Here is a 71,305-nt window from a genome sequence, read left to right as displayed (position 1 = left end):
GCCATCCCGACAGTCAGCGTCTACCTGCCATCCCGACAGTCAGCGTCTACCTGCCATCCCGACAGTCAGCGTCTACCTGCCATCCCGACAGTCAGCGTCTACCTGCCATCCCGACAGTCAGCGTCTACCTGCCATCCCGACAGTCAGCGTCTACCTGCCATCCCGACAGTCAGCGTCTATCCTGCCATCCCGACAGTCAGCGTCTACCTGCCATCCCGACAGTCAGCGTCTACCTGCCATCCCGACAGTCAGCGTCTACCTGCCATCCCGACAGTCAGCGTCTACCTGCCATCCCGACAGTCAGCGTCTACCTGCCATCCCGACAGTCAGCGTCTACCTGCCATCCCGACAGTCAGCGTCTACCTGCCATCCCGACAGTCAGCGTACCTGCCATCCCGACAGTCAGCGTCTACCTGCCATCCCGACAGTCAGCGTCTACCTGCCATCCCGACAGTCAGCGTCTACCTGCCATCCCGACAGTCAGCGTCCTGCCATCCCGACCATCCCGCCATCCCGACAGTCAGCGTCTACCTGCCATCCCGACAGTCAGCGTCTACCTGCCATCCCGACAGTCAGCGTCTACCTGCCATCCCGACAGTCAGCGTCTACCTGCCATCCCGACAGTCAGCGTCTACCTGCCATCCCGACAGTCAGCGTCTACCTGCCATCCCGACAGTCAGCGTCTACCTGCCATCCCGACAGTCAGCGTCTACCTGCCATCCCGACAGTCAGCGTCTACCTGCCATCCCGACAGTCAGCGTCTACCTGCCATCCCGACAGTCAGCGTCTACCTGCCATCCCGACAGTCAGCGTCTACCTGCCATCCCGACAGTCAGCGTCTACCTGCCATCCCGACAGTCAGCGTCTACCTGCCATCCCGACAGTCAGCGTCTACCTGCCATCCCGACAGTCAGCGTCTACCTGCCATCCCGACAGTCAGCGACCTGCCATCCCGACAGTCAGCGTCTACCTGCCATCCCGACAGTCAGCGTCTCCTGCCATCCCGACAGTCAGCGTCTACCTGCCATCCCGACAGTCAGCGTCTACCTGCCATCCCGACAGTCAGCGTCTACCTGCCATCCCGACAGTCAGCGTCTACCTGCCATCCCGACAGTCAGCGTCTACCTGCCATCCCGACAGTCAGCGTCACCTGCCATTCCGACAGTCAGCGTCTACCTGCCATTCCGATCAGCGTCTACCTGCCATTCCGACAGTCAGCGTCTACCTGCCATCCCGACAGTCAGCGTCTACCTGCCATCCCGACAGTCAGCGTCTACCTGCCATCCCGACAGTCAGCGTCTACCTGCCATCCCGACAGTCAGCGTCTACCTGCCATCCCGACAGTCAGCGTCTACCTGCCATTCCGACAGTCAGCGTCTACCTGCCATTCCGACAGTCAGCGTCTACCTGCCATTCCGACAGTCAGCGTCTACCTGCCATTCCGACAGTCAGCGCCTGCCATTCCGTCACGTCTACCTGCCATCCCGACAGTCAGCGTCTACCTGCCATCCCGACAGTCAGCGTTCCGACAGTCAGCGTCTACCTGCCATTCCGACAGTCAGCGTCTACCTGCCATTCCGACAGTCAGCGTCTACCTGCCATTCCGACAGTCAGCGTCTACCTGCCATTCCGACAGTCAGCGTCTACCTGCCATCCCGACAGTCAGCGTCTACCTGCCATCCCGACAGTCAGCGTCTACCTGCCATCCCGACAGTCAGCGTCTACCTGCCATCCCGACAGTCAGCGTCTACCTGCCATCCCGACAGTCAGCGTCTACCTCCCGCCATCCCGACATCCCGACAGTCAGCGTCTACCTGCCATCCCGACAGTCAGCGTCTACCTGCCATTCCGACAGTCAGCGTCTACCTGCCATTCCGACAGTCAGCGTCTACCTGCCTGCCATCCCGACAGTCAGCGTCTACCTGCCATCCCGACAGTCAGCGTCTACCTGCCATCCCGACAGTCATACCTGCCATCCCGACAGTCAGCGTCTACCTGCCATCCCGACAGTCAGCGTCTTGCCATTCCGACAGTCAGCGTCTACCTGCCATTCCGACAGTCAGCGTCTACCTGCCATTCCGACAGTCAGCGTCTACCTGCCATCCCGACAGTCAGCGTCTACCTGCCATCCCGACAGTCAGCGTCTACCTGCCATCCCGACAGTCAGCGTCTACCTGCCATCCCGACAGTCAGCGTCTACCTGCCATTCCGACAGTCAGCGTCTACCTGCCATTCCAACCTAAGCTGTTTGTACCAGATGTATTTTTGAATATCTGTTTATTCTTTCTCTCTGTGTGTTCTGTAAATACGTTGTTGCTCATCAGATTTGGTCAATTATATAGTTCTTCTGCCCTCTAGTGGTAAGATGGCAGTAGTGACATTACTGTGCCTTCCAGAGCTCTCACTTCCCAGTTCCAGGTTATATTTATGAAGAACGTTACATCCATCCATTGAGAAGAGCCAAGTCATATTTTGTTAGACGAAATAAGCATTGAGATTTGAACAATTCGGTTTATTTTACTTTTCAATACATTCTTTCCCTATCAAACATGATATTTGGTTTGTTTTCCTCAGCATATGTCGCACCAAACGTGTCACTATATTATTCGGCATGTTTTCCCCAGGTTAAATGTATTCGTTTGATCTCCAAAACATTATGAATAGTTTAAACCGTATCCGTCTGTGTGCACATTAACTCCACAGAACATGCCGTTCATTAGGCTGCCATAACTTTGCTCACACTCTCTCAGAATGGGAACAGAGGTTTACATCCCACTGTCATACAGCACACATTTAAATTGACTAGAACAATGACCACATGGGAAATAGCATTTTATGTTTCGTTACCTGAATACTGAAAGGAATGTTATGAGGCTAGTAAGATATTTTGACATTATGAAGACACAAACAGTTATTTCATTCCACATGCTTTGGTGGTGAATAAATCATTGTATTTCTGACTACTTTGTTGTGTTTATTTTATTACAAAAGACTTTAGGTACACAGTACCTTCATTAACATACACAGTGTAACTTCAAAGAAAGGGCATATTTACCAACTATTATAAGACTGGTAGATCGTGGTATAAAAAAAGACCAAACATCTTAAAGCAGGGTTGTACTCATTAGGTACCAAACAGACTGAAACTTGTCCAACTTGTCTATTGTGTTATTATTGGGCTCCAAAGTGGCGCAGCAGTCTAAGACACTGCATCTCAGTGCCAGAGGAGTCACTACAAACACCCTGATTCAAATCCAGGCTGTATGACAAATGGCCGGGATTGGGAGTCCCATAGGGCAGCGCACAATTGGCTTAGTGTCGTCTGGGTTTGGCCGGTGTAGGCTGTCCTTGTAAATAAGAATTTGTTCTTAACAAACTTGCTTGTTGGTAAAATAAAGCGCTTGTTTCGTATCCCGTTGCCATTGTGTGCCCTAATGAATACGACCCTGAAAGAAGATAAAAGTAGGCCTCAGCTACTCCAGTCCTGGAAGCAGAAACAGTCACTGGCGATCTTCCAGACAGGCTGGTCACTGGTGGGGGAGGCCTGGGCTGTGAGGAGGAAGTTCTGATTGAAGTAACGCTGCTTCTGTCCATCAAACTTCACCTGTCCTGCTTTCACCACCAACAGCATGGTCTGGCCCTGGGTTGCCTGTTCTGTATGGGAACACAAGGAGGGGAAAGTGGTGTTGGCCTCGTTTAACCATCCTGATCATGCAAGATCACATTCTGTTTCTCTATTGTGTGATTATTTATACTTAATATGGGTCTACACATTTCTACCTTAAAACATGTTCATATAACTTCCGGCGCCGACAGAGAAGGCAGCCTCGCTTCCCGTTCCTAGGACACTATGCAGTATTTCGTTTTGTGTCATTTATTACATTGGTACCCCAGGTAATCTTAGGTTTTATTACATAAAGTCGGGAGGAACTACTGGATATTTTTTATTTCACCTTTATTTAACCAGGTAGGCTAGTTGAGAACAAGTTATCATTTGCAACTGCGACCTGGCCAAGATAAAGCATAGCAGTGTGAACAGACAACAACACAGAGTTACACATGGAGTAAACAATAAACAAGTCAACAACATAGTAGAGAGAAAACAAAATCTATATACATTGTGTGCAAAAGGCATGAGGAGGTAGGCAATAAATAGGCCATAGGAGTGAATAATTACAATTTAGCAGATTAACACTGCAGTGATAAATGATCAGATGAACATGTGCAGGTAGAGATACTGGTGTGCAAAAGAGCAGAAAAGTAAATATAAAAAAAATAAAAAAAAAGTAAAAACAGTATGGGGATGAGGTAGGTAAATTGGGTGGGCTATATACCGATGGACTATGTACAGCTGCAGCGATCGGTTAGCTGCTCAGATAGTTGATGTTTAAAGTTGGTGAGGGAGATAAAAAGTCTCCAACATCAGAGATTTTTGCAATTCTTTCCAGTCGCAGGCAGCAGAGAACTGGAAGGAAATTAGGTTTTGGCTTTAGGGATGATCAGTGAGATACACCTGCTGGAGCGCGTGCTACGGGTGGGTGTTGCCATCGTGACCAGTGAACTGAGATAAGGCTGAGCTATACCTAGCATAGACTTGTAGATGACCTGGAGCCAGTGGGTCTGGCGACGAACATGTAGCGAGGGCCAGGGTGTCTGGCGAGGGCCAGCCGACTAGCTCGCAGTGGTGGGTGGTATAAGGTGCTTTAGTAACAAAACGGATGGCACTGTGATAAACTGCATCCAGTTTGCTGAGTAGAGTATTGGAAGCTATTTTGTAGATGACATCGCCAAAGTCGAGGATCGGTAGGATAGTCAGTTTTACTAGGGTAAGTTTGCGGCATGAGTGAAGGAGGCTTTGTTGTGAAATAGAAAGCAGACTCTAGATTTGATTTTGGATTGGAGATGTTTGATATGGAAGGAGAGTTTGCAGTCTAGCCAGACACCTAGGTACTTATAGATGTCCACATATTCTAGGTCGGAACCATCCAGGGTGGTGATGCTAGTCGGGCGTGCGGGTGCAGGCAGCGAATGGTTGAAAAGCATGCATTTGGTTTTACTAGCGTTTAAGAGCAGTTGGAGGCCACGGAAGGAGTGTTGTATGGCATTGAAGCTCGTTTGGAGGTTAGATAGCACAGTGTCCAAGGAAGGGCCAGAAGTATACAGAATGGTGTCGTCTGCGTAGAGGTGGATCAGGGAATCGCCCGCAGCAAGAGCAACATCATTGATATATACAGAGAAAAGAGTCGGCCCGAGAATTGAACCCTGTGGTACCCCCATAGAGACTGTCAGAGGACCGGACAACATGCCCTCCGATTTGACACACTGAACTCTGTCTGCAAAGTAGTTGGTGAACCAGGCAAGGCAGTCATTAGAAGAACCGAGGCTACTGAGTCTGCCGATAAGAATATGGTGATTGACAGAGTCGAAAGCCTTGGCCAGGCCGATGTAGACGGCTGCACAGTACTGTCTTTTATCGATGGCGGTTATGATATCGTTTTTGTACCTTGAGCGTGGCTGAGGTGACCGGCTCGGAAACCGGATTGCACAGCGGAGAAGGTACGGTGGGATTCGAGATGGTCAGTGATCTGTTTGCTGACTTGGCTTTCGAAGACCTTAGATAGGCAGGGCAGGATGGATATAGGTCTGTAACAGTTTGGGTCCAGGGTGTCTCCCCCTTTGAAGAGGGGGATGACCGCGGCAGCTTTCCAATCCTTGGGGATCTCAGATGATACGAAGGAGTGGTTGAACAGGCTGGTAATAGGGGTTGAACAGGCTGGTAATAGGGGTTGAACAGGCTGGTAATAGGGGTTGAACAGGCTGGTAATAGGGGTTGAACAGGCTGGTAATAGGGGTTGTGACAATGGCGGCGGACAGTTTCAGAAATAGAGGGTCCAGATTGTCCAGCCTTTGTGCTGGTCAGGGGCAGTCAGGTCTGGAGTGAACCAAGGGCTATATCTGTTCTTAGTTCTACATTTTTTGAACGGAGCATGCTTGTCTAAGATGGTGAGAAAGTTACTTTTAAAGAATGACCAGGCATCCTCAACTGACGGGATGAGGTCAATATCCTTCCAGGATACCCGGGCCAGGTCGATTAGAAAGGCCTGCTCGCAGAAGTGTTTTAGGGAGCGTAAGGGCAAGTGTTATAGTTGGGTATGGAAATCTCAGAATTTTTGGTGGCCTTCCTAAGCCAGGATTCAGACACGGCAAGGACATCAGGGTTGGCAGAGTGTGCTAAAGCAGTGAGTAAAACAAACTTAGGGAGGAGGCTTCTGAAGTTGACATGCATGAAACCAAGGCTTTTTCGATTACAGAAGTCAACAAATGAGGGTGCCTGGGGACATGCAGGGCCTGGGTTTACCTCCACATCACCCGAGGAACAGAGGAGGAGTAGGATGAGGGTGCAGCTAAAGGCTATCAAAACTGGTTGCCTAGAGCGTTGGGGACAAGGAATAAAAGGAGCAGATTTATGAGCGTGGTAGAATATATTCAGGGCATAATGTGCAGACAGGGGTATGGTGGGGTGCGGGTACAGCGGAGGTAAGCCCAGGCACTGGGTGATGATAAGAGAGGTTGTATCTCTGGACATGCTGGTTATAATGGGTGAGGTCACCGCATGTGTGGGAGGTGGGACAAAGGAGGTATCAGAGGTGTGAGGAGTGGAACTAGGGGCTCCATTGTAAACTAAAACAATGATAACTAACCTGAACAACAGTATACAAGGCATGTTGATATTTGAGAGAGACATACAGCAAGGCATAAAGTAATCGCAGGTCTTGATTGGGAGAGCTTGCTAAAACAACAACAGCTAGTCAGCTAACACAACAACAGCAGGTAAAGTGGCGATAACTAGGCAGAGAGGGTCGGATTAACTACACACAGAGCCTGAGTTTGCGGCGGGGGCCGACAGATAAAACATAAATAAACAGAATGGAGAACCGTGATTAATGGACAGTCCAGCAGGCATCAGCTATGTAGCGAAGTGATCATAGTGTCCAGGAGGCAGCAGTAGATGGAACAGGGAAGCCGCCACTACGCTAGCACGCGGTCGACACAGTGTTTAAAGTTAGTAGCCCGGGGGTGGTAGGGGGGGTCTGCTCAGACGGAGGCCGGTTGAAGGCACAGCGGATGGAGTATTTGTCGGCAGACCAGTCGTGGTGGTGTGGCGGGGGGCCGTGTCGACAGAGAATCCAAGCCAGATGGCGAAAGAGGTATTGTAGAATTTAGTTTGCTAGCTGGTGCTAGCTTCGTGGCAGTGGCGTTAGCCAAGGTCCAGAGTTTACAGCAAGGATCCGGTGGAGTATTGGGCTCTAGCCGTGTATGAGTGGGGTTCGGGTGAACAGCTGAGTAGGCCGGGAGGTGGGCCTCAGGGATAGCTTCGGTACTGGGTGAAAGCTAGCTGTGAAGATCAGAAGTAGTGGTCCAGGGATTACGGCAGGAATCCGGCGTTGTTGAGGAGAGTGTTGCTTGGATATAAGAGCAACGTCAACTCACCATCATTACGACCAGGAATACGACTTTCCCGAAGCGGATCCTGTGTTTTGCCCACCACCCAGGACAGTGGATCGGATCCCAGCTGGCGATCCAATACAATGACGCTGTAAAAGGGGCAGATGAAGCGGTCTTCTGGTCAGGCTCCGGAGACGGGCACATCGCACACTGCTCCCGAGCATACTACTCGCCAATGCCCAGTCTCTTGACAACAAGGTTGATGAAATCCGAGCAAGGGTAGCATTCCAGAGAGACATCAGAGACTAACGTTCTTTGCTTCACGGAAACATGGCTCACTCGAGACACGCTATTGGTGTCGGTAAAGCCAGCTGGTTTCTTCACGCATCGCGCCGACAGAAACAAACATCTTTCTGGGAAGAAGAGGGGCGGCAGGGGGTATGCCTTATGATTAACGAGACGTGGTGTGATCATAACAACATACAGGAACTCAAGTCCTTCTGTTCACCTGACTTAGAATTCCTCACAATCAAATGTCGACAGCATTATCTACCAAGAGGAATTCTCTTCGATTATAATCACAGCCGCACATATTCCCCCCAAGCAGGCACATCGACGGTCCTAAACTAACTTTATTGGACTCTATGTAAACTGGAAACCACATATCCTGAGGCTGCATTCATTGTAGCTGGGGATTTTAAAAAGGCTAATCTGAAAACAAGACTCCCTAAATTCTATCAGCATATCGATTGTGCTACCAGGGCTGGTAAAACTCTGGATCATTGTTATTCTAACTTCCGGACGCATATAAAGCCCTCCCCCGCCCTCCTTTCGGAAAAGCTGACCACGACTCCATTTAGTTGCTTCCAGCCTACAGACAGAAACTAAAACAGGAAGCTCCCGCTCTCAGGTCTGTTCAATGCTGGTCCGACCAATCTGATTCCACGCTTCAAGATTGCTTCAATCACGTGGATTGGGATATGTTCCGCATTGCGTCAAACAACAACATTGACGAATACGCTGATTCGGTGAGCAAGTTCATTAGCAAGTGCATCGGCGATGTCATACCCACAGCAACTATTAAAACATTCCCCAACTAGAAACTGTGGATTGATGGTAGCATTCGCGCGAAACTATCCAACCCCCGATCATAACCAGGTCGCAGTTGTAAATGAGAACTCATTTCTCTAATGATCTAAAAATTTGAGGTTCAACAACTTCCAAAACGTCATTTCAATATGCTCAACATGTCTCCTCCACATAAGCCTCTCATCAAACCACATATTTAAATACTTAAACTACCAACACACCCTACCTACACTACCGGTCAAAAGTTTTAGAACACCTACTCATTCAAGGGTTTTCTTTATTTTTACTAGCTTCTACAATGTAGAATAATGGTGAAGACATCATAATTATGAAATAACACATATGGAATGATGTAGTAAACAAAAAAAGTGTCAAACTAATTCAAATATAGTCACCCTTTGCCTTGATGACAGCTTGATGACAGCAATGGGTGGCTATTTGAAGAATCTCAAATATAAAATATATTCTGATTTGTTTAACACTTATTTGGTTACCTCATGATTCCATATGTGTTATTTCATAGTGTTGATGTCTTCACTATTATTCTACAATGTAGAAAATAGTACAAATAAAGAAAAACCCTTGAATGAGTAGGTGTGTCCAAACATTTGACCGGTAGTGCATGTCCTGACCACATGTGTAGCCTAACAGCTTTAACCTTCCTCCTAGAATACACCATAAAGCAGGACTTGGCCACAGACATGCTAAACCCCCATGTTAAAGACCAATCTTCCACAACTCGCACAGCTTCTTGCATCTTCCTCATCACATATTTCAAATTCCCATTTCTCTTGCATTGTATCATCGGCATGCAAGGCCACACCCATTCCCTGTCCCACCTCCTTAAATATGTAATCTATCATCAGGGTGAACAACACCAGACAAACCACACTTCCCTGAAGAGGACCATTGTCCACTTCAAACCTCATTGACAATTCTGAACCCACCCGCATGACTCGATCGAACAGGAAGTCCATGATCCAGTTACACAGACGTCCCCCAAAGCACAATGCACTCAACTTGATCAACAACCCTTCATTCCACATGTCAAAATACACAATAGTCATCCTCTTTTATTGTCAGGCCCTTGGCTATCTCTGCACTAACTGTAACCAGGGAATCCATGGCAGACCACCCTCTCCTGAACCCACTCGGTGCTACACTCATCAAACCCCTGACTTCCAAGAGATACATCATCCCACTCACTATCAAATTTTCCAAATTAACATGTTGGACGTCAGTGCAATAGGCCTTATAACTGACAGCCCCAAGGGTTGGTTTTACAAACGGCAACACCACCGCATGTTTCCACCCAGCAGGTATCAACCCAGTCTTCCACACCCTATTATACAACCCTAATAATGCGTCCAACATACTGTCCATGGCATGCTTAAACATCACATAACACCCTATCTTCTCCAGGAGCAGTCCACCTGCAGCCCTCTAACACCATTGTCATCTCAAACATAGAGAACTTTGCATCCATAGCATCTCCTGACTCCCCCTCTCTCTTTAATACATATCCATGCTCGTTTAACTTCTCCCCACGTCTCCTCTTACTCTCATCACCCAGGTGCTCACATCTATGAACAGCTTCAAACACACCACCTAGGACATTTGCTTTTTCTTTACTTGATACAACTGTGACGTTTCCTTCCACCAACACTGGAATTCCAGTCATTCCCATAATTTTTTAAAACACTTTCCAAAGCGCAGCTTTTCCGGTCCCTCCACCAATCCTGGAGCAAAATTCCCACCATTCTGCTGGGGGCGTTTATTATGAAACCTCCATTTAACCGCACTTAACCCGGAAATAGAACCTAGGTAATTCCCTGAGGCATGTTGCTGTTTATTTCAGTTCAATTTGCCGCATAGTGAGTTGAGCTAGCTATCGTTCGTAATGGAGCAGACTGTTTCAAATGTGGAAGTCTGTAATTTAGCCTTCAGTGGGGAATTTGACAAATTAAAGACATGCATTTTAACGGATAAATCGCTCGCTTGCAAAACGGACCAGGTAAATGATCATCACTTGAAATGAATAACCAGCTAACGTTAGCTGGCTGTTTCAGGCAGCTGTCAGTTAGCTGCTACACTATATATACAAAAGTATGTGGACATGCCTTCAAATGAGTGGATATGGCTATTTAAGCCACACCTGTTGCTGACAGGTGTATAAAATCGAGCACACTGTCATGCGATCTCCATAGACAAAAATTGGAAATATAACGTTAATTGCCTAACTGAAGAGCTCAGTGACTTTCAACGTGACATCTTCATAGGATGCCACCTTTCCAACAAGTTAGTTTATCATATTTCTGACCTGCTAGAGCTGCCCCCGTCAACTGAAAGTGCTGTTATTGTGAAGGGGAAACATAGAGGAGCATTCAATTCATCCCAAAGGTGGGATTTTCCACCATAATTTGCAAAGAAATTCATTAAAAATCCTAAAATGTGATTTTCTGGATTTTTTCCCCCTAATTTTGTCTGTCATAGTTGAAGTGTACCTATGATGAACATTACAGGCCTCTCATCTTTTTAAGTGGGAGAACTTGCACAATTGGTGGCTGACTAAATACTTTTTTGCACCACTGTACATAGAGAACAAGGAGGAGAAGACGCCATTACAGATCTCTAAAGGAGGTCTGGCCACACTGCTGAGGAGGATCGTAGGAGGAAACGTCTGATCCACCTGACCACACACTGAAGCAGTGAAGAGATCCAGTCGACCGTGGTCTAAATGGGCTTCCTCTCATCTCTCCATCCTTTCATCGTCTTTCCATCTGCACTGATTTGAGAAAACAGGATAAACTTTGCCATATTGCTTTGACTAATCCTCTATTCCAGTCTGGGGGGTGTTGATTTTCAACCAGTCCAGTTACAGATCAGTGTAGATGAAGATAGTTTGGATGTGAGGGGATGAGGGTACTGTGGATGTGAGGGGATGAGGGTACTGTGGATGTGAGGGGATGAGGGTACTGTGGATGTGAGGGGATGAGGGTACTGTGGATGTGAGGGGATGAGGGTACTGTGGACGTGAGGGGATGAGGGTACTGTGGACTATTGAGATACACTGTATGGCAGCATTTTTGTTGGAGGAAAGAGCAATTCTGACTGGACTGGAGGTATCTGACTGACCATGATAATGTCCTACAGCTACTTACCAGAGCAACCTATGTTGTATGACATTTGAAACTGTTCTAGAAATGCAGCTTAAACATTTTTTTTTTTTTTTAAAGATGTAATAAGTTGGTGTCTTAAAAAATGGATCACCTCGTCTACATACACTACCGGTCAAAAGTTTTAGAACACTTACTCATTCAAGGGTTTTGATTTATTTTTACTATTTTCTTCATTATAGAATAATAGTGTAGACATCAATGATGAAATAACATATGGACTCATGTAGTAACCAAAAAAGTGTTAAACAAATCAAAATATATTTCAGATTCTTCAAAAAGCCCCCCTTTGCCTTGATGACAGCTTTGCACACTCTAGGGATTCTCTCAACCAGCTTCACCTGGAATGCTTTTCAAACAGTCTTGCAGGAGTTCCCACATATACTGAGCACTTGTTGGCTGATTTTCCTTCACTCTGCGGTCTGACTCATCCCAAACCATCTCAATTTGGTTGAGGTTGGGGGATTGTGGAGGCCAGGTCATCTGATGCAGCACTCCATCTGCAAAATAGCCCTTACCCAGCCTGGAGGTGTGTTGGGTCATTGTCCTGTTGAAAAACAAATGATAGTCCCACTAAGCCAAAACCAGATGGCATGGTGGATCGCTGCAGAATGTTGTGGTAGCCATGCTGGTTAAGTGTGCCTTGAATTCTAAATCTTTGCTTATTTGAGATGTTCTTGCCATTATATGGACTTGGTCTTTTACCAAATGGGGGTATCTACTGTATATACCCCTACGTTGTCACAACACAACTGATTGGCTCAAACGCAATAAGGAAAGAAATTCCACAAATTAACTTTCAGCAAGGTACACCTGTTAATTGAAATGCATTCCAGGTGACTACCTCATGAAGCTGGTTGAGAGAATGCCAAGAGTGTGCAAAGCTGTCATCAAGGTAAAGGGTGATAACATGTGTTATTTCATAGTTTTGATGTCTTCACTATTATTCTACAATGTAGAAAATAGTTTTTTTTTAAAGAAAACCCTTGAATGAGTAGGTGTTCTAAAAATTTAACCGGTAGTGTATGTTAATATCCAGGCCTATTTAAAACATGTTTCACTGTCTGAACATGTGATTTGGTTGTAAATTCATTGCATTCCTTTGATTCTAAATACATTGATAATCTGTAACAAGTTTTATTTAATTCTATTTTGGTTGTGAATCTTAACAGTCATAGCATTTCATAATGTACAGTTGTGATTGAGAAGGAGCAGGAACCTTGCTTGAATCAATAACATTGCATTATGGGGTGAGCACATTATCCTGTGCCATAATGGTTCAGACCTTTTGGCAGAGAACATAGCACTAACCTCACAATACATGGAAACTATACTTTTACCAACAAACAAACAAAAAGTCCCTTAGCGAATGTCATGTGCATCTCTTTTATATAGTCTGAATGAACCCGGTGTCACTGCTTGTCATTTATGTAATGATTCTCATTCTTCCTAACTCGAGACAATGCTTCCTCCCATTTCCTCTTGGTCATCTTCTTCAGAGCTCCCTCCATCAGCTCATTCCAATAGACGTATTTATGTAGAGTGTCACGGTCGTAAATGGCCTCCGAATACTTCCAATGGTCGTTGGTCGCAAACCACTTCACCGTGGACCAAGCGCTGTTCAGAGGGCACAGGTGCGCGCACTGGAACGGGATTTGAATAAGCTCGTGTCCGTACGCGCGCGCCAACGTCGGGCAGCAGCTCATAGGTATGAGATCCACCGGGGCCTCGGGCAGGTGATGAACGTACCCTGCGAAGTTACAATCGTCAACTTTCCTTGGTGACCTCCAGCTATGATTGTTCACTACTATTGCACATTTCCCGTAGTTCTTCCTTAAACTGCCACACAACTCTTCAAATATTTCCCCTGAAGGCTGCAGTGAGGAGACACCGTTACAGTGGAACAGTAGTTTGTAATTCCATGGAACCCATCCTCTCTGACCTCCCGCGTGGATGACGCTCCAGCTGTGTCTGCTGCTAGAGGCGTCCGTTGCCGCGGAGATGTCACCAGTGATCAGACCCTCTGGAAACTCGGTTTCACCGAGATAAACTCGGTAGAACCCCTCGCTCTGCAGCTGTCTGATGTCGCGGATGTATGGCACACATTGGGGCCCGCTGTTGGACTTCCTGTTCCACATGAACTGTAGAAGGTTCCGCAGCTTGAGGCGCATCCTCGGGCCTTTTGGATAGGTCTAGGACAGAGTACTCTTCTGGCGCACATTTACAAGTTCTAAGGTGCGTCATAATATAGCCGTCATTCGAGCAGAGCTTGTTACCTATAGCCCATAGTCCCATCAGCTTGTCACCTAAACTTCTTTCCAAAATAGAACAGGAAAACAATAGGCTTGATTAAATCAGAAGATTAAATAATCATGATTCAAGGTTCCATGTATTTCCATAGTTCAAGCATATGAGTTCTATAGTTGTCATGGCACCCTAATAACAGCCTCAGCCTGGTCTCATAGACTAGATGCAACATAGTATACGTAAATCCGGGACACTAAAAGTATTATCATGTTATGTTTGGTATGGTTACATAAGACAGATTGTTTCTTAAGGCATAATGGTGGGCGTAATGGTAACGTCTAGCAACTCAAAGTTTGTGAGTTTGAATGTCATCATGGACAACTTCAGCGTTTTAGCTAATTAACAACTTACTACTTTTTTGCTACTTCGCAACATGTTAGCTAACCCTTCCCCTAACCTTAACCCTTTTAGCTAACCCTTCCCATGACCTTAACCATAACCCTTTATCATAACTCCTAAACTTAACACTAACCTCTAGCCTAGCTAGAATTCGTAACATATCAAACGTTTTGAAAATTCATAACATATTGTGTATTTAGCAAATTCATAACATATAATATCAATTGTAATTTGTAACATATCATATGAAATGAGTGATGGATATTCAAAAATGAATATATACCATATTAAACGTAACATACAGTTTCATATTAAATTGAGTATTGCAGATATACATACAGGATAATATCAAATGCTCTGAGACCAGGTTGCAGCCTGAGCACAGAGCTGTAAATGTGTACATATTTAATTATTTTGAGGTGATTTTAATTGTTGATTTATAATCAGCGCTTTAGTTTTTAGATAACATTTGAGTTTTTATTACCTATATCTGGTATTTTTGAGCCAAGTATTTGCAGATTGACTGATAGGTTAACACTCTTTGGCTAATGTCTCTTTTTGAAAAAATGCATCTGGACAGAGTACCATCTTTTTTTGTTTCACCTAGCTGCCAATTTCTGATCTTCTGCTAACATCATTTGAGGAGTTGCCTGAAGAGTGAGGAGACTGGGAGACAGAGCTTAGGCAGAGGGCTCATAGTGAGGACGACTGGCTACTATTCTGATCCTTGTGTGGTGAGCTTTCTGGCACCCAGAGCTGCTGAGACATCACCCAAATGGTGTTCCACAGAGTGGAAGAGGGTGGCTGTAAGAGTCAGGCTGGTTCCCAGACTTGCCCTCTACAAGATCATCAGAAGACTCCATCAATATCATCTACCATCCTCTGACCAGCTCCCTCCGCTCAAGCCCTGAACTGACCCTCTCCATCTGCAGAGGATGCAGCACTGAAAGACTTGGCCTCTATTGGTTGACCTGATACAGTATACTGCTTGTTTGTTTTTTGCTCTTGAAATGCTTTACGTCTATGAAAAGCACTATAAAAATGTAATATATTATCATAGGCTATTTGAGTTCAATGAATCGGCATAAAATTACATTTAGAGTTAAGAGGATGTTTAGATTAATGAACAACTCCAAATATGGACTTAAATGACAATATCACATTTGGGATGTCACATAGGCCTAACGTGTGAACATCACAGAAAGTCTGGGGTGGTTTTGGAAAGAAGGATCTGTGCCATTTCCCCTTTAAAACCACAAAAATGTCCATATCCTTCCCACATTACTTCTGTTTTGGTCAGGGTTGATAAAATCTCTCTCTTGGTTCTGTGTGTGTAGCCTTGGGAGACATAAAATATGGATAACTGGTTTGAGCATAGAGAAAACTATTTTTGATAGGATGAAGAAAAAGATAAAGCAGCCGCGACCGGTTAAAGTCCCTTATTGAAAGTTAATGTATGGCCAAAGATGATCTATTAGATTGACAAAATGGTTGAGTGACCGCTTTAACAATGGAAATATATGTCCTCAAAGAAGGAAGTGAGGCGAGATCAGGTGGGACTATTCTAGCCAATGACAGGGCAAATACCCCCAACGTAACCCCCCCACACACACACATATTTTTATTATATTTTTTATTATTAATAACAAATCAATACAAAAAGTACATGAAGAACACAAGTATATATAACGAATATACAAAGGACAATTGGGCTAGGGGGTACAATATCACATTACACATGGACCATAAGTGACATACATAAAATTATAAGTGTAACAGCTTTTTTGTTAGTAGAGTATTTGTCTTAAAATATAGTTCAAATTATTTTTGTAAGGTAAGAAAATGTGTTTTCTTTTTTAAATTTACATTTGTGAATATGAAATTTGGCCAAAATAATTGAGAAAGGGAAGTTATCTTAATGATCTGAGAGGCCAGCTGGGGACCTCTGAGAAAGGGAAGTTATCTTAATGATCTGAGAGGCCGGCTGGGGACCTCTGAGAAAGGGAAGTTATCTTAATGATCTGAGAGGCCGGCTGGGGACCTCTGAGAAAGGGGGGACCTGAGAGGCCAACCTCTGAGGGAAGTTATCTTAATGATCTGAGAGGCCGGCTGGGGACCTCTGAGAAAGGGAAGTTATCTTAATGATCTGAGAGGCCGGCTGGGGACCTCTGAGAAAGGGAAGTTATCTTAATGATCTGAGAGGCCGGCTGGGGACCTCTGAGAAAGGGAAGTTATCTTAATGATCTGAGAGGCCGGCTGGGGACCTCTGAGAAAGGGAAGTTATCTTAATGATCTGAGAGGCCGGCTGGGGACCTCTGAGAAAGGGAAGTTATCTTAATGATCTGAGAGGCCGGCTGGGGACCTCTGAGAAAGGGAAGTTATCTTAATGATCTGAGAGGCCGGCTGGGGACCTCTGAGAAAGGGAAGTTATCGTAATGATCTGAGAGGCCGGCTGGGGACCTCTGAGAAAGGGAAGTTATCTTAATGATCTGAGAGGCCGAAAGGGAAGTTATCTTAATGGGAACCTCTGAAAGAAAGGAGAAGTTATCTTAATGATCTGAGAAAGGCTTAATGATCTGGCTGGGGACCTCTGAGAAAGGGAAGTTATCTTAATGATCTGAGAGGCCGGCTGGGGACCTCTGAGAAAGGGAAGTTATCTTAATGATCACCTTTTCCTCCTCAGCTCTTCTAGTCTTAGCAAAATTTAAAGAGCTCCCAGTTCTTGCAATAAGATTTTTCTTCACAAGCCCTTTCCCAAAAGTGTGAGAGCAGATCTTTAACCTCAAACTTAACTATATCATTATTTAATAATGAACTATTTAAGTAGGATGCGCTACCAAGGTTAGTATCAGAGGTAAATATTTTGATATAATGTAAATGGCCCTATTGTCTGTGAGGGAGGGGAGTAGTAAAAATATTTGTAAAAATCTATTCTGGACTGTCTGGAACCTTTCCAGACAGCATCCCTGTAGAATCTGGCAGTGAAGAGGATAATAATATCCCTTGGTCTTGATTCGTTTTGCTGTTGCTTCTTGCCGAGGCGATGCACAACGTCGATAGTATCACCAACGTTTGTTATTCCATGCAGACATAACTTCTTGGCAGATGCGGATAGCCTCTCGTCGCACATCTTCACATTCTCCACCTCTGGCACGCCGTAGTCTCAGGTTCCATCTGGTTGTGTATTGCTCCAGATCAGTGAGACGTCTGTGGTATACATTGAATGCTGTTCCACATTTTCAACACTTTTTTTCAACTCATTTTCACATCCTTGATTTCACCACAGTCTGTTTCAAGCCTTCGATTACCATGGTGTTCGCACCTACTATTTCCTTCAATGGCGTCAGACCTGGAGTTGATGAGTGAGGAGAGGGTGGCCACGATCTCAGAGTCCATGTTGTTGTTTTTTGCAGGGTGGAGGTTTGCACGGAGTAACCGGTAAAGAGGGGAACTCGTCACCTTCAACAGCATGATATTATCCATAGGGAAAGCGTAGTTATGGCAGGGAGTCTATAAGCACGTTCCTCTCTTGTTGATTAGCAATAGAACGGATAGCTTCTTCCTTTCTTTTTTTGTCACGACTTCGCATGAACATGCCGAAATAAATGATCAAATTATTATTCCAGTCACAGGAACATTTTTTATATATTGAACAAATAAAAATAGTAATGACTGTAAACTAGTTTTGTTTCCACAATCTTTCTGAAGTTTGGTGCGGAACTCGGTAAAAATAAATAAAAAGCATAAGGTTAAGCTTGTCACACATACTTTTATATTATTTTTCAGTTCATTTTTTATTTATGTTAAAGAACATTCGGAAAGTGTCCAGTATACAATCATATGCCAACGTGGTAATTCAAAGGTTTTCCTCATATACTTGGGAGTAATTATAAAATAGATATTTTAACACAAACGACATAACGACTTTATAGAAAATGTCCATGCAAGGCTACATTCATCAAAAGGTTGGGCAGTCTTTTGAAATGTTCATTCTTTACAAAGTTGTGTATAGACTTAGTTACATCACTCTGCCAACGACATACAGTATAATGATAATCTCCCAATTCAAAGAATTCTAGCAAAAACAAAGCCATACAAAATATTGAATTACTAGAAAATATTAGGACGTGTATGTATATTATATTAATCCATATTACAATATTACTTTACCTTTGATGAATTTGAATAGGAATTGATAAGATTGGATTGAAAAAAGTGAGGCATCGCTGTGTAAAACATGGCTGAGCCAGTGAAAAAGGATAAATTACTGAACGATATAGGAATGGAAAAGAGTATGAATACTAAAACCCTATTGGCGCCATCACGTTTTAGTGGTACACACTAGAGTGTAATTTGTATTGAAGTGTATTCAAACGTCTCATTTCATTTGACTTTGGTTCAGCATGCAACTAAAGTGTATTAGCCGTCTGACATCAACCAGCAAGCAACCTAATTAACAATCCAACATGCCACTTTCTCTATATAAACCTGAGAAAGAAGGAACTTAAAGTGGACTATACCCTAGCCTTGATTTCCAGGCAACGATGGCAACACCAAATGAATTATACCCAGAGGGTTGAGAATGAGAAGTAACTGCCTACACTACCTACAAAAGTCCAATCCTCAAATGAGTATTACAGTATTTGGTAGACAAGTACAATTAGAGTATAATGATATATAAAGTATTCCGTTTGGCTGTGCTTGTTACTTTGGTAGATGCACTGCATGGATAAAGATATCAAAATAAAGATATATCGTCCAAGCCCGATGAATATTAATTCATTTCCCCCAACACAGAGCAGTGTTAAGCACTAAGTATTCCGTTCTTATTAATGCCATACACCAAACATAACAACTCATATAAACAGGAAGCCTCTATGGAATACATAGAGCCTTGCCACACACATACTATACCTTCCCTTTTTTTCTACGTCATAAACTTTACATTTCCGCTATGGTGGTCAGGTGGGCTGCGCCTGTAGTGGTGCGCAGAACAACACCAACGCTGAACTTACTTCCCGAAACCAGGGTCAAATAGTCTGGTCAAAAATACTGGTGATCTGTCTTATTTGGAAAGGAGACAGGCATCATCCAAGACCTCACAGACACAAGTTGACATCCAAGCTTTTCTAAGGTATGCGTATAGGTTATGTTTTTGCGATGTATTTTCAACTGTTATGGTTGACGGCTCGTCTGTTGTACTACGTTACTGTCTATGGCGAACCAGCTCAATGTCGACTGATCAGTGCACTATAGACAAATAATGTTTGCTTTGTTAGTTTGTTATTATACGAAACGTTGCTTGTGTTTTATTTAACTATGTCATACTTAACATTGGAAGAATGTAATCCCCGAGAGTGCGTATCCATACCCAGCAGAGTACTCAACTGTGCCAACTCTCAAACAGGTCAATCGCCAGCACATTGCGATTCACGTCAACCCATGTTTATGTTTGGGACTTTTGTCTTGCTATAGACACAAACAAGAGCTTGTGAACCTTCCAGAATGTACGTGGCCGGCCAATAGACCTCACCCACCCCCACGTGTCCGTATGACTGTTGCATTGAGTGGGAAAATTTAGTCAGAGTGGAATTTGAACCGCGGACACGGCGCTACTGTGCCAAAAAGGTCTCCCAGAACCCTTGACATACACTTTGCATACATGTATGATCAGCCTATTGCTGTCATTCGACCAAGTGGTGCAATCTATACATCCACATGTCCTTTCTGTGCATTTGGATTCAGGCCCAGCTCTGGTCAGTAACAGATGGGCCTCGGCCACAAGGACAAGTGCTGCAGTGTAAAACATGGCTGAGTTATACAATCATGGACACATAGCCAGTTCAGAGTCAAGAATATGTTATACTCAAAAGGCCCTGTTGATGATGACTGCATCCATTACTCTGGGCCCTGATGATGACTGCATCCATTACTCTGGGCCCTGTTGATGACGGCATCCATTACTCAGGGCCCTGTTGATGATGATGGCATCCATTACTCAGGGCCCTGTTGATGATGATGGCATCCATTACTCAGGGCCCTGTTGATGATGATGGCATCTATTACTCAGGGCCCTGTTGATGATGATGGCATCCATTACTCAGGGCCCTGTTGATGATGGCATCCATTACTCAGGGCCCTGTTGATGATGACTGCATCCATTACTCAGGGTCCTGTTGATGATGACTGCATCCATTACTCAGGGCCCTGTTGATGATGACTGCATCCATTACTCAGGGTCCTGTTGATGATGACTGCATCCATTACTCAGGGTCCTGTTGTTGATGATGACTGCATCCATTACTCAGGGCCCTGTTGTTGATGATGACTGCATCCATTACTCAGGGCCCTGTTGTTGATGATGACTGCATCCATTACTCAGGGCCCTGTTGTTGATGATGACTGCATCCATTACTCAGGGCCCTGTTGATGATGACTGCATCCATTACTCAGGGCCCTGTTGATGATGACTGCATCCATTACTCAGGGCCCTGTTGATGATGACTGCATCCATTACTCAGGGCCCTGTTGATGATGACTGCATCCATTACTCAGGGTCCTGTTGATGATGACTGCATCCACATGATGCCTTTTGGAGCCGTCAGAGAGAGCATGGGGACGAGTGGATACAGCAAACTTTCCTTGGACATCATCATCCCATCCATTTAGTCATCTACATGTCTCTTTTCACAGCAGTCTGCCAAGGGACAGTTTCATTATAGTGTGAGAGTGCTGCCTATGAAACCATGACAACTTCCAGTCTACGTGCATGTTTCATTCTGAAGCAAGCCTCGCTTGCTGCAATGGGGATGGCAGGTATACAAAATATTACAACAAACATAACCAATATTGGTTGGTTGTTTGCTAGCATAGACAGTAGCTTAATTATATTCCATATAAATGGTAATTCTATGGTTGGTAGCCTGGGTGCCTGTCTGTTGCTGCTATAGCCTATTTATCTAGCCTAACACAAGGCATGGCAACGAGGTACTGTATGTAATTGATTGCATTAATGTTGACGGAAGGAATAGTGATGGGATTGGATAATATTTGATTGGTGAATACAGCCGGAGGTGAAATAGCTGATTGTTCTAAGTGACCGGTTCCTCATCCTCCCTGTTGGGGGTTTGTGGTGTGTTAGTACCGTAACATTGATAAGGCTGGGTACTGATCGTGTTGCAACACACTACTCGGAGAGGGCTGATTGATTCACATCGCAAAGTAGGCGTTACGTAACTCCTTTCCTACAAAATGCTGAGCTTTGTTTTAATAGGAAATAAAGGAAAACTGAGCCCATGCTCACTTAAGATAATAAGTGTTGATTACATTCGGCTGTGTGGGTCGTTGTGTATTTCTCTGTATTCCTGCGGTTAGCAGGGCGGCCCGGTAGTGTGAGAGCATATCTTAAAGAGCCTGTTCCTGCCTCCCCACCCCTCACATGTAACAGCCAACAGCCTCCATGTGACCACACACACTTTCCTGTCTTAAAGGCACAGCATCCCAATATCCATAGCAATGTGCATATTGCCATCTAGTGCCTCTTTAGGAAATGCAAGGCTCTATTGTCAAACTTATGCATTTACATGGTGTCATGGTGGAAATGACTTTGTTGTTTGTTCCCCCCTAGTCCATCCATCTCAGGCAGCCCTGTCCCTGTGTCGTGATGTCAGGCCCCGGGAGAGACAGTGATCTGGAGTCGGACCACGCAGTAGACTGGTCCATGATGGACATGCGTCTGGACTCGTTCCGGGGTTCCCCCCTGGCCCAGCAGGTGTCAGCGGAAAGGCTGGCCCGTGCTGGGTTTTACTTCACAGGACAGGCTGACAAGGTGCGCTGCTTCAGCTGCCACAAAACTGTAGAGAGCTGGTGTGGAGGGGACACACCCGCGGAGAGGCACGCGGAGGTGAGCATGAGAAGGGTGATGACACATGTGCAAAATAATTTTATTTCCTGTTTCTAACAAATGATGATACTACTGTTGTAATGTTTCAGGTCTCCCCTAACTGTAAGTTCCTGAGCTGCACCCATCGTTCCAGGGTCAACTCTCTTCAAGGTGCCATGCTGACCAACGAACCCCACTACAACGAAGACGCCGAGGACATGGAGTTCCGCCTGAGAACGGGAGAGGTGGTGGATGAGTCCACCTACCCCATGGTCCCGCACATGGTCAGCGAAGACTCCCGGTTCAACACCTTAGGCCCGTGGCCCTCCACATCCCCGGTCCGGCCTAGAGAGCTGGCCCAGGCAGGGCTCTTCTATCTGGGGGAGAGTGACCGGGTGCAGTGCTTCTGCTGTGGAGGGATGCTGGGGGGCTGGGAGCCTGGGGACACGGCGTGGGGGGAGCACTCCAAACACTTCCCCTACTGCTTCTTCATACTGGGGCATGATGTGGGGAACCTCCCCTCTCAGGCGGGGAGAGAGGAGGAGGTAGGGGAGACCAGGCCACGCCCGGGTCCTCGGGTCCCCATGCAGAGCTTTGAGGAGAGGCTAGGCAGCTTTGCAGGAATCCAGCACCCTATTGACCACGAGAGGCTGGCCAGAGCAGGCTTCTACAACACAGGTGAGACCTGGGAGTGGGGTAGACTAGAGCTTTGGCTGTGAGAAAAGTAACTTAACAAAAACAATTCAAAACGTATTATTACAGTTACCTGCTACTCAATGGTAAAAGGGCCTGAGAGGAGGGGACATAGAGGGGACCGGGGACATATATCCTAACCAGTGTGTATGTGTCTGGGTTGATCTTAACCAGTGTGTGTGTATGTGTCTGGGTTGATCTTAACCCAAGTGTGTGTGTTTCTGTGTGGGTGCAGGAGCTCCAGACCGTGTGGTGTGTTTCTGCTGTGGTGGAGGTCTGAAGGGCTGGCAGCCGGACGAGAATCCCTGGGAGGAGCACGCCAAACACTACCCGGGGTAAAAACAAACATGTCACTCACACTCAGTAGAAAGTTAACATCCATATGCACGTCACTAACTTTGAGTGTCATGTTTTAATCCAGGTGTAATTTTCTGCTGACAGAGAAAGGACAGGAGTTCGTCAGCAGTGTTCAGTTACAAGGTCCTGGCTGGAACAATGCTGTAAGTCTCAAAGACTTCATCCTCCTAACCCTGACCTCTAACCCCTAAACCTGCGGTCAAACGTATTAAACTGTACCCATCCTTATCAAATTCCTTCTTTCTATTGATTTTTCCAGGCTTCAAGTCACCTGAATGGATGTTCAAGTCACGGAACAGGTATACATTTTTTTTTTTTTACAAAAACAGATTTTTTTAAAATGAAGTTGTACCCCTTTCACTTTTTATTTATTCGTTTTGGAACGAGACAAAAAAGGGGGGTTGTGTACATACTGTGCATTCAGAAAATATGTAGACCCCTTGACTTTTTCCACATTTTGTTACATTACAGCCTTATTTAAAAATGGATTAAATAAATAAAAAATCCTCAGCAATCTGCACACTACCCCATTATGACAAAGCCAAAACTATTTTAGACATTTTTGCAAACGTCTTAAAACATAAACATACCTAATTTACATGAGTATTCAGACCCTTTGCTTTGAGACTCGAATTTGAGCTCAGGTGCATCCTGTTACCATTGATCATCCTTGAGATGTTTCTACAACCTTGATTGGAGTCCACCTGTGGTAAATTCAATTGATTGGACATGATTTGTCTATATAAGGTCCCACAGTTGACAGTGCATGTCAGAGCAAAAACCAAGCCATGCGGTTGAAGGAATTGTCCGTAGAGCTCCGAGACAGGATTGTGTTGACGCACAGATCTGGGGAAGAGTCCCCCCAAAAATTCCCCTAGAACACATCATTCTTAAATGGAAGAAGTTTGGAACCACCAAGACTCTTCCTCGAGCTGGCCAAACTGAGCGATTGGGGGGGTTGGTCAGGGCGGCTGACCAAGAACCCGATGGTCACTCGGACAGAGCTCTAGAGTTTCTCTGTGGAGATGGGAGAACCTTCCAGAAGAACAACCACCTCTACAGCACACCACCAATCAGGCCTTTATGGTAGTGACCAGACGGGAGCCACTCCTCAGTAAAAGGCACATGACAGCCCACTTGGAGTTTGACAAAAGCCACCTAAAGACTCAACCCATGAGAAACAAGGTTCTCTGGTCTGATGAAACCCTTTGGCCTGAATGCCAAGCGGTCACATCTGGAGGAAACCTGGCACCATCCCTGTGGTGAAGCATGGTGGTGGCAGCATCTTGCTGTTGGGATGTTTTTCAGTGGCAGGAAGACTAGTCAGGTTTGAGGCAAAGATGAGTGGAGAAAAATACATAGACATCCTTGATGAAAACCTGCTCCAGAGCACTCAGGACCTCAGTCTGGTGTGAAGGTTCACCTTCCAACAGGACAACAACCCTAAGCACACAGCCAAGACAAGGCAGGAGTGGCTTCGGGACAAGTCTCTGAATGTCCTTGAGTGGCCCAGCCAAAGCCTGGACTTGAACCTGATCGAACATCTCTGGAGAGACCTGGAAATAGCTGTACAGCAACGCTCCACATCCAACCTGACAAAGCATGAGAGGATCTGCAGAGAAGAATGGCATAATCTCCCAAAATAAAAGGTGTGCCCAGCTTATATAGCATCGTACCAAAAAAGACTCAAGGCTGTAATCATTGCCAAAGGTGCTTCAACAGAGTACTGAGTAAATGGTCTGAATATTTACAGTACCATTCAATTTTGCACACACCAGAGTTTCTTTATTTGTACTGTTTTCTACATTGTAGAATAATAGTGAATACTTAAACTATGAAATAACACATGGACTCATGTAGTAACCAAAAAAGTGTTAAACAAATCAAAATATATTTGATATTCTTCAAAGTAGCCACCCTTTACCAAGAGTGTGCAAAGCTGTTAAGGCATTCTCTCAACCAGCTTCATGAGGTAGTCACCTGGACTGCATTTCAATTAAGAGGTGTACCTTGTTAATCTGTAGAATTTCTATCCTTCTTAATATGTTTGAGCCAATCAGTTGTGTTGTGACAATGTAGGGATGGATGGTATACAGAAGATAGTATGGATTTGGTCTTTTACCAAATAGGGCTATGGCAAGAACGGCTCAAATAAGCAAAGACACGACAGTCCATGAATACTTTAAGACATGGTCAGACAAGGCAGTCGCAAAAACCATCAAGCCCTATGATGAAACTGGCTCTCAGGAGGACCGCCTCAGGAAAGGAAGACCCAGAGTTACCTCTGCTGCAGAGGATACGTTATTAGAGTTGCCAGCCTCAGAAATTGCAGTGCAAATATTTGCAATGCTTCAGAGTTCAAGTAACAGACACATCTCAACATCAACTGGTCAGAAGAGACTGTGTGAATCAGGCCTTCATGGTCAAATTGCTGCAAAGAAACCACTACTAAAGGACACCAATAAGAAGAAAAGACTTGCTTGGGCCAAGAAACACGAGCAATGGACATAAGACCGGTGGAAAATGTGAGATTTTTGGTTCCAACTGCCATGTCTTTAAGACGCAGTGTAGGTGCAATACAGCGATACGCCATCCCATCTGGTTTGCACTTAGTCCCACTATCATTTGTTTTTCAACAGGACAATGACCCAAAACACCTCCAGGCTGTGTAAGTACTATTTGACCAAGAAGGAGTGTGATGGAGTGCTGCGTAAGATGACCTGGCCTCTACAATAACCCGACCTCAACCCAATTGGGATGAGTTGGACCGCAGAGTCAAGGAAAAGCAGCCAACAAGTGCTCAGCATATGTGGGAACTCCGTCAAGACTGTTGGAAAAGCATTCCAGGTGATGCTGGTTGAGAGAATGCCAAGAGTGTGCAAAGCTGTCATCGAGGCAAAGGATGGCTATTTTGAAGAATCTCAAATATAAAATTTTTATTTAACACTTTTTGTTTACATAATTCCATGTGTTATTTCATAGTTTTGACGTCTTCACTATTATTCTACAATGTAGAAATATTACAAATAAAGAAACCCTTGAATGAGTAGGTGTCCAAACTTTTGACTTGAGACTATGTCAATTGATATATTTTTTAAATTTATTTAAAAATATATAAATGACCAAACATTTCTAAACCCTTTTTTGCTTTTACTTTATGTGGTTTTGTGTGTAGATTGATTGAGGGAAGGAGGGGGGAGGGGACAATTTAATCAATTTTAGAATAAGGCTGTAACCTAACAAAATGTACCAAAAGTCTGAATACTTTCCGAAGGCCCTCTACGTGTAGGGTGCTATTTCCCACACAGACTAGAACAGGCTCAATGTCCTTCATCTCTCTGTGCAGAGGTGCTGAGGTCAGCCATGGCCCAGAGGGCGGTAGAGATGGGTCTGGAGCCTGCCCTGGTAGAGAGGACCATACTGGAGAGGATACGCAGAGCTGGGACAGGCTACTCCACCCTGGAGACTCTGCTGCAGGACTGCTTTAACAGAGGCCCTGACAGCGACGCAGAGACCGCAGAGAACCATGGTATGTGTCTCACAGTTAGCAATGCTTGTTAGTAGAGGTCGACAGATTTAACTGGAATCGACAATTTAATTAGGGCCGATTTTCAAGTCTTCATAACAATCGGTAATTGGCCATTTTGGACGCCGATTACATTGCACTCCACGAGGAGACTGCTTGGCAGGCTGACTAACTGTTATGCGAGTGCAGCAAGGAGCCAAGGTAAATTGCTAGCTAGCATTAAACTTATCTTATAAAAACAATCCATCTTAACATAATCACTCGTTAACTACACATGGTTGATTTATATTACTAGTTTATCTAGCTTGTCCTGCGTTTCATATAATCGATGTGGTGCCTGTTAATTTATCATTGAATCACAGCCTACTTTGCCAAACGGGTGATTTAACAAGCGCATTCGCGAAAAAAAGCACTGTCATTTCACCAATGTGTACCTAACCATAAACATCAACGCGTTTCTTAAAATCAATACATAAGTATATATTTTTAAACCTGCATATTTCGTTAATATTGCCTGCTAACATGAATTTCTTTTAACTAGGGAATTGTGTCACTTCTCTTGCGTTCATTGCACGCAGTCAGGGTATATGCAACAGTTTGGGCCACCTTGATCGTTGCGAACTAATTTGCCAGAATTGTACATAATTATGACATAACATTGAAGGTTGTACAATGTAACAGCATTATTTAGACTTATGGATGTTACCCGTTAGACAAAATACGTAACGGCTCCGTATTTCACTGAAAGAAACATTTTATTTTGAAATGATAGTTTCCGGATTTGACCATATTAATGACCTAAGGCTCGTATTTCTGTGGATTATTATATTATAATTAAGTCTGATTTGATAGAGCAGTCCGACTGAGCGGTGGAAGGCAGCAGCAGGCTCGTAAGCATTCATTCAAACAGCACTTTCCTACGTTTGCCAGCAGCTCTTCGCAATGCTTCAAGAATTGCACTGTTTATGACTTCAAGCCTATCAACTCCCGAGATTAGGCTGGCAATACTAAAGTACCTATTAGAACATCCAATAATCAAAGGTATATGAAATACAAATGGTATAGAGAGAAATAGTCATATAACTACAACCTAAAACTTCTTACTTGGGAATATTGAAGACTCATGTTAAAAGGAACCACCAGCTTTCATATGTTCTCATGTTCTGAGCAAGGAATTTAAACGTTAGCTTTTTTACATGGCACATATTGCACTTTTACTTTCTTCTCCAACACTGTTTTTGCATTATTTAAACCAAATTGAACATGTTTCATTATTTACTTGAGACTAAATAGATTTTTATTGATGTATTATATTAAGTTAAAATAAGTTTTCATTGTTCATTCAATATTGTTGTAATTGTCATTATTATAAATATATATAAATATATATATATATATATCTCGTCTGATTTAATCAGTATCGGCATTGAAAAAGAATCATCGGTCAACGTCTACTTGTTAGTATCATTATATCAGGGCATTGTTCTATCAAAACTGGGAGGTTTACAGGATATGTCAAAGATTCCTGATTAGAGCCACAGGGTTTTGCAATTTGACCTAGTTTTTCCCATCTGCATATTCCAATCAATCACAATGCTATTCACACTGTAGGCCTACGTGATGCTTGGCTATAGAAGTAACAATCAAACTGTGTTGGTCAGTATTCTACCTACTTTATTGTGCTTGGTTACCTACTGATGTTTCTCCCTTATTTCAGATGAGGATCCCTTTGAGAAGCTACGGAAGCTGCAGAGGGAGAAACAGTGCAAAGTGTGTATGGACAGAGACATCTGCATCGTCTTCATCCCCTGTGGGCACCTGGTCGTCTGCAAGGAGTGTTCCGAGGCCCTCGACAAGTGTCCCATCTGCTGTGCAGCCATCACACAAAAGATCAAGACATACATCTCCTAACATGCAATCTGGTGTCAGGGATTGTCGTCTCCAGAGTAGGAGTGCTGACCTAGGATCAGGTCCCGTCTCTTAATCATTATGTTTTAAAAGGCAAAAGTGAGCCTAGATCAGCAGTCTTAATCTGAGATGCTTAATGAATGCTGGCCCAGGAGGATAACTCTTTTAATTGGCAATGCTGCTTTACCACCTCAGTGATTTTATAAACACAGGCTTTCCTACTACAGAATGTACATATAGAAATATTATATTTGAGGAGGACCACTGTAAATATGAATAAGAGAATCATGGAAAGTGTGGGGATTTTATTTTTCAATGATTGTTGTATAGATGACACTTCCTTGTTATGTGACGTATCATTGAGGTTCACCCGACCAATACCCAAGAGGCAATGGGCCTCACTTTCCCATCTTGGTATGAAGATTCAAAGGTTGAGACTATATGGAGTACAGCTATGAACAGAAATGACTTTACGCAGCAGGTTAGGAGAAGGTAAAGGTAAAGGTTAGATAAAATGCTACAGTTGTCCCTGATGTGAGTTGAACATGCATCTTTTTTCCATGGCTGTATCCATCTACCCACAGTTCTGATACTTACATTTGAGTGGCTGTATCCATCTACCCACAGTTCTGATACTTACATTTGAGTGGCTGTATCCATCTACCCACAGTTCTGATACTTACATTTGAGTGGCTGTATCCATCTACCCACAGTTCTGATACTTACATTTGAGTAATTTAGCAGATGCTCTTATCCACAATAGTGAGTGCATACATTTAAATTTCTAGGTCCGCTGTGCAGCACCATGATCTACCATTGCAGCTATCAACAGTGCCTTTTCAAACAATCTCATTTACTTCTGTGTGTTTTCTTTATTCAGACTATCACATCATTTCCATGTTTTCTTCATATTTCTCTTAAAATTATGAAGTTGTTGACTGGGCTTTCGTTATTGGTTTGCAAGTCATGTGTTTGTAGTTAGTTTGCAAAGTACATGTTTCTGAAGTAGAAGTTGTGAGAGTTCCCAAACGTACAGTCTGTTCCTTGGGCCAACTAGTATGCTTTCAGTGTGGGACTCTTTTATGATTCATTATGTGTGCTCTTGTGTGAATAAATAGATGAATTGTAGACTTGGATCAATTTCCATTATTTATATATAACTGACATATCCACTTAATTACTTGATTTAGTTCTAGAGATCACGTCCAAATATTATTCCCTTTTTTCAAATTGTGTTGTTCGGAAATTAATATTTTCAAGTGCAACTCGTTTGACCAAGACTGGAAAATAAATGTTTAAAAAATGTAAGTGTGTCTTGTCTTTACTTTCATGTATGCTACTAACTATTTTATTCTTTATCGCAGTGTTATCTTGAAGGCCATGCAGGGATATTGGTATTTAAACTAGTGACGACCATCTTTGGGTACAGCTCAGGAGTTGAAAGTAGCTTCCTCCCCTTCTGCTTTCCTTCATCCCCACTTCTATAATAGAAGAAAAACAGGTACAGTTGAAGTCGGAAGTTTACGTACACCTTAAACAAATACATTTAAACTCGGTTTTTCACAATTCCTGACATTTAATCCTAGTAAAAATTCCCTGTTTTAGGTCAGTTAGGATCACCACTTTATTTTAAGAATGTGAAATGTCAAAATAATAGAGAGAATGATTTATTTCAGCTTTTATTTCTTTCATCACATTCCCAGTGAGTCAGAAGTTTACATACACTCAATTAGTATTTGGTAGCGTTGCCTTTAAATTGTTTATCTTGGTTCAAACGTTTCGGGTAGCCTTCCACAATAAATTGGGTGAATTTTGGCCCATTCCTCCTGACAGAGCTGGTGTAACTGAGTCAGGTTTGTAGGCCTCCTTGCTCGCACACGCTTTTTCCGTTCTGCAGGCAAATTTTCTATAGGGTTGAGGTCAGGGCTTTGTGATGGCCACTCTAATAACTTGACTTTGTTGTCCTTAAGCCATTTTGCCACAACTTTAGAAGTATGCTTGGGGTCATTGTCCATTTGGAAGACTCATTTGCGACCAAGCTTTAACTTCCTGACTGATGTCTTGAGATGTTGCTTCAATATATCCATATAATTTTCCTTCCTCATGATAACACCTATTTTGTGAAGTGCACCAGTCCCTCCTGCAGCAAAGCACCCCCACAACATGATGCTGCCACCCCCATGCTTCACGGTTGGGATGGTGTTCTTTGGCTTGCAAGCCTCCCCCTTTTTCTTCTAAACATAACGATGGTCATTATGGCCAAACAGTTCTATTTTTGTTTCATCAGACCAGAGGACATTTCTCCAAAAGGTACAATCTTTGCCCCCATGTGCAGTTGCAAACCGTAGTCTGGATTTTTTATGACAGTTTTGGAGCAGTGGCTTCTTCCTTGCTGAGAGGCCTTTCAGGTTATGTCGATATAGGACTCGTTTTATTGTGGATATAGATACTTTTGTACCTGTTTCATCCAGCATCTTCACAAGGTCCTTTGCTGTTGTTCTGGGATTGATTTGCACTTTTCACACCAAAGTACGTTCATCTCTAGGAGACTGAACGCGTCTCCTTCCTGAGTGGTATGACGGCTACGTGGTCCCATGGTGTTATTACTTGCGTACTATTGTTTGTACAGATGAATGTGGTACCTCCAGGCATTTGGAAACTGCTCCCAAGGATGAACCAGACTTGTGGAGGTCTACTTTTTTTTCTGAGGCCTTGGCTGATTTCGTTTTATTTTTCCATGATGTCAAGCAAAGAGGCACTGAGCTTGAAGGTAGGCCTTGAAATACATCCACAGGGACACCACCAATTGACTCAAATAATGTAAATTAGCCTATCAGAAGCTTCTAAAGCCATGACATTTTCTGGAATTTTCCAAGCTGTTTAAATTCACAGTCAACTTAGTGTATGTAAATGTCTGACCCACTGGAATTGTGATACAGTGAATTATAAGTGAAATAATCTGTATGTAATCATTTGTTGGAAAAATTACTTGTGTCATACACAAAGTAGATGCCGTATCCGACTTGCCAAAACTATAGTTTGTTAACAAGAAATTTGTGGAGTGGTAGAAAAACAAGTTTAATTGGATCCAACCTAAGTGTATGTAAACTTCCGACTTCAACTGTATCTGCAACTTCTTACACTAATTATGTCTTCAGTTTCTGAAACAGTTCTAATAAAGGAAATGAGACAAGGAAGGAGGAGGAAGCTTTTTCTTCCCACAATGAGATAATCGCAATTGGATTTCATTGACTCCAGATGTCCCTCCCCTCTGACTTTCTCCTCCAATGGATTTTGAGGAAAGAGGAAAAGAGGAGTCAAGGAAATGTAATTGAGATTCTACAAGTATTGAGCTTTGGCCACACCATTGACTGCAGGGGCAAAGAATGTACAGTATAAAGATAGGCAGAAACTGCTTCTCCAATAGAAGTCCCTGATCACACTTGTAGGCGCAGCAACGTGTCATCGTGTCTAACGGTCCTTCGATATAAAGTTGTTTTTGTCAGTTTGTCACTTTCATGACGTTGGAATCGTAACATGATCAACTACTTAAGACTAAAGAAGAATTGTTAACTTTTCTCATTGACTTCTCAAACCCTGGCTTGGTCGGCTTGATCTGTTTTGCAAGTGTTCCTCGCAATTCAACGGCTCAGACACAAGACGTATTTGGCAGGGTCTACAGACAATCACGGACTACAAAAGAAACCAACTACGCCACGGACTAGCTTCCAGACAAACTAAACACCTTCTTTTCCCGCTTTGAGGATATTACAGTGCCACTGACGCGGCCCGCCACCAAGGACTGTGAGCTCTCCTTCTCTGTGGCCGACGCGAGTAAGACATTTAAAAGTGTTAACCCTCGCAGGGATGCCGGCCCAGACTGCATCCCTAGCCGCGTCCTCAGAGCATGCACAGACCAGCTGGCTGGTGTGTTTACAGACATATTAATTCTCCTCCTATCCAAGTCTGCTGTCCCTACATGCTTCAAGTAGGCCACCACTGTTCCTGTTCCCAAGAAAGAAAGGTAACTGAACTAAATGTGCCCCGCAGCACTCACTTCTGTCATCATGAAGTGCTTTGAGAGGCTAGTCAAGGATCATATCACCTCCACCCTACCTGTCACCCTAGACCCACTTCAATTTGCTTACCGCCCCAATAGGTCCACAGACGATGCAATCGCCATAACACTGTACACTGCCATAACCCATCTGGACAAGAGGAATACCTATGTAAGAATGCTGTTATTTGACTATTGCTCAGCATTCAACACCATTGTACCCTCCAAGCTCATCATTAAGCTAGAGGCCCTTGGTCTCAACCCTGCCCTGTGCAATTAGGCCCTGGACTTCCTGACAGGCCACACTCAGGCGGTTAAGGTAGGAAACAACATCACCACTTCGCTGATTCTCAACACTGGGGCCCAACAAGGGTGTGTGCTAAGCCCCCTCCCGTACTCTCTGTTCACCCACTACTGCATGGCCATGCACACCTCCAACTCAATCATCAAGTTTGCAGACGACACAACAGTCGTAGGCTTGATTACCAACAATGACGAGACAGTCTACAGGGTGGAGGTGAGGGAACTCTGAGCATGGTGTCAGAAAAACAACCTCTCACTCAACGTCAACAAAACAAAGGAGGTGATCGTGGACTTTAGGAAAAAGCAGAGGGAGCACCCCCCTATCCAGATCAACGGGACAGCAGTGGAGCAGGTGGAAAGTTTTAAGTTCCTTGGCGTATGTAACAGTATAGCTTCCATCCCTCTCCTCGCCCCTACCTAGGCTCGAACCAGGGAGCCTCTGCACACATCTACAACAGCCACCCTCAAAGCATCGTTACCCATCGCTTCACAAAAGCCGTTGCTGAGCAAGGAGAACAGCTATTTCAAGGTCTCAGAGCGAGTGACGTCACCGATTGAAACACTATTAGCGCGAACCCTGCTAACTAGCTAGCCATCAAATCGGTTACAGGTACACATACACATCACGGATAAACTGAAATGGTCCACCCACACAGGCTGTGTGGTGAAGAAGGTGCAACAGCGCCTCTTCAACCTCAGGAGGCTGAAGAAATGTGGCTTGTTACCTAAAACCTTCACAAACTTTTACAGATGCACAATCGCGAGCATCCTGCCGGGCTGCATCACCGCCTGGTACGGCAACTGCACCGCCCACAATCGCAAAGCTCTCCAGAGGGTGGTGCGGTCTGCACAACGCATAACCGCTGGCAAACTACCTGCCCTCCAGGACACCTACAACACCCGATGTCACAGGAAGGCCAAAAAGATCATCAAGGACAACAACAACCAGAAACACTGCCTGATCACCCCGCTACCACCCAGAAGGTGAGGTCAGTACAGATGCATTAAATCAAAGCTGGGACCGAGAGACTGAAAAACAGCTTCTATCTCAACAGCCATCTAAACAGCCATCATTAACACAGAGAGGCTGCTGCCTACATACAGACTTGAAATCATTGGCCACTTTAACACAGAGAGGCTGCTGCCTACATACAGACTTGAAATCATTGGCCACTTTAATAAATAGATCACTAGTCACTTTAATAATGCCACTTTAATAATGTTTACATATCTTGCATTACTCATCTCATATGTATATACTGTATTTTATAACATCTACTGCATCCTGCCTATGTCGCTCTGTTATTGCTCATCCTTATTGCTTATTCCATTCTTTACTTAGATTTGTGTGTATTAAGTAGTTGTTGTGGAATTGTTCGCTACACTCGCAATAACATCTGCTAACCATGTATGTGTATGTGACTAATACAATTTGATTTGATTTGATGTTGCGCCTCTGGGTTCAGAAACTCTGTGGTAGGGCCATCCCCACCCCCATCTGTCACGTACTTGCTGGTCGCTGGCAGCTGCACACCTTGTAAATAACCGCTAGGTGTCAGATCCCCCATCGTCACGGGGCTACACGTATTTCCTCTGGCCGCTAGAGGGCAGCTGTACACCAGGAGTTTTCCTCCCCCCTCGTTGTCGAAACAACAAACCCTACTACGGAGCAAGTGGCGGGGTGAAACTGAGAGAGCGTCCAAAACCGCCTCTGACCGCCAGTTTCAAACTCATTTGCGGAAATCGTGGTTATATCAAAACAGGAACAGATAGCGACTCAACAAAGCAGTGACTCGTTTGGAAATAAATTGAATAACGGGGTAAGTTATAAAATGGCGGAGTGGAATCTCGAAGTTAGTTGGTTTGTAGCAATTTTGTTGGTAGCTAGCTTCTCATGCTAGCTAACAGGCTAGAAGTACGGAGACTGCTAACAGGCTAGAAGTACGGAGACTGCTAGCCATGGAAAGTCGTAAGCTAGCCACTGTAGGCTACTTTTTTTGTCTAGTGTTATGCATACCGAAAAGTAGACTCACTTCATTGAAACGTAGATAGCTAGTTAGCTAGGCTAATGTGCAATAAAGTGTTTGTTTACGTCCATTTAAATGTTTTTTTCCACTTGGGAGTTAACGTTAGCTTTAGGTAACGTTACAGTATCGAAACTCCCGAGGCAAGATGGAGGACGTAAGGACCAGGTGTTTTTATGTAACTATATGGTTGTATTGTTGTTCCACAACAAGTGGGGTGCATTAAACAAGCTAATTTAGCTCTTTACACGAACTTTGAGGGCCACATGGTATTAGCTAACTAGCTAAATATCCACTGTTTTATTGAGAAGATGGCTGGCTATCCGAACACCGTTCGATTGCAGCCAGCGGTCTAGGACGGGGCGCTAACATGGCTAGTTGGCTAACTAGCCAGGAAACTAGCTAGCTAACTTAACAAGATGGAGAATGGCAGCTATGCTATGCTAACGTCAGTTAGCTACCCAGTTAAGATGGAGATAATTTCACGAGTGTTTTTTGCCTTGTATGTACTGTAGCTGCTTAGCTTACAGAAAAGTGGGTTACTTGAATGATACAATTTAAACTCTTGGTGGAATGTTATCCACGGAAGGCAAGTTAATATTTTAATGTACTTAACGTTAAGGGTAACTTTCTGATGACAGCCGGTGTTTAGCTAGCTTCTTCAGCAAGCCAGTCTGAGCAATCCCTCGCCGGGATACCACTGTCTAATCATGACAGTGACCGTCACCGAACAAGCCCAAGAGCTGCTGTCGCACTACCTAGCCAATTGTAGCTAGTCTAGTTCAGGATGCTCTCTGTTGGTTATTTCGACGTTGGCAGCTATCAATAATGTAGTTATTTACGCGCTTTGTGTTGCTCAGGGACCCGGGTTTGGCGCCACTTTTTCAGTCCCCATCATCAAGGCTTCGCGTCTGTCAACCAACCAGCCAGTGTACTGTCTCACGAGTGTCTCCGCTTATGCAATAAGATGCACAGGATGTTGCTTGCTAATGCCATTTTATTGCGTTGCAGTACAGTTGTAGCTGTATGTATTATGTATGAATTTTGCCTGCAAGGATGGCTTTTAGATTCAATGAAATAAGTCGAATGTGTATTGGAATTGACGCGTTCACATTCGAGCCCATGGGACATTATCTCAGGTACTTAGCTATATACATTAGCGTTTTAAAGTTGAGTCTGAATCCACCTACTTTTCATTCCATACTTCTCACTGGTTAGCGAGGGTAGATGCCCCACTTCTCCCCCGCAAAACTTTAATCGGCCTGCAATCTGGCACAAAAAAAAGCACAAACTGGTTGTATGTACAGACACGAGCAGTTTTATTGTACTGTCAAGTGCAATCATTTCTCGTTGGTCGTTACAATTCATTTTCTGATTGACACACTTCTATTGTAATCCTTCATAGTACAGTATGCCCCGACTGTCAATAAGAAACCCAGGATAGGGTCGCTCCTAGGCTCCCTTTGGCCTCCTGTAGTTCAACACACCTGTCCTGATGATATACTAGTATTGACAATATTGTTGATTCATAAAAATAAAATAAAAAGGTAATATTTGATCTTTAATATAATTTTGTTAATGATGGTTGAGTATACCACTCTTGCTGCTCTCTGCTATTTGCCTTTTATATGTCTACTGGTGTCTCTAGTGGAGGGTGGATTTGACACTCCTTTATATGGTCATGGGGGGGTTCCTATGTCCAGCCCTGGGTGACGTTTCCTGGAAACCAAAGAGCGAGAGAGCCAATGAGCTCACAGCAGTGCATGACAGAGGGGATAGAGCCTGCCCCCTGTTACCATGTGAAAGCAATATTTTTGTTTATTTTTTTCTGTGATGAATGAGCCACTGGCAGATATTGAGGCCTGTTCAAGAGGATGTAATGTGTATTTTGTAGAAGTTGATCTGCAGGTTATCATATAACTCCTCTCTCTCCTGTCTTCTCTGAATGTGAGCCCAATACCCATGCATTCTCTTCTGTTTTCTCCTCCAGGTCCTACGCTACCTTGTGGATGCTGAGGATCTGAGGTCTGTTCTTATTTCAGTTGGATCAGACATGTTAGAGAAATGATAGCGGCACCAGAGTTACCGTCGGAGTTCCACTATCCTCAGTAAGTGGCTACTTTCATTGTGTGTGTGTCAACCAGCATGCAGCAGACTGTTTCTAATATGTGTGTGTTTTTGCCAGGGATACGGACACCCGTTTCTCCTCAGACACAGACTTCTCTGAGGCTCCCGATGTCAGTATCAACCCAACCAAAGGAAAGGTACGACTCTTACCCAAGTTATACACATCACAACATATTACAATCTCTACAGCATAGTAGTAGACCCTCTTCCCCATGCTCTACAACATAGTAGTAGAACCTCTTACCCACGCTCTACAACATAGTAGTAGAACCTCTTCCCCACGCTCTACAACATAGTAGTAGAACCTCTTCCCCACGCTCTACAACATAGTAGTAGAACCTCTTCCCCACGCTCTACAGCATAGTAGTAGAACCTCTTCCCCACGCTCTACAGCATAGTAGTAGAACCTCTTCCCCACGCTCTACAACATAGTAGTAGAACCTCTTACCCACGCTCTACAACATAGTAGTAGAACCTCTTCCCCACGCTCTACAACATAGTAGTAGAACCTCTTCCCCACGCTCTACAACATAGTAGTAGAACCTCTTCCCCACGCTCTACAGCATAGTAGTAGAACCTCTTCCCCACGCTCTACAGCATAGTAGTAGAACCTCTTCCCCACGCTCTACAACATAGTAGTAGAACCTCTTCCCCACGCTCTACAACATAGTATTAGAACCTCTTCCCCACGCTCTACAACATAGTAGTAGAACCTCTTCCCCACGCTCTACAACATAGTAGTAGAACCTCTTCCCCACGCTCTACAACATAGTATTACAACCTCTTCCCCACGCTCTACAGCATAGTATTACAACCTCTTCCCCACGCTCTACAGCATAGTAGTAGAACCTCTTCCCCACGCTCTACAGCATAGTATTAGAACCTCTTCCCCACGCTCTACAACATAGTAGTAGAACCTCTTCCCCACGCTCTACAACATAGTAGTAGAACCTCTTCCCCACGCTCTACAACATAGTATTACAACCTCTTCCCCACGCTCTACAGCATAGTATTACAACCTCTTCCCCACGCTCTACAGCATAGTAGTAGAACCTCTTCCCCACGCTCTACAGCATAGTAGTAGAACCTCTTCCCCACGCTCTACAGCATAGTATTAGAACCTCTTCCCCACGCTCTACAACATAGTAGTAGAACCTCTTCCCCACGCTCTACAACATAGTAGTAGAACCTCTTTCCCACGCTCTACAACATAGTAGTAGAACCTCTTCCCCACGCTCTACAGCATAGTAGTAGAACCTCTTCCCCACGCTCTACAGCATAGTAGTAGAACCTCTTCCCCACGCTCTACAGCATAGTATTACAACCTCTTCCCCACGCTCTACAGCATAGTAGTAGAACCTCTTCCCCACGCTCTACAGCATAGTAGTAGAACCTCTTCCCCACGCTCTACAGCATAGTAGTAGAACCTCTTCCCCACGCTCTACAGCATAGTATTAGAACCTCTTCCCCACGCTCTACAGCATAGTATTAGAACCTCTTCCCCACGCTCTACAGCATAGTAGTAGAACCTCTTCCCCACGCTCTACAGCATAGTATTACAACCTCTTCCCCACGCTCTACAGCATAGTAGTAGAACCTCTTCCCCACGCTCTACAGCATAGTAGTAGAACCTCTTCCCCACGCTCTACAGCATAGTAGTAGAACCTCTTCCCCACGCTCTACAGCATAGTATTAGAACCTCTTCCCCACGCTCTACAGCATAGTATTAGAACCTCTTCCCCACGCTCTACAGCATAGTATTAGAACCTCTTCCCCACGCTCTACAGCATAGTATTAGAACCTCTTCCCCACGCTCTACAGTATAGTATTAGAACCTCTTCCCCACGCTCTACAGCATAGTATTACAACCTCTTCCCCACGTTCTACAGCATAGTAGTAGAACCTCTTCCCCACGCTCTACAGCATAGTAGTAGAACCTCTTCCCCACGCTCTACAGCATAGTATTACAACCTCTTCCCCACGCTCTACAGCATAGTATTAGAACCTCTTCCCCACGCTCTACAGCATAGTATTAGAACCTCTTCCCCACGCTCTACAGCACAGTATTAGAACCTCTTCCCCAAGCTACTGTCTCTGGCCATATTAGTAAGCATTATGCTGTTTAACCCTTTATTGATTTCCCTCCTATCCCAGGGGGGTAAGAAGGGGAAGAAGGTGACAGGAGAGAAGAGTAAAGGAGCAGGGAGGATGAACGGCCACTACCAGGAGAATGGCATGGAGAACCTAATGCTCTTTGAGGTTGTCAAGATGGGCAAGAGCGCCATGCAGGTTAGTGTGTGTGTGTATATATATATATATATACACAATGAATGAGAGCCTACACACAGAACTGGCTGGCCCTTTAACAGCCCAATAGTTTATTTGATTATCTAATGACCAGATCAGCTTTATTGGAGTTGAACCTCTGGGACTGTTTTAGTTGTACTTATTGTCTATCTCTGCTGTTTGTCCTGGCTCCAGTCTGTGGTGGATGACTGGATTGAGGCATATAAAACCGACAGGGACATGGCTCTGCTAGACCTCATCAACTTCTTCATCCAGTGTTCTGGCTGTAAAGGAGTGGTCAGTGGAGAGATGTTCCGAAACATGCAGAACTCTGAGATCATCAGGAGGATGACAGAGGAGTTTGACGAGGTAGGTTTTGTGTGTGTGAGACGTGGTAGGTGCATCACTCTGGGTTGAAGTTTAGTCTTGTCACCTGAAATGTACCAGTTTCAGTTAAATGTCATTACCCTCTCTTTGAGTTGCATGCAATAGTGAAGCCATAACTCCCATAAACCTTCTCTCTCTCTCTCCACCCTCCTCCCCCTCTATAGGACAGCGGAGACTACCCTCTGACCATGGCAGGTCCGCTGTGGAAGAAGTTTAAGGGTAGTTTCTGTGAGTTCATTGCTGTCTTGGTGAGACAGTGTCAGTACAGCATCATCTATGATGAGTACCTCATGGACACGGTCATATCGCTCCTCACCGGACTGTCGGACTCACAGGTCCGAGCCTTCAGGCACACCAGCACACTGGCAGGTAAGGGAGAGAGAATGGGTGTGGTCGGGGGATATGTCTGTCTGTATTGGTTGTTTATTTCCATCTTCCCTGGGCACACGGGTACGCTGATTAACTGTGTGTGTGTGTATGTAGCTATGAAGCTGATGACAGCCCTAGTGAATGTAGCTCTGAACCTGAGCATCAACATGGACAACACACAGCGGCAGTACGAGACAGAGAGAAACAAGATGGTCGCTAAGAGAGCCAACGACCGGCTGGAGCTACTGCTGCAGAAACGCAAAGAGGTGAGAGGGATGAGGTCAGTGTTAGGCTCCTCCTGGGTTGGTGGTAAGGGTTAGGCTCCTCCTGGGTTGGTGGTAAGGGTTAGGCTCCTCCTGGGTTAGGGATCAGTGTTAGGCTCCTCCTGGTTTAGGGGTCAGTGTTAGGCTCCTCCTGGGTTAGGGGTCAGGGTTAGGCTCCTCCTGGTTTAGGGGTCAGTGTTAGGCTCCTCCTGGGTTAGGGGTCAGTGTTAGGCTCCTCCTGGGTTGGTGGTAAGGGTTAGGCTCCTCCTGGGTTGGTGGTAAGGGTTAGGCTCCTCCTGGGTTAGGGGTCAGTGTTAGGCTCCTCCTGGGTTAGGGATCAGTGTTAGGCTCCTCCTGGGTTAGGGATCAGTGTTAGGCTCCTCCTGGGTTAGGGAACAGGGTTAGGCTCCTCCTGGGTTGGTGGTAAGGGTTAGGCTCCTCCTGGGTTGGTGGTAAGGGTTAGGCCCCTCCTGGTTTAGGGGTCAGTGTTAGGCTCCTCCTGGGTTAGGGATCAGTGTTAGGCTCCTCCTGGGTTAGTGATCAGGGTTAGGCTCCTCCTGAGTTGGTGGTAAGGGTTAGGCTCCTCCTGGGTTGGTGGTAAGGGTTAGGCTCCTCCTGGGTTGGTGGTAAGGGTTAGGCTCCTCCTGGGTTGGTGGTAAGGGTTAGGCTCCTCCTGGGTTGGTGGTAAGGGTTAGGCTCCTCCTGGGTTGGTGGTAAGGGTTAGGCTCCTCCTGGGTTGGTGGTAAGGGTTAGGCTCCTCCTGGGTTGGTGGTAAGGGTTAGGCTCCTCCTGGGTTGGTGGTAAGGGTTAGGCTCCTCCTGGGCTAGGGGGTTAGGCTCCTCCTGGGCTAGGGGGTTAGGCTCCTCCTGGGCTAGGGGGTTAGGCTCCTCCTGGGCTAGGGGGTTAGGCTCCTCCTGGGCTAGGGGGTTAGGCTCCTCCTGGGCTAGGGGTTAGGCTCCTCCTGGGCTGGGGGTTAGGCTCCTCCTGGGCTAGGGGGTCAGGCTCCTCCTGGGCTAGGGGGTCAGGCTCCTCCTGGGCTAGGGGGTCAGGCTCCTCCTGGGCTAGGGGGTCAGGCTCCTCCTGGGCTAGGGGGTCAGGCTCCTCCTGGGCTAGGGGGTTAGGCTCCTCCTGGGTTAGGGGTCCTTGTTGGGGAACTGTGTAAGGCTTCTTGGGCCCTTGGTTTAGGGTTAGTTTGGCTCACATTTTCTTTAGTGTTGGCTAATATCGTTGCTTCTGAGAACCTGCTTCATAAAACACTCACATTACCCACTTTCAGCAGCCTAACAAGAGGTGTTCCAATTTAGAGATGAGGATGCGTGAAGACATGCCTGAGGAGCATAAGTAGTCAGGAGGGGCGGTCGCGGGGGGAGGAACGGACAGGCATGCATACATACATGCATGCATGCATACAGACAGACATACATGCATACAGACAGACATACAGACAGACATACATGCATACAGACATACAGACAGACATACATGCAGACAGACAGACATGCATACAGACATGCATACAGACATGCATACAGACATGCATACAGACATGCATACAGACATGCATACAGACATACATGCATACAGACATACATGCATACAGACATACATACATACAGACATACATACATGCATACATACATACATAGACAGACATGCATACAGACATACATACATGCATACAGACATACATGCATACAGACATGCATACAGACATGCATACAGACATACATGCATACATACATACATACATACATGCATACATACATGCATGCATACAGACATGCATACAGACAGACATGCATACAGACATGCATACATGCATACAGACAGACATACATGCATACAGACAGACATACATGCATACAGACAGACATACATGCATACAGACAGACATACATACATACAGACATACATACATGCATAAATGCATACAGACATGCATACAGACATACATACATGCATACAGACAGACATGCATGCACACAGACAGACATACATGCATACAGACATACATACATACAGACATACATACATGCATACAGACATGCATAAATGCATACAGACATGCATACATACTAGGCCCTGTGGCTGAGCTGGCATCAATGTCTGTGTCCTGACTTACATAACACTATGTCCCACTGGGCTTCCATCTGCCGGCTCCTACTACTACAACATTTCACTAATTATAACTATACTAGCTGTCTCTTCTGTGGTGTTTGGTTGTCTTGGTAACTATACTAGCTGTCTCTTCTGTGGTGTTTGGTTGTCTTGGTTAACTATACTAGCTGTCTCTTCTGTGGTGTTTGGTTGTCTTGATAACTAAACTAGCTGTCTCTTCTGTGGTGTTTGGTTGTCTTGATAACTAAACTAGCTGTCTCTTCTGTGGTGTTTGGTTGTCTTGCTCTTCTTGGTGAATAATCACATCCATCCAGCCTGGTGAACCCTGATCAAAATGTTTTCTTACTGATTCCTCGTTCTAATTTCAGCTTCAAGAAAATCAGGACGAAATTGAGAACATGATGAATGCTATATTCAAGGGTGTGTTTGTACACAGATATCGGTACGTGGCCTATCCATTGTTCCATCACAGAAATGATAATGGATACATTCTCCCCCTGTATAGAAGATATGATGATGACAGGTGTATGTGTTGTTACAGTGATGCCATAGCTGAGATCAGAGCTATCACTATAGAGGAGATAGGAATGTGGATGAAGCTCTACAGTGACGCCTTCCTCAACGACAGCTACCTGAAATACGTAGGCTGGACCATGCATGACAAGGTGAGGAGGAGGGAGGGAGAGAGAGCGAGTGTGTATGCATGCGTTGTTAGCAAGGTGTTTGAGTTAAGTGTGTGCGACTAATGAGTTTATATATATATTTATATTTGTGTGTGTAATTCCAATGTGTGTGTGTGTAGCAAGGCGAGGTGCGTTTGAAATGTTTGACAGCGCTGCAGGGTCTCTACTACAACAGAGAACTGAACACCAGACTGGAGCTGTTCACCAGCCGCTTCAAGGTCAGAGCACCACCTAGTGGACACATCAACACACTACAATTGGTTACCCCGAGGCTAAACTTTCATAATTTTCTTTGCCGTTGAGCAGACTCTTTATCCAAAGCGACTTACAGTTTCATATGGGTTTGCCCAGTGGGAACAAAATGTTGCAAGTACCATGCTATACCAACTGAGCCCCACACAAGACCATGTCTGACAACCACTCAACCATACGAGCCAGCGAGCCAGGCCCAATCGCCCAAAATCAGTGCCCGACCTAACTAATGCTCTTGTGGCTGAATGGAAGCAAGTACCAGCATAATATTCCAACACTTATTGGAAAGCCTTCCCAGAAAAGTGGAGGCTGTTATAGGAGCAAAAGGGGGACCAACTCCATATTAATGCCCATGAATGAGATGTTCGACAAATTCGTGTCCACATAATTTTGGCCATGTAGTGTATTTTCTGACTAACCCACTGCTGTGCCCTGGTTAATTTGAGAAGTATTTCAGCTAAATATGAAATGTTTGTCATTCCTTTCCTCTCTTCACAGGACCGCATCGTCTCCATGACTCTAGACAAGGAGTACGATGTCGCAGTACAAGCAATTAAACTGCTCACTCTGGTACTACAGTAAGTTGCTACAGTTCAGCTATCACAGTGGATATGGAGGTGTGTTTTAATGTGTGTGTTTAATCTGTACTGTGTGTTACAGTAGTACAGATGAGGTACTGAGCCCGGAGGACTGTGAGAGCGTCTATCACCTGGTCTACTCCGCCCACCGACCGGTCGCCATAGCAGCCGGGGAGTTCCTCTTCAAGAAGTAGGATTTGTTTTTATTTTTATTGAATCCATTGTGACACGTTCTTCTATCATGTCTTTTCTCTTTAAGTCAGATCAATCAATCAAAATACTGTTGAAAACAATGTGTTGCATCTCAAGACATTGTCCTGCCAAATATCATGTCTGGTTTCTACCCTGTAACATTAATAGAGCGTGCAGAGAGCGGAAGAGAGGAAGGTAGAGAGGTTAGGATAAGAGAAGGACACAGGGCAGGCAGGAGGAGAATGGGAGTGTGTGGAGGAGAGTACAGGCATGAGAACTTGAGGAAGCAGCAGAATGAGAGAGAGGTTTGTAGATCTGGGATCTGTTTTTTTCTGCCGTAGACATATTCCTTGTCTGTTTTATGTAGTCTGGGCAAATGTCGAGCTGAGGTTTATATACTTTCATATAGTTTTATATTTCTATATCTAATACTAGTAACTTCTCTCCAGACTGTTCAGTACGCGGGAGCCGGAAGAGGAGGGCGCCCCCAAGAGGAGAGGAAGACAAAGCCCCAACGCCAACCTCATCAAAACTACTGTTTTCTTCTTCCTGGAGAGCGAGGTACACGCACACACCGCGTCACACACATTCTCTCTCTCCCTCCATGAACATGCAGCATACTTACAACACTCACTGGGGGAAAAACCACCCACACTCTGCCCGTCTCTGTGCATGTTTCAGCTCCATGAGCACGCTGCGTACCTGGTGGACTCTCTGTGGGAGAGTGGAGCAGACCTGTTGAAGGACTGGGAGTGTATGACCAGCCTGCTACTGGATGACCCTGTGCCAGGGGAGGAAGGTATGATCTCTGACCTCTATTCTTGACCTCTGACCCATAACCCCTATATGTGGTCTCTAATGTATGTGGTGTGTGTAGCCCTGACAGACAGACAGGAGACGGCTCTCATAGAGATAATGCTCTGTACGGTGCGCCAGGCTGCAGAGTGCCACCCGCCCGTCGGCCGCGGAACCGGGAAGAGGGTGAGAGACTTGAGACTGGGCATCAACATTGTCTTCTTATTTTTCTTGCCTTCCACTTAGCAAAAGAGAAACGGCAACTATTTCTCCCCCCCAGGTGATGACAGCGAAGGAGAAGAAGACTCAGCTAGATGACAGGACCAGGATGACAGAGCTGTTTGCTGTGGCATTGCCTCCTCTGCTGGCCAAAGTAGGACACTACACCTTCACCTCTACTACCCTCAGTAATAAACCTGTGTTCTAGTCTGTTTCCCCTGCCTGCAGTACTGTGTGTGAGTGTGCTGCCTCTCTTTGTTTCAGTACTCCATAGATTCAGAGAAGGTGACCAACCTGCTGCAGCTCCCTCAGTTCTTTGACCTGGATATCTACACCACAGGACGACTAGAGAAGGTCTAACCCCCGACCCTACACTGGAGTCTAATTCAAACTCTAACCCCCGACCCTACACTGGAGTCTAATTCAAACTCTAACCCCCGACCCTACACTGGAGTCTAATTCAAACTCTAACCCCCGACCCTACACTGGAGTCTAATTCAAACTCTAACCCCTGACCCTACACTGGAGTCTATAGCAAACTCTAACCCCCGACCCTACACTGGAGTCTATTTCAAACTCTAACCCCCGACACTACACTGGAGTCTATTTCAAACTCTAACCCCGACTCTACACTAGTCTATATCAAACTCTAACCCCCGACCCTACACTAGTCTATATCAAACTCTAACCCCCGACCCTACACTAGTCTATTTCAAACTCTAACCCCGACTCTACACTAGTCTATTTCAAACTCTAACCCCGACTCTACACTAGTCTATATCAAACTCTAACCCCCGACCCTACACTAGTCTATATCAAACTCTAACCCCCGACCCTACACTAGTCTATTTCAAACTCTAACCCCCGACCCTACACTAGTCTATATCAAACTCTAACCCCCGACCCTACACTGGAGTCTATTTCAAAGCACTGTTCAACTTAACAAAATGTTGTGGAATGTCTGGCAGTGTTATGCATTTGATATCTCTAAAACATATTTCCCAACTCCCTCCCTCTTCTTCTAGCACTTGGAGGCGTTGCTGCGTCAGATCAGGGAGATGGTGGAGAAACACACAGATACAGAGGTGCTGGAGGCGTGCTCGAAGACCTACCATGCTCTCTGCAATGAGGAGTTCACCATCTTTAACAGAGTGGACATCGCCAGGTCACAGCTGCTCGATGAACTGGTGGACAAATTCAACAGACTGCTGGAAGACTTCTTACAAGAGGTGAGGGGAAGGAATGAGGGAGGGAGGGAGGAAAACGAGAATGAACTGGTGGCCAAATTCAACAGATTGTTAAAGGACTTCATACAACGGGTGAGCGAGGGGGAGGAGAGAGCTCAGAGGGAGGACCTCCAGTCTACATGTTTCATCTATTGGGCCGAGTGGACCAGTTTGTGTGTAGGTGATACAGATCTGTCTCTGTGTTCAGGGTGAAGAGCCTGATGATGATGATGCCTACCAGGTCCTGTCTACTCTCAAGAGAATCACTGCCTTCCACAAGTAAGGCCCTCCCTCTTCTTTCTCTCTCCCTCTTCTTTCTCTCTCCCTCTTCTTTCTCTCTCCCTCTTTCTCGCTCACTCTTCTTTCTCGCTCACTCTTCTTTCTCGCTCACTCTTCTTTCTCGCTCACTCTTCTTTCTCTCTCACTCTTCTTTCTCTCTCCCTCTTGTTTCTCCCCCCTCCTCTCTCTAACCTCCCCTCCTCTCTCTAACCTCCCCTCCTCTCTCTAACCTCCCCTCCTCTCTCTAACCTCTCCTCCTCTCTCTAACCTCTCCTCCTCTCTCTAACCTCCCCTCCTCTCTCTAACCTCTCCTCCTCTCTCTAACCTCTCCTCCTCTCTCTAACCTCTCCTCCTCTCTCTAACCTCTCCTCCTCTCTCTAACCTCTCCTCCTCTCTCTAACCTCTCCTCCTCTCTCTAACCTCTCCTCCTCTCTCTAACCTCTCCTCCTCTCTCTAACCTCTCCTCCTCTCTCTAACCTCTCCTCCTCTCTCTAACCTCCCCTCCTCTCTCTAACCTCTCCTCCTCTCTCTAACCTCCCCTCCTCTCTCTAACCTCCCCTCCTCTCTCTAACCTCCCCTCCTCTCTCTAACCTCCCCTCCTCTCTCTAACCTCCCCTCCTCTCTCTAACCTCTCCTCCTCTCTCTAACCTCTCCTCCTCTCTCTAACCTCTCCTCCTCTCTCTAACCTCCCCTCCTCTCTCTCCCCCAGTGCCCATGACCTGTCCCAGTGGGATCTGTTCAGCAGTAACTTCAAGTTGCTCAACACGGGCATTGAGAACGGTGACATGCCAGAGCAGATAGTGGTCCATGCTCTACAGTGTACCCATTACGTTGTCCTGTGGTACTTGGCCAAGGTCTCGGAGGGCAGCCACAGAAAGGTATGCAACTGGCTGGCAGCTCAGAACCTTCTCATTCATTTCACTGTTATTTACTATCTAGGAAAATGGCATTAGGGTTGGGGAGTTAGACAAGGTTTATACAGCAAGTCTTATGATGGTTCACTCGTGTGTATGTAATCTAGGAGGATGTGTGTTTTGATCATGTAATATTGTTTTGTAGGAGGGTGTGTGTTTTGTAGGAGGGCGTGTGTGTTTTTGATCATATAATATTGTTTTGAAGGAGGGCGTGTGTTTTGTAGGAGGGTGTGTGTGTTTTGATCATGTAATATTGTTTTGTAGGAGGGTGTGTGTTTTGTAGGAGGGCGTGTGTGTTTTGATCATATAATATTGTTTTGAAGGAGGGTGTGTGTTTTGTAGGAGGGTGTGTGTGTTTTGATCATGTAATATTGTTTTTGTAGGAGGACATGGTGAGCCTGAGGAAACAGATGCGGATGTTCTGTCTGATGTGTCAACGTTACCTCACCAACGTCAACACAACCGTCAAGGAACAGGTACTGTCCTGTAGCAGCTAATCACATCCTAGTGATTTAAATTAAATTCTCAGGATCCTCATGGAACCCCATTTGAGATGAGGAAGACGTGGCCAAGGAGGCAGACCACTGATAACCAACAGTCCATCTCCTCTCTCTCCACCAGGCGTTCACCATCCTGTGTGATGTGTTGCTAGTCTTTAGTCATCAGATGGTCTCAGGAGGCAGACCACTGATAACCAACAGTCCATCTCCTCTCTCTCCACCAGGCGTTCACCATCCTGTGTGATGTGTTGCTAGTCTTTAGTCATCAGATGGTCTCAGGAGGCAGACCACTGATAACCAACAGTCCATCTCCTCTCTCCACCAGGCGTTCACCATCCTGTGTGATGTGTTGCTGGTCTTTAGTCGTCAGATGGCCTCAGGAGGCAGACCACTGATAACCAACAGTCCATCTCCTCTCTCTCCACCAGGCGTTCACCATCCTGTGTGATGTGTTGCTAGTCTTTAGTCATCAGATGGTATCGGGAGGCAGACCACTGATAACCAACAGTCCATCTCCTCTCTCTCCACCAGGCGTTCACCATCCTGTGTGATGTGTTGCTGGTCTTTAGTCATCAGATGGTCTCAGGAGGCAGACCACTGATAACCAACAGTCCATCTCCTCTCTCTCCACCAGGCGTTCACCATCCTGTGTGATGTGTTGCTGGTCTTTAGTCATCAGATGGTCTCAGGAGGCAGACCACTGATAACCAACAGTCCATCTCCTCTCTCTCCACCAGGCGTTCACCATCCTGTGTGATGTGTTGCTGGTCTTTAGTCATCAGATGGTCTCAGGAGGCAGACCACTGATAACCAACAGTCCATCTCCTCTCTCTCCACCAGGCGTTCACCATCCTGTGTGATGTGTTGCTGGTCTTTAGTCATCAGATGGTCTCAGGAGGCAGACCACTGATAACCAACAGTCCATCTCCTCTCTCTCCACCAGGCGTTCACCATCCTGTGTGATGTGTTGCTGGTCTTTAGTCATCAGATGGTCTCAGGAGGCAGACCACTGATAACCAACAGTCCATCTCCTCTCTCTCCACCAGGCGTTCACCATCCTGTGTGATGTGTTGCTAGTCTTTAGTCATCAGATGGTCTCAGGAGGCAGACCACTGATAACCAACAGTCCATCTCCTCTCTCTCCACCAGGCGTTCACCATCCTGTGTGATGTGTTGCTGGTCTTTAGTCATCAGATGGTATCGGGAGGCAGACCACTGATAACCAACAGTCCATCTCCTCTCCCTCCACCAGGCGTTCACCATCCTGTGTGATGTGTTGCTGGTCTTTAGTCATCAGATGGTATCGGGAGGCAGACCACTGATAACCAACAGTCCATCTCCTCTCTCCACCAGGCGTTCACCATCCTGTGTGATGTGTTGCTGGTCTTTAGTCATCAGATGGTATCGGGAGGCAGAGAGCAGCTGGAGCCGCTGGTCTACAGTCCTGATGACTCGTTACAGACAGAACTACTGTCCTTCATACTGCACCATGTGTTTATAGACCAGGACGATGACAACGGCAGCACAGGTACACACACTGCTAACCACACACACTGCTAACCACACACACTGCTAACCACACACACTGCTAACCACACACACACACTGCTAACCACACACACACACTGCTAACCACACACACACACTGCTAACCACACACACACACTGCTAACCACACACACACACTGCTAACCACACACACACTGCTAACCACACACACACACTGCTAACCACACACACACACTGCTAACCACACACACACACTGCTAACCACACACACACACTGCTAACCACACACACACACTGCTAACCACACACACACACTGCTAACCACACACACACACACTGCTAACCACACACACACACTGCTAACCACACACACACACTGCTAACCACACACACACACTGCTAACCACACACACACACTGCTAACCACACACACACACTGCTAACCACACACACACACTGCTAACCACACACACACACACTGCTAACCACACACACACACACTGCTAACCACACACACACACACTGCTAACCACACACACACACACACTGCTAACCACACACACACACACACTGCTAACCACACACACACACACACACTGCTAACCACACACACACACTGCTAACCACACACACACACACACACTGCTAACCACACACACACACACACTGCTAACCACACACCGCTGCACACTTTTACAGTAGGATTGCTTTAAAAAAAAAAAAAATTAAATAGCTCGTTTGGCCATCGCTAACCAACAAGACCCTGTTCTGGAAATTACATTTACTGTCTGGTCTTGTGACAGTCTGTGATGCTCTGTGTCCCGGGCTGTGTGTCCCGGGCTGTGTGTCCCGGGCTGTGTGTCCCGGTCTGTGTGTCCCGGGCTGTGTGTCCCGGGCTGTGTGTCCCGGGCTGTGTGTCCCGGGCTCTGTGTCCCGGGCTCTGTGTCCCGGGCTCTGTGTCCCGGGCTCTGTGTCCCGGGCTCTGTGTCCCGGGCTGTGTGTCCCGGGCTGTGTGTCCCGGGCTGTGTGTCCCGGGCTGTGTGTCCCGGGCTGTGTGTCCCTGGTTCTACCTCTATTTAAATGGTCAGCAAGATAGATGCTCCCCATAAGAGCTCTGTTACACAGCCACTAACAATCTGTTGTATCTACAGATGGCCAGCAGGATGACGAGGCAGCGAAGATAGAAGCTCTTCACAAGAGACGTAACCTCCTGGCTGCCTACTGTAAACTTATCATCTATAACGTAGTAGAGATGAACACTGGAGCTGACATCTTTAAACAGTACATGAGGGTAAGAATGACCTGTTAATACATGTCTGTTACACTGACATCTTTAAACAGTACATGAGGGTAAGAATGACCTGTTAATACCTGTCTGTTACACTGACATCTTTAAACAGTACATGAGGGTAAGAATGACCTGTTAATACCTGTCTGTTACACTGACATCTTTAAACCGTACATGAGGGTAAGAATGACCTGTAAATACCTGTCTGTTACACTGACATGTTTAAACCGTACATGAGGGTAAGAATGACCTGTTAATACCTGTCTGTTACACTGACATCTTTAAACAGTACATGAGGGTAAGAATGACCTGTTAATACCTGTCTGTTACACTGACATCTTTAAACAGTACATGAGGGTAAGAATGACCTGTTAATACCTGTCTGTTACACTGACATCTTTAAACAGTACATGAGGGTAAGAATGACCTGTTAATACCTGTCTGTTACACTGACATCTTTAAACAGTACATGAGGGTAAGAATGACCTGTTAATACCTGTCTGTTACACTGACATCTTTAAACCGTACATGAGGGTAAGAATGACCTGTTAATACCTGTCTGTTACACTGACATCTTTAAACAGTACATGAGGGTAAGAATGACCTGTTAATACCTGTCTGTTACACTGACATCTTTAAACCGTACATGAGGGTAAGAATAGAGAAACACTCACCTGTCTTTACACAGTTATGACCATAGAAATATAATCTATAGAAAATACTTGTAATCTCTAAACCTGGTAATGTGACTGCTAAAGTCATGGGTACACTCGTAATGGTTGTCAGTCCACACGTTATCCCATCGCTGACTGGAACGGGGATGCCCGTTGAATAGATTCTATGGTTATCACCTCTTCGTGCCTGTGACACTCATTTAACCTCAACACCATATCATTACCGGAGTCATTCCAGGTACTGCTTGGTTGCATCTGTATCTGAAGTCCTGTTTTCTCCTGAAGGAGACTGACTTGTGGCTGAACTGTCTTCCTCTCCTCTCTCTAGTATTATAATGACTATGGTGACATCATCAAGGAGACCATGTCTAAGACCAGACAGATAGACAAGATCCAATGTGCCAAGACACTCATCCTCAGTCTACAACAGGTACCACACACACACACACCCCTCATCCTCAGTCTACAACAGGTACCCCACACACACACACCCCTCATCCTCAGTCTACAACAGGTACCACACACACACCCACCCCTCGTCCTCAGTCTACAACAGGTACCACACACACACCCACCCCTCGTCCTCAGTCTACAACAGGTACCACACACACACCCACCCCTCGTCCTCAGTCTACAACAGGTACCACACACACACACACCCCTCGTCCTCAGTCTACAACAGGTACCACACACACACCCACCCCTCGTCCTCAGTCTACAACAGGTACCACACACACACACACCCCTCGTCCTCAGTCTACAACAGGTACCACACACACACACACCCCTCGTCCTCAGTCTACAACAGGTACCACACACACACACACCCCTCGTCCTCAGTCTACAACAGGTACCACACACACACACCCCTCGTCCTCAGTCTACAACAGGTACCACACACACACACACCCCTCGTCCTCAGTCTACAACAGGTACCACACACACACACACCCCTCGTCCTCAGTCTACAACAGGTACCACACACACACACACCCCTCGTCCTCAGTCTACAACAGGTACCACACACACCCCTCGTCCTCAGTCTACAACAGGTACCACACACACACCCCTCGTACTCAGTCTACAACAGGTACCACACACACACCCCTCGTCCTCAGTCTACAACAGGTACCACACACACACCCCTCGTCCTCAGTCTACAACAGGTACCACACACCTCGTCCTCAGTCTACAACAGGTACCACACACACACACTGTTTTAGTCAAGCTAGATCTTGGTTTTAACTTTCAGATCTCTGCATTCCAGCCTTTCTGGAACAAATCCCATTGAAAGAAGCATGTCTTTATTCCACATGTATTCCCACATCCCTCTCTTCCCCGTCTCCTCCAGTTGTTCCATGAGATGATGTCAGAGTTGGGGACAGGATTTGACCGCTCGTCCTCAGCGTTCTGTGGGATCAAGGAGCTGGCCAGACGTTTCTCTCTCACCTTTGGTCTGGACCAGGTGAAAACACGAGATGCTATCGCCATGCTGCACAAGTCAGTCTCCTCTTCTGATCTCTCTTTCTCATAGCTTTTCAACATGATTAGCATATGATGGACGTGAGCTGTACTAGTTAATGTATGCATCTACATGTGCTGCTAGATACCTAATGTTTCTGAACAAAAATGGTCTCTCCCTACCTCTCCCACCCCTCTGTCCCTCTCCAGGGATGGTATAGAGTTTGCGTTTAAGGAGCCCAGTCCCCAGGGAGAAGGAAACCCTCCTCTTCACCTGGCCTTCCTAGACATCCTCTCTGAGTTTTCCTCCAAACTAATGAGGCAGGACAAGAGGACTGTGTGAGTACACACCTCTGCCTCTCCTAATCAGACACATGTCCCTGTGTGTGTGTGTGTGCCATAGCTGATGGCTGTGTAAGTAATGACTAGTCTATGTCGTATGATATCATGAAGGAGGACAAGAGGACTGTGTCCCCTCCCAGACACATAACCTTAAGGACCTTCCAGATGACTGAGTGTGACATCTCTCCTCTCTCCGCTGTAGTCACATGTATCTGGAGAGGTTCATGACCTTCCAGATGGCCCTCCAGAGAGACGACTGCTGGCTACCGCTCATCTCCTACAGGAACTCCCTGCAGGCCGGCGGGGACGATGACACCATGTCTGTTGTCTCCGGCTACTCCTCCAGAGGGTCGTCGGTCAGATCCAAGAAGACCAAGGCTGCTACTCCCATTGCTACCGTCGCTGCAGCCAAGAGGAGACTTCCTGAAGGTAGCTACAGAACCAGGGTCTAGAAGTCAGACTGGTCACTACATGGCCATGTTAGAGAGGACTGTCCCGGTCTGAGGTCAACTCTTACTGTAAACACTGTTACCCCTGGTTGGTAGATGGTGCTGTCTCCATGGCGGAAATCACCAAGCCTGGTTGGTAGATGGTGCTGTCTCCATGGCGGAAATCACCAAGCCTGGTTGGTAGATGGTGTAGTCTCCATGGCTGAAATCACCTAGCCTGGTTGGTAGATGGTGTAGTCTCCATGGCTGAAATCACCAAGCCTGGTTGGTAGATGGTGTGGTCTCCATGGCGGAAATCACTAAGCCTGGTTGGTAGATGGTGGTCTCCATGGCTGAAATCACCAAGCCTGGTTGGTAGATGGTGTGGTCTCCATGGCGGAAATCACCAAGCCTGGTTGGTAGATGGTGTAGTCTCCATGGCGGAAATCACCAAGCCTGGTTGGTAGATGGTGTAGTCTCCATGGCGGAAATCACCAAGCCTGGTTGGTAGATGGTGTAGTCTCCATGGCTGAAATCACCAAGCCTGGTTGGTAGATGGTGTAGTCTCCATGGCTGAAATCACCAAGCCTGGTTGGTAGATGGTGTAGTCTCCATGGCTGAAATCACCAAGCCTGGTTGGTAGATGGTGTGGTCTCCATGGCTGAAATCACCAAGCCTGGTTGGTAGATGGTGTGGTCTCCATGGCGGAAATCACCTAGCCTGGTTGGTAGATGGTGTAGTCTCCATGGCTGAAATCACCAAGCCTGGTTGGTAGATGGTGTAGTCTCCATGGCTGAAATCACCAAGCCTGGTTGGTAGATGGTGTGGTCTCCATGGCGGAAATCACCAAGCCTGGTTGGTAGATGGTGTGGTCTCCATGGCGGAAATCACCTAGCCTGGTTGGTAGATGGTGTAGTCTCCATGGCGGAAATCACCTAGCCTGGTTGGTAGATGGTGTAGTCTCCATGGCGGAAATCACCAAGCCTGGTTGGGACGTGCTCACTGCATCTCTTAAAGTCATCCAACCCTTTCAGAGTTGTGTGTGTGTGTGTGTGTGTGTGTGTGTGTGTGTGTGTGTGTGTTCTCTAGCGGAGGAGAGCAGTAGCAGCAGTACAGATGTGTTGTGGCAGCACCAGAGCATGCAGACTCCAGTGATGATGCCCTCCCCCCACCTCACCTCTACCATGATGAGAGGACCAGGGGACATGAGGGGGGAGGCCAAACGGGGGAGAGACGACAGCTATATAGGCGTGTACGCCCTCCCTTCAGACTCCCAGCAGCAACCACACCCTCACACACTCCCCCAAACACCTCAACTCCACCAGACACCCATCGACTACAAGTAAGTCTCGCTCTTTTCATCTCTCAATTTTGAGATGTACCTTCCTGAACCACTAGTATGGTTGTCTGACCGGTTGTCTGACCGGTTTTTAGTACCCAGGTGACGTGGATGCTGGCTCAGAGGCAGCAGGAGGAGGTTCGTCAGCAGCAGGAGAGGGCCATGAACTACGCCAAGCTCAGGACAAACCTGCAACAGGCCATGTAAGAACACACACACACACTCTCACACACCCCCATCTCTCCCTAACCCCGAGCCCAGGACCAACCTGCAACAGGCCATGTAAGAACACACACACTCTCACACACCCCCATCTCTCCCTAACCCCGAGCCCAGGACCAACCTGCAACAGGCCATGTAAGAACACACACACACTCTCACACACCCCCATCTCTCCCTAACCCCGAGCCCAGGACCAACCTGCAACAGGCCATGTAAGAACACACTCACACACACCCCCATCTCTCCCTAACCCCGAGCCCAGGACCAACCTGCAACAGGCCATTTAAGAACACACTCACACACACACACACACACACACACCCCCCATCTCTCCCTAACCCCGAGCCCAGGACCAACCTGCAACAGGCCATGTAAGAGCGACCTCCTTTTCATATCTGTTTGTGGACTAACTAGTTGTGGATTTAGGGTTCTCTATAGTGATGGTTGTTTGACTGTACTAATTATGGTGTGTGTGTGTGTAGTCGGCGTGGTACAGGGCTGATGGAGGAGGATGAGGAGCCTATCGTAGAAGATGTGATGATGTCATCAGAGGGTCGTATGGAAGACCTCAACGAGGGCATGGACTTTGACACCATGGACATCGACCTGGTGAGACCTTTGACCTTCTACTACATATATGGCTTTCGTTTAAAAAAAAAAAAAATTTACAACCTTTTCCAGAGAATTATGTGGGGATCCACAAAGATCTCTGTCAAACACTGAATGTTAACACATGTCATGAGCTGAAATAAAACATCCCAGATATTTTCCATATACTCTGAAAGCTTATTTCTCTTAAAAGTTGTGCAGAAAGATTTCTCCTTTGCCAAGATAATCCATCCACCTGACAGATGTGGCATTTCAAGAAGCTGATTAAATGGCGTGATCATTACAGATGCACCTTGTGCTGGGGCCAGTAAAAGGCCATTCAAAAATGTACAGTTTTGTCGCAACACAATGCTACGATGTCTCAGGTTTTGAGGGAGTGTGCTATTGGCATGCTGACTGCAGGAATGTCCACGAGGGCTGTTGCCAGACAATTGAATGTTCATTTATCTACCATAAGCCGCCTCCAATGTCGTTTTTAAGCCGGGTGTACACTACAAACGACTTTCACAATCTTAACATTGCTAAACCTCTCACATTAAAGGACCATCTTTCCTGTAGTGTATTTGGTCTCGCCAACTTAGTGGTGCGCACATTAAACAATGTGGTACCGACTGGAGTCACACATTACAAGAGGATTGTCGATACCATACTGTCACGCAAAAACAATGTGATGTGGTTAGATTTAACGTAGCTACAAGGAGCTGTGGCTTGCCACACAGTTGAAACACTATCTTGCCAACATTTTTGAATCGATTAACGTTGCTTGTGAACTTCATACCTGAAACAATTTGACGCTTAGATTAAAGGCAATTACAAACGTAAACTAGTAGAACTCGGTGCTCCTTCTCAAGAGTCGACACATTCTGGGTGACGCGAAACATCGCTGTTGTCTGTGGCTTCTTCTCTGGCGCACTCTCATTGGCTATGGCTGATCATCGTTCTCAACTTGCTCAAAGACCAGATGGGTAGCCCTCAGATTGCGTCTCTGACCCGCTCACATTTAACGAGCGTCGGTGATGGCCGTGTGACCCGTGTAGGCAACCTCATGGGGATTTTGTCTCTGATCACAAACTTGCCTGAAACCGCTAAATCAAGCCAAAATGGTGTAGTGTAGACCTGGCTTTAGAGATTTTGGAAGTCGTAATTGACTTCAGTAGGCAAATGCTCACCTTCGATGGCCACTGGCACGTTGAAGTGTGTTCGTCACGGATGAATCCTGGTTTCGCCTGTACCGGGCAGATTGCAGACAGCGTATATGGCATCGTGTGGGTGAGCAGTTTCCTGATGTCAACGTTGTGAACAGAGTGCCACATGGTGGCGGTGGGGTTATGGTATGGTGTTTCCTGATGTCAACGTTTTGAACAGAGTGGCCCATGGTGGCGGTGGGGTTATGGTATGGTGTTTCCTGATGTCAACGTTTTGAACAGAGTGGCCCATGGTGGCGGTGGGGTTATGGTATGGTGTTTCCTGTTGTCAACGTTTTGAACAGAGTGCCCCATGGTGTATGGTGGGGTTATGGTATGGTGTTTCCTGATGTCAACGTGGCCCCATGGTGGCGGTGGGGTTATGGTATGGTGTTTCCTGTTGTCAACGTTTTGAACAGAGTGCCCCATGGTGGCGGTGGGGTTATGGTATGGTGTTTCCTGATGTCAACGTTGTGAACAGAGTGCCCCATGGTGGCGGTGGGGTTATGGTATGGTGTTTCCTGATGTCAACGTTGTGAACAGAGTGCCCCATGGTGGCGGTGGGGTTATGGTATGGTGTTTCCTGATGTCAACGTTGTGAACAGAGTGCCACATGGTGGCGGTGGGGTTATGGTATGGGCAGGCATAAGCTATGGCCACAAACACAATTTGCGTTTTATCAATGTCAATTTGAAATGCACAGAGATACTGTGATGAGATCCTGAGGCCCATTGTTGTGCCATTCATCCACCACCACCTCATGTTTCAGCATGATAATACACAGCCCCATGTCGCAAGGATCTGTACACAGTTCCTGGAAGCTGACAATGACCCAGTTCTTCCATGGCCTGCACACTCACCACACGTGTCACCCATTGAGCATGTTTGGGATCCACTGCATTGACATGTACGACAGTGTGATCCACTTTCCGCCAATATCCATCAACTTCTCATTGCCATTGAATAGGAGTGGGACAACATTCCACAATCAACAGCCTGTTCAAGTCAATGTGAAGATGTGTCTCGCTGCATGAGGCTAATGGTGGTCACACCACATACTGATCCCAAACTGTTTTTAATGGGATCTGTGACCAACGGATGCCAATCTGTATTCCGTCATGCAAAATCATTTATTTCAATTGACCAGATTTTCTTATATGAACTAACTCAGTAAAATATTTAAAATGGTTGCATGTTGAGTTTTATATTTTTGTTCAGTGTATCATTACCTCTCTCTCCTTTCTCCAGCCCCCCTCCAAGAACAGGAGAGAGAGATCAGAGCTGAAACCAGACTACTTTGACCCTGGTTCCATCATGGATGAGTCTGTAAGTAAATCTCTTCTCTTATACTCATAAACCATTACTTTATAGTAATACTCTTCCTTATACATACACAGTGCTCTAAATTAAATGTTTTCCTTGGTAATACTGGTGCCCCCAACTTAAAGTTAGGAGCACCAGAAAATAAGATTTTTTATTGAGATACAGCCTATACAACTTCTAAAGCACATACTGCGCCCTAGAAACTAATATGTAATGAGCACCTGGATGGCGCAGCGGTCAAACCACTGCCCTGCAGTGCTGAGGCACTACTACAGCATGTTCAATCCTAGACTGTGTCACAAGCAGCCGTGACCGGGAGCCGCATAGGTCGGCGCACAATTGATGTTGTCCGGGTTAAGTGGTTTGGCTGCTGGGGTTTTCCTCGTCGTGCTCTACTGACTCCTTGTGGCAGGGCCGGGAAACCTGCAAGCTGACTCCGGTCGTCAGTCGAACAGGGTTTTCCTCGTCGTGCTCTACTGACTCCTTGTGGCAGGGCCGGGAAACCTGCAAGCTGACTCCGGTCGTCAGGGTTTCCTCCGACTCATTGGTGCGGCTGACATCCGGGTGTAGCGAGCAGTGTGATAAGTAGTAGGCGGTCAGGCGAATCATGTTTCGGAGGATGCATGACCTTCGCCTCTCCTGGGCCCATTGAGGAGTCAAGGGACCTAATTCACAGAGAACAGATATATACTCTTGTGGTCATACCACCCTGAACATTCCTGGTTAGTACTGGGACGGGAGACAGCCTGGGAATGCCCAAAGCAAAAAAATATATTTTGAATAACACTAAACCTATGTATTATTGTTAAGACATAAAAGCTATAATGTTGACACAAATATCTGTCATTGAAATTACAAAGTCATTTGTGGAATATTAGATTTCTACATTTTGTAAAAGCACCATTTTCTTATTGATAATTGTACACTGTCTCTTTAAAAATGTCCTGTTAGTGATGACGACATACAAGAGATCTGTCATTCATTGCTATGATCATAGATCTCCTGAGAAGCCATCCCTTTTCCTTTCTGTGACCCAAAATGTTTGGATATACTGTTAACTGGCGCAGTGGTTAAGGGCGCTGTCTCTGCCATCAGAGACTCTGGGTTCGCGCACAGGCTCTGTCGTAACCGGCCGCGACCGGGAGGTCCGTGGGGCGACGCACAATTGGCCTAGCGTCGTCCGGGTTAGGGATGCCCTTGGCCGGTAGGGATGCCCTTGGCCGGTAAGGATGCCCTATCAGATGGTTAGCTAACTAATGAGGTTACATGACTGAACAAAGAGTAAACAAATACATAACGAGCACAAATAGTTTTAGAATGGCCCACGAATCTGCACTCGCTTGTTTCTCTGGGGCATTCGGAAACAGCAGAACAGTGTGGATGTATCAATTGAAAACATTCTGGTTGCACAGCTAAATATTTTGTAGCACTTTACAGCCCTGGCCATACAACACACTACTTTATAGCAGGGTTTAGAACCGACTCAGGGAACAGAGAACCCCACGGAAAATAAAATAATTTTTCAAGAATCAGAACCGGGAACTAATGTGAACTATACTGTTCTGGAACAGAACCGCTATTTTTAAAAGCATTAGAACCGGTTAATAACTCACTGTCACTCAAACTTCTTCCAGTGTCTCCATGCCAGGGACTACCTGCCCCCCCCCCCCCTTCCGAAGCGTAGGCTACCTGCCCCTCCCCCTTCCGAAGCGTAGGCTACCTGCCCCTCCCCTTCCGCTACCTGCCCCTCCCCTTCCGGCGTAGGCTACCTGCCCCTCCCCTTCCGGCGTGGCTACCTGCCCCTCCCCTTCCGGCGTAGGCTACCTGCCCCTCCCCTTCCGGCGTAGGCTACCTGCCCCTCCCCTTCCGGCGTGGCTACCTGCCCCTCCCCTTCCGGGCGTAGGCTACCTGCCCCTCCCCTTCCGGGCGTGGGCTACCTCCCCCTTCCGGCGTAGGCCTCCCCCTTCCGACCTCCCCCCTTCCGGCGTAGGCTACCTCCCCTTCCGGCGTAGGCTACCTGCCCCGTTCCTGCCCCTTCCGGCGTAGGCTACCTGCCCCTTCCGGGCGTAGGCTACCTCCCCTTCCGGCGTAGGCTACCTCCCCTTCCGAAGCGTAGGCTACCTCCCCCTTCCGGCGTAGGCTACCTCCCCCTTCCGCGTAGGCTACCTCCCCCTTCCGAAGCCTAGGCTACCTCCCCTTCCGAAGCCTAGGCTACCTCCCCTTCCGAAGCCTAGGCTACCTCCCCTTCCGCCTAGGCTACCTCCCCTTCCGAGGCTAGCCTAGGCTACCTCCCCTTCCTCCCCTTCCGGCCTAGGCTACCTCCCCTTCCGCCTAGGCTACCTCCCCTTCCGAAGCCTAGGCTACCTCCCCCTTCCGAAGCCTAGGCTACCTCCCCTTCCGAAGCCTAGGCTACCTCCCCTTCCGAAGCCTAGGCTACCTCCCCTTCCGAAGCCTAGGCTACCTCCCCTTCCGAAGCCTAGGCTACCTCCCCTTCCGAAGCCTCTACCTCCCCCTTCCGAAGCCTAGGCTACCTCCCCTTCCTTCCTCCCCCTTCCGAGGCTACCTCCCCTTCCGCCTAGGCTACCTCCCCTTCCGAAGCCTAGGCTACCTCCCCTTCCGAAGCCTAGGCTACCTGCCCCTCCTAAGCCTAGGCCACCTGCCCCTCCTAAGCCTAGGCCACCTGCCCCTCCTAAGCCTAGGCTACCTGCCCCTCCCCCCTCCTAAGCACTGGCTACTGATGTTACAAGCTTGGTTCAGAAATGTTTTAATTAGAGTAATGGATAATTTTTTCAGTGCTAATTAACTATAGTGCCTTTATCACGGTTCACATTGGATTTATTAACGACAGTAAGGTAAGACATGTTTTTGCACACAAGCTAGCTCTGGTCCAACGTTAAGCCAACTCTCCTAATTCAGATAATGCAGGTCATGACAAGATGCTCAGCACTTCAAGCCTCTTCCTCCACCCTCGCTCTCTCCTCACCCTCAACATTTCAGTTGCATCTAGCACCCGACAGTTCTCTTTCCATCAGGCACGTAAACAACTCACTGAGCTACAGCTTGCCCTCTCCATTGCAAGCTGCTCTATCCACACTGCATGATTGGTGGTAATTTGTTGCCCTAAATGTGGTTAAATGTGCCGTTCTCTTGAGTAAGGCATATCCCCCATTAACTGCTCCCCAGGCTCCTAATGATGTCGATTTAAGGCAGCACCTCTCTGATTTGAGGTGTTGGGTTAAACGCGGAATACTGATTCGGTTGAATACATTCCTTTCGCCTTTTTCAGTTGGAAAGCCTGGGAAGTTCTCCACAGGAAGATGATGAAAGGGGGTGGGGTCTAGTGACGCAGTCAGCATGCATAAGATACAAACTAACGCGGCATAGGCTACTGGTAGGAAAACAAAAAGCTAAAACAAGGAAATGCCTCTCTTGGGTAAACAATTTCCCCCACAGCCAATCAAATGCTTAATTTCTACTCGGATCAAATCAAATACAAGCATAACACCTAGCGCTACATTCAAACACGGTCCTATACTGAAGTTCTCCAGACTTCCAATAGTCAAGGTGAGATCTGGAAGGGCAGTTCAGCCTCGCTAGTAAAACCTAAGACATGTTGTTGCCAAGTGCTTTTACAGATGTGTAATGACACCTTTTCTCTCTGCAGGTCCTTGGAGTGTCCATGTTTTAAACTGGTCTTTGTCGACGAAGAGGAGAGGCGTACTGTATTTATGGAGACGTTAAGCTGCAGATCAGAAGTCTTCTCTGGTTTATCCTCCATGGTCTAACGCACAGTGTTGCTCGCTCAGAGGGGACTGAATGAAAACAAAATACTTTTTATAATCCTTGGGTAAGCTTTCACCTTTCAGTTAGTGGCCAACCAGTTCCAAACCTAGAAGAATCCTCCAGACGCTTAGTCTAAAGGAAGTTCTATAATTCTACAACATTTTATTTTTCTTCCAAATGGAGATGGAATGAGTTGTAAGATGTCCTCTAACCCTCTCTATGCTAGTATAGTGCGGTGTAGTCATGTAGACCCAGATTGTTAGTAGGAAAGGTTGCTAGCTGTGGTAGAAGTGGATGGACATGGTCTTTATGCTAGTTTCAGTTTATTTCCTTTCCCCCATGTTGGACTGTCAGTAGAATCTGTTGGTTCTGTGGTTGTGATGACGACGACTGCTGGTGGTTGTTGGTGACCTGTTGAATAGATCAGCTGTAAGAGTCATGGATGTAGCAACACACATCCAACCATTTTCCAAGTGCAGAGTCCTTTATGCGAAAGGAGTAGAAATAACGCCACACTGTCGTACATCCTTCAGTATAGTTTCTGTCAACGTTTGGACCAGAGGGTCTGTCCGTCATATCCAACTGGGTGTGTGGGTGTGTGTGGGTGTGTGTGTGTGGGTCGTGTTTCTATTCCGTGGTTGTTGAATAGTCTGAGGACCCCGGTAGTTGCTGTGAAGAGGCCCAGGGTGTGTCTCAAAAGTAGTGCACTATATAGGGAATAGGGCTCTGGTCTAAAGTAGTGCACTATATAGGGAATAGGGTGCCATTTGGGACAAAGACCCAGTATTTAACAAGGAACTAGGCTGCCGCACAAGTCCTGAAGCTTACCCAAAGATTTGGATCCTTCTCCCTAACTGAAGAGACTACTCTCCCGACGGACAGCGAGGTGATCTCTCTGGTAGTGCCACCACTGTGCTGACTCAGAGACAAGCAAGCAGCATGTTAATAGACAGAAAATCCAGCATATTTAGTGTTGAAATGGCTATCTCTAAATTTTAAATAAAGTTATATATGAATCGGTGCTGATTTTATAACTGTGCTTTTTTAAATTAAAATGTTCAACATAAGTTAAGGTTTCATAAATGTGTAAAACTGTTTAAAATGGAAAGCATGTGTAGTCATGCAGCGAGGAAGATTTTTACATTTGTATTTTAGTTTTTCTTTGTCTTAATGTTTTGGGGTTTCTACCTCTCTTGTTTTTCCTACGTGTAAATTAGTTTGGATAAGACTCATTATGAAATAAATAAATGTGACTTGTGAAATATCAGCTTTAAGGTTTTCACCTTCAACATGAGTAATAATAATGTCCTGTTACGCAACGCCACCATATAAAACTGTATAGAGAACTTAAAGCCAGTCATTATATTCCAATATAAAGGTTGTTGTTTTCATCCCAAATGGCACCCTGGTGCCCTCACCAGGCCAAATATTCCCTATGGGACCTGGTCAAAAGTAGTGCACTGTATAGGGAATAGGGTGCCATCTGGGACAGTTCTCAACAGCAGCAGCACTCTGGCAGCTAGACAAAGCTTACATGTGACATGAACTATTATGTCATCCATAAGTTTTAATGAAATGTTTTGTCTACTGAGGTAAATCTATCTACTTGGTACCATTCCATGCCTGGGCCTTAAACATGCAGTAGTGGAAGGAAATCAACTGCCCTGTCTAATACACTGCCCCTAGCCCCATAGAAACAGTATTGCTAGAATATAATTGCTCTGGTTTAAGTGTAGATCCCCCCCCCACTCTAGTAATTCTATGCCTCTACCCCTAGGCACCTGTGGATATCTGATAGGAATGGATAAGTAAGGTGTATCCAATTTGGCTTCATCCCAACTAGTTTTATCGGGGAGAAGGTGATACTACTACCCATCAAATCACTGCAGATTTACACGAGCACCTTGGGGTTAGGGCTGGGGTAGCCTAGGGGTTAGGGCCGGGGTAGCCTCGGGAAGCCTATGGGGTTAGGGCCGGTGTATCCTCGGAAAGCCTATGGGGTTAGAGGGCCGGGGTAGCCTAGGGGTTAGTGCCGGGGTAGCCTAGGGGTTAGGGCCGGGGTAGCCTAGGGGTTAGGGCCGGGGTAGCATAGGGGTTAGGGCCGGGGTAGCCTAGGGGTTAGGGCCGGGGTAGCATAGGGGTTAGGGCCGGGGTAGCATAGGGGTTAGGGCCGGGGTAGCCTCGGAAAGCCTATGGGGTTAGGGCCGGTGTATCCGCGGAAAGCCTATGGGCTTAGAGGGCCGGGGTAGCCTAGAGGTTAGTGCCGGGGTAGCCTAGGGGTTAGTGCCGGGGTAGCCTAGGGGTTAGTGCCGGGGTAGCCTAGGGGTTAGTGCCGGGGTAGCCTAGGGGTTAGGGCCGGGGTAGCATAGGGGTTAGGGCCGGGGTAGCATAGGGGTTAGGGCCGGGGTAGCCTCGGAAAGCCTATGGGGTTAGGGCCGGTGTATCCGCGGAAAGCCTATGGGGTTAGAGGGCCGGGGTAGCCTAGAGGTTAGTGCCGGGGTAGCCTAGGGGTTAGTGCCGGGGTAGCCTAGGGGTTAGGGCCGGGGTAGCCTAGGGGTTAGGGCCGGGGTAGCATAGGGGTTAGGGCCGGGGTAGCATAGGGGTTAGGGCCGGGGTAGCATAGGGGTTAGGGCCGGGGTAGCCTAGGGGTTAGGGCCGGGGTAGCATAGGGGTTAGGGCCGGGGTAGCATAGGGGTTAGGGCCGGGGTAGCATAGGGGTTAGGGCCGGGGTAGCCTAGGGGTTAGGGCCGGGGTAACCTCGGAAATCTTCTGTAGATGACATTTGGAAGGATGTCCTTGTGAGACTAGAGTTTAGGGTGCTAGGGGTTGTTTCTGGACAGGTCCTAAATCTTTTTCTCTTACTAATCCTCTTCCGTGTCAGAGGTAGCCATGAAAGGTGATTATTGGGGTTGTTATAACGACAGAAAACAGATGGTCCAGATGTGATGTCGATGAAGTAGATACAGGCAGCCTGTGTGTTTTACCTAATTATTATTATTATTATATGGAAGTAAATATTTTGGAGTAAAAATGACTGTGGCTTTTGTTTTGTCACTTACTACCACTACATTGGTATAGTCCTTTATTTGAGCCTTCCTGTATATAAAACAAAACATCAAGCTTTATTTTCATTTGTTGTGTTTTTCCTTTTTGGCCATTTTATGTATGTGTTGAATTTTCTCATATATATATATATATATATATATACAAACACACACACACTTCCGCGCTGTTTGTTCCCTGTCCTATTACCACTCCCTCTCAGATTTGTACTTGCCTGGAGACAGTCACTTTTTTTTAATAAAAGTAAACCAACTCGACATAAGTGATGTGATCTATGTAAGCAGTTTGCGTTGTTTGAAAATAAACAATCTTAGTATATTTAACCATAGCTATTCATCGCCACAAGGGGGTGGTGTCTCCTCAGAAATGAGAGGACCCCATTCCCTACACGACTTCTGGCCAGAGCCCCATTCACTCGGCAATAGGGTGCCAATTTTGCCTTTGTAAGTGTAAAAATCTGGTGTGTTTCTGTTAATGGGTTGATCAGCCTGTTTTGCCTTTTAAGTGTATGTGCCTAGCTACTCAACAGTGTAGATTCACAAACAGAAAATCAAAAGCACTACTTCCTTCCCACTTTTTATATTCTAACTACTGTATCATTCCATGTAGCTTTCCCATCTTTCTACATTGTGCTACTCCTGTGTTTGTCAATCTCCTACCTACAGTTACAAGTTATGCACAGCACAGCTCCCCCATGCTGGGAGCTATCCGTTTATGTCTGTTGAGAGGGTGGGGGGCGATGGAGTCGATGGCTGTTATCATAAAAGAGAGTCTGGCAGGAGATGAAAGCCTGCGGAGGCCTCTATATTAGACAGAGCTGAAGAGAACCTCAGATCAATGGCTACTCGTTTAGAATGGTGCAGGGAACGAGGGAAGGGGTGAATGAAAGAGGGATGAAGGGAAGGGATCCATTCAGCCCAATTCACTATGACTGCTACCTGTGATCTGGTGAAGGGTGCAGGGAAGGAAAGAGGGATGAAGGGAAGGGATCCATTCAGCCCAATTCACTACGACTGCTACCTGTGATCTGGTGAAGGGTGCAGGGAAGGAAAGAGGGATGAAGGGAAGGGATCCATTCAGCCCAATTCACTACGACTGCTACCTGTGATCTGGTGAAGGGTGCAGGGAAGGAAAGAGGGATGAAGCGAAGGGATCCATTCAGCCCAATTCACTACGACTGCTACCTGTGATCTGGTGAAGGGTGCAGGGAAGGAAAGAGGGATGAAGGGAAGGGATCCCATTTATACGCTACCTGTCTGAAGGATCTGGAGAAGGTCTATCCTCACATCAGAGGTTGTCATCCCTCCTTTCAGAATGACAAAGTACCACTGTGTAGGGAAACTTAAATGGTTCCTTTCTCAGCCCTGAACTTTCTCAAACACGTGATCCCTGTCACGGCCCTTCTCTAGTGTGTGTACGTCTATAATCAGTCTCACGGCCCTTCTCTAGTGTGTGTACGTCTATAATCAGTCTCACGGCCCTTCTCTAGTGTGTGTACGTCTATAATTAGTCTCACTGCCCTGCTCTAGTGTGTGTACGTCTATAATCAGTCTCACTGCCCTGCTCTAGTGTGTGTACATCTATAATCAGTCTCACTGCCCTGCTCTGGTGTGTGTACGTCTATAATCAGTCTCACTGCCCTGCTCTGGTGTGTGTACGTCTATAATCAGTCTCCCTGCTATAGTGTGTGTACGTCTATAATCAGTCTCCCTGCTATAGTGTGTATACGTCTATAATCAGTCTCCCTGCTATAGTGTGTGTACGTCTATAATCAGTCTCCCTGCTATAGTGTGTGTACGTCTATAATCAGTCTCCCTGCTATAGTGTGTATACGTCTATAATCAGTCTCCCTGCTCTAGTGTGTGTACGTCTATAATCAGTCTCACTGCCCTGCTCTGGTGTGTATAAGTCTATAATCAGTCTCACTGCCCTGCTCTAGTGTGTGTACGTCTATAATCAGTCTCACTGCCCTGCTTTGGTGTGTGTACGTCTATAATCAGTCTCCCTGCTCTGGTGTGTGTACGTCTATAATCAGTCTCCCTGCTCTAGTGTGTGTACGTCTATAATCAGTCTCACTGCCCTGCTCTGGTGTGTGTACGTCTATAATCAGTCTCCCTGCTCTGGTGTGTGTACGTCTATAATCAGTCTCACTGCCATGCTATAGTGTGTGTACGTCTATAATCAGTCTCCCTGCTCTGCTGTGTGTACGTCTATAATCAGTCTCACTGCCCTGCTCTGGTGTGTGTACGTCTATAATCAGTCTCACTGCCCTGCTCTGGTGTGTGTACGTCTATAATCAGTCTCACTGCCCTGATCTGGTGTGTGTACGTCTATAATCAGTCTCACTGCCCTGCTCTGGTGTGTGTACGTCTATAATCAGTCTCACTGCCCTGATCTGGTGTGTGTACGTCTATAATCAGTCTCACTGCCCTGCTCTAGTGTGTGTACGTCTATAATCAGTCTCACTGCCCTGGTGTGTATACGTCTATAATCAGTCTCACTGCCCTGCTCTGGTGTGTGTACGTCTATAATCAGTCTCACTGCCCTGCTCTGGTGTGTATACGTCTATAATCAGTCTCACTGCCCTGCTCTAGTGTGTGTACGTCTATAATCAGTCTCACTGCCCTGCTTTGGTGTGTGTACGTCTATAATCAGTCTCCCTGCTCTGGTGTGTGTACGTCTATAATCAGTCTCCCTGCTCTAGTGTGTGTACGTCTATAATCAGTCTCACTGCCCTGCTCTGGTGTGTGTACGTCTATAATCAGTCTCCCTGCTCTGGTGTGTGTACGTCTATAATCAGTCTCACTGCCATGCTATAGTGTGTGTACGTCTATAATCAGTCTCCCTGCTCTGGTGTGTGTACGTCTATAATCAGTCTCACTGCCCTGCTCTGGTGTGTGTACGTCTATAATCAGTCTCACTGCCCTGCTCTGGTGTGTGTACGTCTATAATCAGTCTCACTGCCCTGATCTGGTGTGTGTACGTCTATAATCAGTCTCACTGCCCTGCTCTGGTGTGTGTACGTCTATAATCAGTCTCACTGCCCTGATCTGGTGTGTGTACGTCTATAATCAGTCTCACTGCCCTGCTCTAGTGTGTGTACGTCTATAATCAGTCTCACTGCCCTGGTGTGTATACGTCTATAATCAGTCTCACTGCCCTGCTCTGGTGTGTGTACGTCTATAATCAGTCTCACTGCCCTGCTCTGGTGTGTATACGTCTATAATCAGTCTCACTGCCCTGCTCTAGTGTGTGTACGTCTATAATCAGTCTCACTGCCCTGCTCTAGTGTGTGTACGTCTATAATCAGTCTCACTGCCCTGCTCTAGTGTGTGTACGTCTATAATCAGTCTCACTGCCCTGGTGTGTATACGTCTATAATCAGTCTCACTGCCCTGCTCTAGTGTGTGTACGTCTATAATCAGTCTCACTGCCCTGCTCTGGTGTGTGTACGTCTATAATCAGTCTCCCTGCTCTGGTGTGTATACGTCTATAATCAGTCTCACTGCCCTGCTCTAGTGTGTGTATGTCTATAATCAGTCTCACTGCCCTGCTCTAGTGTGTGTACGTCTATAATCAGTCTCACTGCCCTGCTCTAGTGTGTGTACGTCTATAATCAGTCTCACTGCCCTGCTCTAGTGTGTGTACGTCTATAATCAGTCTCACTGCCCTTCTCTAGTGTGTGTACGTCTATAATCAGTCTCACTGCCCTGCTCTAGTGTGTGTACGTCTATAATCAGTCTCACTGCCCTGCTCTGGTGTGTGTACGTCTATAATCAGTCTCACTGCCCTGCTCTGGTAGGTGTTGACAGGGTCAGGGCTGAGGGGTTAAATCCCAGCCTGGCAGTTCTTCCAGCTGCAGAGGCCAGAGATATGGTGTATATTTACTCCTGATAACCCCATGGGCCCCCCGCTGCATACCAAATGGAACCCTGTTCCCTATTTAGTGCACTACTTTTGACCCAGGGCCCAAAGGCACTATATAGGTCAGGAGTGCCATTTGGGGGACACACCTTCAGACCAGAAATCTGAAGCCTGGTCAGTTACTCTCTGTTCTATTCCCGGAAATAACAGTTCAATGTGCATCACTTTCTGTAATTTCACGGATTTACAATCTGTTAGGGTTTAAAACAAAGCCTGTAACATTTGGTCTGTAGGCTGCACCTGAAAGGGTTAAATCCATAGGATTCTAATTCCCTGGTTAAATCATTGCTGAAGTAATCAGTTGTAATCTCGCTGGTGTTGTCAGGGCAGAGAAAATAGAATAATCATTCACTAGTCTCTCTGGCCTCAGACAGACAGGCAGACAGGTATGGAAAGTAGCTTTATAAGGTCATTTTATAACAATTAAAAAATGAGAACAAGCATAAATATCTCTCGCGGAATAGAAAATTAAAACGTTGTGGATCAGCGCAGACATGGAGGTGAAAGTTAAATCTAAGAATCAATGCATTTCTGTTCATTGTAGAGAGAGGTGGTTTTACTGAGTCTGAAGACAAGCAGGAAGAGGTCAGGGATTCCACTTATGTCTGTTCTTAAACAATCCCACTGGGGAAACATGTGGTGTGTTCAGTCCACTCCTGACGGTCTGTCATTGTCCCCTGTGTTAACGGAGAGCTAGAGCGATGGAAGGTGTGGTGAATGACTGACTGCCTGACGTTGTCCCCTGTGTTAACGGAGAGCTAGAGCGATGGAGGGTGGTGAATGACTGACTGCCTGTCATTGTCCCCTGTGTTAACGGAGAGCTAGAGCGATGGAAGGTGGTGAATGACTGACTGCCTGTCGTTGTCCCCTGTGTTAACGGAGAGCTAGAGCGATGGAGGGTGTGGTGAATGACTGACTGCCTGACGTTGTCCCCTGTGTTAATGGAGAGCTAGAGCGATGGAGGGTGGTGAATGACTGACGGTCTGTCGTTGTCCCCTGTGTTAACGGAGAGCTAGAGCGATGGAAGGTGGTGAATGACTGACTGCCTGTCATTGTCCCCTGTGTTAACGGAGAGCTAGAGCGATGGAGGGTGGTGAATGACTGACTGCCTGACGTTGTCCCCTGTGTTAACGGAGAGCTAGAGCGATGGAGGGTGTGGTGAATGACTGACTGCCTGACGTTGTCCCCTGTGTTAACGGAGAGCTAGAGCGATGGAGGGTGTGGTGAATGACTGACTGCCTGTCGTTGTCCCCTGTGTTAACGGAGAGCTAGAGCGATGGAGGGTGTGGTGAATGACTGACTGCCTGACGTTGTCCCCTGTGTTAACGGAGAGCTAGAGCGATGGAGGGTGGTGAATGACTGACTGCCTGACGTTGTCCCCTGTGTTAACGGAGAGCTAGAGCGATGGAAGGTGGTGAATGACTGACTGCCTGTCGTTGTCCCCTGTGTTAACGGAGAGCTAGAGCGATGGAGGGTGGTGAATGACTGACTGCCTGACGTTGTCCCCTGTGTTAACGGAGAGCTAGAGCGATGGAGGGTGGTGAATGACTGACTGCCTGTCGTTGTCCCCTGTGTTAACGGAGAGCTAGAGCGATGGAGGGTGGTGAATGACTGACTGCCTGTCGTTGTCCCCTGTGTTAACGGAGAGCTAGAGCGATGGAGGGTGGTGAATGACTGACTGCCTGTCGTTGTCCCCTGTGTTAACGGAGAGCTAGAGCGATGGAAGGTGGTGAATGACTGACTGCCTGTCGTTGTCCCCTGTGTTAACGGAGAGCTAGAGCGATGGAGGGTGGTGAATGACTGACTGCCTGTCGTTGTCCCCTGTGTTAACGGAGAGCTAGAGCGACGGAAGGTGTGGTGA

The 71,305-nt window shown here is 46.3% G+C and overlaps 4 protein-coding genes across 7 annotated transcripts; 2 read left to right on the top strand and 2 right to left on the bottom strand.

Moving 5' to 3' along the window:
- Window positions 1-3,469: 3,469 nt before the first annotated feature.
- Window positions 3,470-9,602, bottom strand: LOC135571674 (NTF2-related export protein 2-like). Its single transcript, XM_065018169.1, has 2 exons — window positions 9,428-9,602; window positions 3,470-3,654 (listed from the first exon to the last, which is right to left on the bottom strand). Exons 1-2 carry the CDS (start codon window positions 9,600-9,602, stop codon window positions 3,470-3,472), a joined length of 360 nt encoding a protein of 119 aa, XP_064874241.1.
- Window positions 9,603-12,842: 3,240 nt separating this feature from the next.
- Window positions 12,843-15,006, bottom strand: LOC115117825 (uncharacterized protein C21orf140 homolog). Its single transcript, XM_029646326.2, has one exon. The coding sequence runs from the start codon at window positions 13,880-13,882 to the stop codon at window positions 13,124-13,126; it is 759 nt and encodes a 252-aa protein (XP_029502186.2). The 5' UTR covers window positions 13,883-15,006; the 3' UTR covers window positions 12,843-13,123.
- A 4,324-nt stretch (window positions 15,007-19,330) lies between these two features.
- LOC115117826 (E3 ubiquitin-protein ligase XIAP-like) lies at window positions 19,331-30,031 on the top strand. Of its 4 annotated transcripts, none has more exons than XM_065018407.1 (9): window positions 19,332-19,491; window positions 21,054-21,173; window positions 21,985-22,260; window positions 22,350-22,917; window positions 23,168-23,267; window positions 23,354-23,432; window positions 23,549-23,588; window positions 26,636-26,818; window positions 28,533-30,031. In XM_065018407.1, the coding sequence occupies exons 3-9, from the start codon at window positions 22,021-22,023 to the stop codon at window positions 28,724-28,726; spliced, it is 1,404 nt and encodes a 467-aa protein (XP_064874479.1). In that variant the 5' UTR covers window positions 19,332-19,491; window positions 21,054-21,173; window positions 21,985-22,020; the 3' UTR covers window positions 28,727-30,031. The 4 variants fall into 4 exon arrangements, with proteins under 4 accessions (XP_029502189.1, XP_064874479.1, XP_029502188.1 ...); XM_029646328.2 differs by having other exon boundaries at window positions 21,051-21,173; XM_029646329.2 differs by lacking the exon at window positions 21,054-21,173 and having other exon boundaries at window positions 19,331-19,491; window positions 23,374-23,432; window positions 28,533-28,621.
- A 4,701-nt stretch (window positions 30,032-34,732) lies between these two features.
- On the top strand, window positions 34,733-63,724 carry LOC115117822 (cohesin subunit SA-2-like). Its single transcript, XM_065018406.1, has 32 exons — window positions 34,733-34,903; window positions 37,098-37,215; window positions 37,293-37,371; window positions 39,389-39,523; window positions 39,716-39,889; window positions 40,072-40,276; window positions 40,391-40,542; window positions 43,026-43,099; window positions 43,199-43,322; window positions 43,460-43,558; window positions 44,091-44,170; window positions 44,253-44,360; window positions 44,812-44,923; window positions 45,044-45,161; window positions 45,240-45,343; window positions 45,438-45,530; window positions 45,641-45,730; window positions 46,402-46,605; window positions 46,811-46,881; window positions 47,591-47,759; window positions 48,179-48,271; window positions 49,649-49,823; window positions 50,956-51,095; window positions 52,095-52,196; window positions 53,118-53,266; window positions 53,438-53,566; window positions 53,772-53,998; window positions 55,087-55,339; window positions 55,432-55,539; window positions 56,041-56,167; window positions 58,600-58,677; window positions 62,339-63,724. The coding sequence occupies exons 2-32, from the start codon at window positions 37,172-37,174 to the stop codon at window positions 62,360-62,362; spliced, it is 3,840 nt and encodes a 1,279-aa protein (XP_064874478.1). The 5' UTR covers window positions 34,733-34,903; window positions 37,098-37,171; the 3' UTR covers window positions 62,363-63,724.
- The last annotated feature ends 7,581 nt before the right edge of the window (window positions 63,725-71,305 follow it).

This window comes from Oncorhynchus nerka, linkage group LG5, assembly GCF_034236695.1.
Source record: "Oncorhynchus nerka isolate Pitt River linkage group LG5, Oner_Uvic_2.0, whole genome shotgun sequence".
In the NCBI taxonomy this organism is placed as follows: Eukaryota; Metazoa; Chordata; class Actinopteri; order Salmoniformes; family Salmonidae; genus Oncorhynchus; species Oncorhynchus nerka.
Note: the sequence above shows the minus strand (reverse complement) of the source record. Positions and strands in the feature narration are given on the sequence as shown.

Excerpts from the sequence above, each read along its gene's own strand:
- LOC115117825 (XM_029646326.2), bottom strand. The coding sequence starts at position 13,882 with ATGCGCCTCAAGCTGCGGAACCTTCTACAGTTCATGTGGAACAGGAAG.
- LOC135571674 (XM_065018169.1), bottom strand. The coding sequence starts at position 9,602 with ATGACTATTGTGTATTTTGACATGTGGAATGAAGGGTTGTTGATCAAG. Across the intron at positions 3,655-9,427 it reads CAATGGTCCTCTTCAGGGAA|AACAGGCAACCCAGGGCCAG; the intron begins GTGTGGTTTGTC and ends GTTCCCATACAG.
- LOC115117826 (XM_065018407.1), top strand. The coding sequence starts at position 22,021 with ATGTCAGGCCCCGGGAGAGACAGTGATCTGGAGTCGGACCACGCAGTA. Across the intron at positions 23,433-23,548 it reads GTCCTGGCTGGAACAATGCT|GCTTCAAGTCACCTGAATGG; the intron begins GTAAGTCTCAAA and ends TGATTTTTCCAG. Across the intron at positions 23,589-26,635 it reads ATGTTCAAGTCACGGAACAG|AGGTGCTGAGGTCAGCCATG; the intron begins GTATACATTTTT and ends CTCTCTGTGCAG.
- LOC115117822 (XM_065018406.1), top strand. The coding sequence starts at position 37,172 with ATGATAGCGGCACCAGAGTTACCGTCGGAGTTCCACTATCCTCA. Across the intron at positions 44,361-44,811 it reads GGGGAGTTCCTCTTCAAGAA|ACTGTTCAGTACGCGGGAGC; the intron begins GTAGGATTTGTT and ends ACTTCTCTCCAG. Across the intron at positions 48,272-49,648 it reads ACACAACCGTCAAGGAACAG|GCGTTCACCATCCTGTGTGA; the intron begins GTACTGTCCTGT and ends TCTCTCCACCAG.